This window comes from Pleurodeles waltl, chromosome 4_2 (genome assembly GCF_031143425.1).
Source record: "Pleurodeles waltl isolate 20211129_DDA chromosome 4_2, aPleWal1.hap1.20221129, whole genome shotgun sequence".
Taxonomy (NCBI): Eukaryota; Metazoa; Chordata; class Amphibia; order Caudata; family Salamandridae; genus Pleurodeles; species Pleurodeles waltl.
The window spans coordinates 481,855,386-481,927,474 of NC_090443.1; the positions used below are offsets into that span (position 1 = coordinate 481,855,386).

The 72,089-nt window shown below is 45.0% G+C and overlaps 1 protein-coding gene across 1 annotated transcript; it reads right to left on the minus strand.

Annotated features, from left to right (window-relative positions):
• Nucleotides 1-9,602: 9,602 nt before the first annotated feature.
• Nucleotides 9,603-56,925, minus strand: TRIR (telomerase RNA component interacting RNase). The gene is made up of 3 exons (XM_069231845.1): nucleotides 56,336-56,925; nucleotides 27,968-28,045; nucleotides 9,603-10,855 (listed from the first exon to the last, which is right to left on the minus strand). Exons 1-3 carry the CDS (start codon nucleotides 56,858-56,860, stop codon nucleotides 10,748-10,750), a joined length of 711 nt encoding a protein of 236 aa, XP_069087946.1. The 5' UTR covers nucleotides 56,861-56,925; the 3' UTR covers nucleotides 9,603-10,747.
• Between the last annotated feature and the right edge of the window lie 15,164 nt (nucleotides 56,926-72,089).

Genomic DNA, 72,089 nt, shown 5'->3' on the forward strand with positions numbered 1-72,089 from the left:
TCTAGAGCATGTCAACATTATCAAGTGGAATTTTCTGAAGTGTGTAAGACAGGGAGTTTCCCTTAACCCACATAAGCTTGTTAGGTTCTTTTATACCTGCAAAAACACAGTACAGATTTTCCAACAATCAATGGCTCGTGGTTCATTTTTTTGATAGCAGAAGATTTTGCAAGATTACCTGTTCTTGACACTGTATAAAACAGTAATGTTCACTGAATAATCTCACTGAACCTTACTTCTTCCTTAAATCTGAAAGACACCAAGTTATTTAATGCACATAATCAGAGTCTCTTGCAGTCATCCTGACATCTCAGAGAAACTAAAATGTTGCCTGTTAAATTTATCCCACAATACATCCTTCAAGTTATTTGTGCAGGCTTTCTTCAACGAGCACCAGTACCTGCTACCAAGGGGATATCCCTTCTAATACCCTCTTCCCCCCAAGGCACCAACTTCACAGCCATTTAGGTTTGGCTAGAGCACTCGGAAGTCCTCCATAGATAAGTCTCCAAGCTTACCGAGGGATTGAACACCCACACTATCAACACTCCCTCCCCAGCCCCCCATACAAGGATATCAGCTTACACCTGGGAGGGGCTTCTACAGACTGGGCAGCTAATGAGTATCCATCTGTACTACTACTCTTGTTTTGTACAACTGGGGACCCATCGTTTTTTGAATTATTTTGTAATGCTCTTGTATTACGTGTATGTAAAAAAAAAAAAAAAACGAATTTGTTTAGGTTACACTGAGGAAACTGCAAAATGAAAAAAAAAAAAAAAACACGTTAGCAATATCCTGAGAGTCTGAAGTTTGAAGGTTTTAACATTCTTGATACTGATTGCAGAGGTGAACTTACAAATTCACTTATGACTTTTGAATGCAATATTCCAACATTTCACAAAAGCCATTTTCCCTTGAGAAGACTCATTTTAAAGTAAAAAAAACGGAATGCCTGACAGCAGGCAAACATTTAAAAAAGTGCTTTCCCTAATTTGCACAGGTGTTTGAATTTGTGCAAATGAGGGAATCCTTTTGCTTGTGTGCATGCTTCACTATAGCCAAAGTGTAAAGAAATGGCTCCCTGTTGCAGTTACCCCCCACTTTTTGCCTGATACTGATGCTGACTTGACTGAGAAGTGTGCTGGGACCCTGCTAACCAGGCCCCAGCACCAGTGTTCTTTCACCTAAAATGTACCATTGTATCCACAATTGGCAGACCCTGGCATCCAGATAAGTCCCTTGTAACTGGTACTTCTAGTACCAAGGGCCCTGATGCCAAGGAAGGTCTCTAAGGGCTGCAGCATGTCTTATGCCACCCTGGAGACCTCTCACTCAGCACAGACACACTGCTTACCAGCTTGTGTGTGCTAGTGAGGACAAAACGAGTAAGTCGACATGGCACTCCCCTCAGGGTGCCATGCCAGCCTCTCACTGCCTATGCAGTATAGGTAAGACACCCCTCTAGCAGGCCTTACAGCCCTAAGGCAGGGTGCACTATACCATAGGTGAGGGTACCAGTGCATGAGCATGGTACCCCTACAGTGTCTAAACAAAACCTTAGACATTGTAAGTGCAGGGTAGCCATAAGAGTATATGGTCTGGGAGTCTGTCAAACACGAACTCCACAGCACCATAATGGCTACACTGAAAACTGGGAAGTTTGGTATCAAACTTCTCAGCACAATAAATGCACACTGATGCCAGTGTACATTTTATTGTAAAATACACCACAGAGGGCACCTTAGAGGTGCCCCCTGAAACTTAACCGACTATCTGTGTAGGCTGACTAGTTTTAGCAGCCTGCCACAAACCGAGACATGTTGCTGGCCCCATGGGGAGAGTGCCTTTGTCACTCTGAGGCCAGTAACAAAGCCTGCACTGGGTGGAGATGCTAACACCTCTCCCAGGCAGGAATTGTCACACCTGGCGGTGAGCCTCAAAGGCTCACCTCCTTTGTGCCAACCCAGCAGGACACTCCAGCTAGTGGAGTTGCCCGCCCCCTCCGGCCAGGCCCCACTTTTGGCGGCAAGGCCGGAGAAAATAATGAGAATAACAAGGAGGAGTCACTGGCCAGTCAGGACAGCCCCTAAGGTGTCCTGAGCTGAGGTGACTCTAACTTTTAGAAATCCTCCATCTTGCAGATGGAGGATTCCCCCAATAGGGTTAGGATTGTGACCCCCTCCCCTTGGGAGGAGGCACAAAGAGGGTGTACCCACCCTCAGGGCTAGTAGCCATTGGCTACTAACCCCCCAGACCTAAACACACCCTTAAATTTAGTATTTAAGGGCTACCCTGAACCCTAGAAAATTAGATTCCTGCAACAAGAAGAAGGACTGCCCAGCTGAAAACCCCTGCAGCGGAAGACCAGAAGACGACAACTGCCTTGGCTCCAGAAACTCACCGGCCTGTCTCCTGCCTTCCAAAGATCCTGCTCCAGCGACGCCTTCCGAAGGGACCAGCGACCTCGACATCCTCTGAGGACTGCCCCTGCTTCGAAAAGACAAGAAACTCCCGAGGACAGCGGACCTGCTCCAAGAAAAGCTGCAACTTTGTTTCCAGCAGCTTTAAAGAACCCTGCAAGCTCCCCGCAAGAAGCGTGAGACTTGCAACACTGCACCCGGCGACCCCGACTCGGCTGGTGGAGATCCGACACCTCAGGAGGGACCCCAGGACTACTCTGATACTGTGAGTACCAAAACCTGTCCCCCCTGAGCCCCCACAGCGCCGCCTGCAGAGGGAATCCCGAGGCTTCCCCTGACCGCGACTCTTTGAATCTAAAGTCCCGACGCCTGGGAGAGACCCTGCACCCGCAGCCCCCAGGACCTGAAGGACCGGACTTTCACTGGAGAAGCGACCCCCAGGAGTCCCTCTCCCTTGCCCAAGTGGAGGTTTCCCCGAGGAACCCCCCCCTTGCCTGCCTGCAGCGCTGAAGAGATCCCGAGATCTCTCATAGACTAACATTGCGAACCCGACGCTTGTTTCTACACTGCACCCGGCCGCCCCCGCGCCGCTGAGGGTGAAATTTCTGTGTGGACTTGTGTCCCCCCCGGTGCCCTACAAAACCCCCCTGGTCTGCCCTCCGAAGACGCGGGTACTTACCTGCAAGCAGACCGGAACCGGGGCACCCCCTTCTCTCCATTCTAGCCTATGTGTTTTGGGCACCACTTTGAACTCTGCACCTGACCGGCCCTGAGCTGCTGGTGTGGTGACTTTGGGGTTGCTCTGAACCCCCAACGGTGGGCTACCTTGGACCAAGAACTGAACCCTGTAAGTGTCTTACTTACCTGGTAAAACTAACAAATACTTACCTCCCCTAGGAACTGTGAAAATTGCACTAAGTGTCCACTTTTAAAACAGCTATTTGTGAATAACTTGAAAAGTATACATGCAATTTTGATGATTTGAAGTTCCTAAAGTACTTACCTGCAATACCTTTCGAATGAGCTATTACATGTAGAATTTGAACCTGTGGTTCTTAAAATAAACTAAGAAAAGATATTTTTCTATATAAAAACCTATTGGCTGGATTTGTCTCGGAGTGTGTGTACCTCATTTATTGTCTATGTGTATGTACAACAAATGCTTAACACTACTCCTTGGATAAGCCTACTGCTCGACCACACTACCACAAAATAGAGCATTAGTATTATCTCTTTTTACCACTATTTTACCTCTAAGGGGAACCCTTGGACTCTGTGCATGCTATTCCTTACTTTGAAATAGCACATACAGAGCCAACTTCCTACATTGGTGGATCAGCGGTGGGGTACAAGACTTTGCATTTGCTGGACTACTCAGCCAATACCTGATCACACGACAAATTCCAAAATTGTCATTAGAAATTGATTTTTGCAATTTGAAAAGTTTTCTAAATTCTTAAAAGACCTGCTAGGGCCTTGTGTTAGATCCTGTTTAGCATTTCTTTGAGAGTTTAAAAGTTTGTAAAAGTTTGAATTAGATTCTAGAACCAGTTGTAGATTCTTAAAAAGTATTCCAACTTTTAGAAGCAAAATGTCTAGCACAGATGTGACTATGGTGGAACTCGACACCACACCTTACCTCCATCTTAAGATGAGGGAGCTAAGGTCACTCTGTAAAATAAAGAAAATAACAATGGGCCCCAAACCTACCAAAATACAGCTCCAGGAGCTTTTGGCAGAGTTTGAAAAGGCCAACCCCTCTGAGGGTGGCAACTCAGAGGAAGAGGATAGTGACTTGGAGGACAATTCCCCCCTACCAGTCCTATCTAGGGAGAACAGGGTCCCTCAAACCCTAACTCCAAAAATAATAGTCAGAGATGCTGGTTCCCTCACAGGAGAGACCAACACCTCTGAAATCACTGAGGATAACTCCAGTGAAGATGACCCCCTGTTAGCCAGGATGGTCAGAAGATTGGCTTTGGAAAAGCAGCTCCTAGCCATAGAAAGGGAAAGAAAAGAGATGGGCCTAGGTCCCATCGATGGTGGCAGCAACTTAAATAGGGTCAGAGATTCTCCTGACATCCTAAAAATCCCCAAAGGGATTGTAACAAAATATGAAGATGGTGATGACATCACCAAATGGTTCACAGCTTTTGAGAGGGCTTGTGTAACCAGAAAAGTAAACAGATCTCACTGGGGTGCTCTCCTTTGGGAAATGTTCACTGGAAAGTGTAGGGATAGACTCCTCACACTCTCTGGAAAAGATGCAGAATCTTATGACCTCATGAAGGGTACCCTGATTGAGGGCTTTGGATTCTCCACTGAGGAGTATAGAATTAGATTCAGGGGGGCTCAAAAATCCTCGAGCCAGACCTGGGTTGACTTTGTAGACTACTCAGTAAAAACACTAGATGGTTGGTTAACTGGAAATGAAGTGTGTGACTATGTTGGGCTTTATAATTTGTTTATGAAAGAACACATTTTAAGTAACTGCTTCAATGAAAAGTTGCATCAGTATCTGGTAGACCTAGGTCCAATTTCTCCCCAAGAATTGGGAAAGAAGGCAGACCACTGGGTCAAGACTAGGGTAACCAAAACTTCCACTGGGGGTGACCAAAAGAAAGGGGTTACAAAAACTCCCCAGGAGAAAGTGGGTGACACTAGAAACAAAGAAAAAGAGTCCTCTGTAGGCCCCCAAAAACCAGAACAGGTGGGTGGGCCCCAAGACACAACCCAAAACAAAGGTGGGTACCAGGGTAAGAACTGGGATGCCACTAAGGCATGGTGCCACAACTGTAAACAGTCTGGGCACCACACCAAGGACACTTCTTGTCCCAAAAACAAACCCCAGAACAAGATTCCAGGGGTAACCAGTGTAGCCATGGGAGATGACTCCTCAGATGAGGAGGTCTTCATAGCCTTCCACTGGAAACAGGGCCCAACAGGTGAGTTGGAGATTCCAGAGGGAAGTAGACACTTCCACCACCTACTGGTGAATGGAATCCCAACCACTGCCCTGAGAGACACTTGTGCCAGTCACACTATTGTGCATGACAGGCTGGTGCTCTCAAACCAGTACATCCCAGGTGAGACTGCCAGGGTAAGAGTTAGCCTAGACAGGGTCACTAAGAGGCCTGTGGCTTTAGTACCCATAGAAGTGGGTGGCACTCTTAGCTGGAGAAGGGTAGTAGTCAGTACAGACCTCCCCCTTGATTGTCTCCTTGGAAATGACTACCCAGAGGTTAGTCAGAGCCCAAGAGAGGGACTGGTCCAGTGCCAGTCCTCTCCCAAGGATTCTGGAAGTCCTGCCTCTGCAGTAAATGCAAGTAGGCCCCAGAAGAAAAAGAAAAGGAAACAGAGTAGGAAAGGTGGACAACCTTTAGCCAAGGTTCCAGCAAGCCAAGGAGATTCTGCTCCAGTAGGGGAGAACTCCAAAAATGGCTCTGATAAAGTCCAACCTGACCCACAAGAAGTCCTGGCTAGTCAGGCAACTGTTAAGCCTGAGTGGGTGGCTCCTCAGCTAACAGAAGAAAGAGTGGAAGAAGGGTGTTTACTACAAGATGTGGTGACCCCCCACTCTAATACAGCAGACAGGCACCCTGAACCCAAAGAAGCCTGTAACTTAGCCCCTTCCCTTGTAGGTGAAGAGCTAAAGGTGTGGTTCTGGGCACTGACAGCTGTCAGTGGCCTCTGCTGGGTGTTAGCCTTTATGGCTGCACTATCCTTGGCCTGGTGGTCTGACCCCATGCCAAATAACAAGTTAGGCCCCCTGACCCTGTTGGTCATGGTGGGGTTACTCCAGCTCTGGGTAACCTCTTTGGGTAAGCTAGGGGTGACCCTGGCTAAAATAAGATTAGCAGAGGTGGATACCTCTGACCTCAAAATAGAGAGAATGGGTGAAGACATAAAAAGCACAGACAAGAGGCAGTTCAGACTAGGTCCTATCACTGTGGAAGTGGGTCAGTTCCCCAGAGGGAATGACCTGAACAGGAGGATGTAAGGCAGAGTAGGCCCTGCAACAAACCAGCCATTTCCTCTACTCTTCCTCGCCTGACAGACTAGGAAGACTCTTCCAGCGTTGGCTGAGTCTCCTGGCCTGTGGGCTGGGGGGGGCTTGTGTAAAGAAATGGCTCCCTGTTGCAGTTACCCCCCACTTTTTGCCTGATACTGATGCTGACTTGACTGAGAAGTGTGCTGGGACCCTGCTAACCAGGCCCCAGCACCAGTGTTCTTTCACCTAAAATGTACCATTGTATCCACAATTGGCAGACCCTGGCATCCAGATAAGTCCCTTGTAACTGGTACTTCTAGTACCAAGGGCCCTGATGCCAAGGAAGGTCTCTAAGGGCTGCAGCATGTCTTATGCCACCCTGGAGACCTCTCACTCAGCACAGACACACTGCTTACCAGCTTGTGTGTGCTAGTGAGGACAAAACGAGTAAGTCGACATGGCACTCCCCTCAGGGTGCCATGCCAGCCTCTCACTGCCTATGCAGTATAGGTAAGACACCCCTCTAGCAGGCCTTACAGCCCTAAGGCAGGGTGCACTATACCATAGGTGAGGGTACCAGTGCATGAGCATGGTACCCCTACAGTGTCTAAACAAAACCTTAGACATTGTAAGTGCAGGGTAGCCATAAGAGTATATGGTCTGGGAGTCTGTCAAACACGAACTCCACAGCACCATAATGGCTACACTGAAAACTGGGAAGTTTGGTATCAAACTTCTCAGCACAATAAATGCACACTGATGCCAGTGTACATTTTATTGTAAAATACACCACAGAGGGCACCTTAGAGGTGCCCCCTGAAACTTAACCGACTATCTGTGTAGGCTGACTAGTTTTAGCAGCCTGCCACAAACCGAGACATGTTGCTGGCCCCATGGGGAGAGTGCCTTTGTCACTCTGAGGCCAGTAACAAAGCCTGCACTGGGTGGAGATGCTAACACCTCTCCCAGGCAGGAATTGTCACACCTGGCGGTGAGCCTCAAAGGCTCACCTCCTTTGTGCCAACCCAGCAGGACACTCCAGCTAGTGGAGTTGCCCGCCCCCTCCGGCCAGGCCCCACTTTTGGCGGCAAGGCCGGAGAAAATAATGAGAATAACAAGGAGGAGTCACTGGCCAGTCAGGACAGCCCCTAAGGTGTCCTGAGCTGAGGTGACTCTAACTTTTAGAAATCCTCCATCTTGCAGATGGAGGATTCCCCCAATAGGGTTAGGATTGTGACCCCCTCCCCTTGGGAGGAGGCACAAAGAGGGTGTACCCACCCTCAGGGCTAGTAGCCATTGGCTACTAACCCCCCAGACCTAAACACGCCCTTAAATTTAGTATTTAAGGGCTACCCTGAACCCTAGAAAATTAGATTCCTGCAACAAGAAGAAGGACTGCCCAGCTGAAAACCCCTGCAGCGGAAGACCAGAAGACGACAACTGCCTTGGCTCCAGAAACTCACCGGCCTGTCTCCTGCCTTCCAAAGATCCTGCTCCAGCGACGCCTTCCGAAGGGACCAGCGACCTCGACATCCTCTGAGGACTGCCCCTGCTTCGAAAAGACAAGAAACTCCCGAGGACAGCGGACCTGCTCCAAGAAAAGCTGCAACTTTGTTTCCAGCAGCTTTAAAGAACCCTGCAAGCTCCCCGCAAGAAGCGTGAGACTTGCAACACTGCACCCGGCGACCCCGACTCGGCTGGTGGAGATCCGACACCTCAGGAGGGACCCCAGGACTACTCTGATACTGTGAGTACCAAAACCTGTCCCCCCTGAGCCCCCACAGCGCCGCCTGCAGAGGGAATCCCGAGGCTTCCCCTGACCGCGACTCTTTGAATCTAAAGTCCCGACGCCTGGGAGAGACCCTGCACCCGCAGCCCCCAGGACCTGAAGGACCGGACTTTCACTGGAGAAGCGACCCCCAGGAGTCCCTCTCCCTTGCCCAAGTGGAGGTTTCCCCGAGGAACCCCCCCCTTGCCTGCCTGCAGCGCTGAAGAGATCCCGAGATCTCTCATAGACTAACATTGCGAACCCGACGCTTGTTTCTACACTGCACCCGGCCGCCCCCGCGCCGCTGAGGGTGAAATTTCTGTGTGGACTTGTGTCCCCCCCGGTGCCCTACAAAACCCCCCTGGTCTGCCCTCCGAAGACGCGGGTACTTACCTGCAAGCAGACCGGAACCGGGGCACCCCCTTCTCTCCATTCTAGCCTATGTGTTTTGGGCACCACTTTGAACTCTGCACCTGACCGGCCCTGAGCTGCTGGTGTGGTGACTTTGGGGTTGCTCTGAACCCCCAACGGTGGGCTACCTTGGACCAAGAACTGAACCCTGTAAGTGTCTTACTTACCTGGTAAAACTAACAAATACTTACCTCCCCTAGGAACTGTGAAAATTGCACTAAGTGTCCACTTTTAAAACAGCTATTTGTGAATAACTTGAAGTATACATGCAATTTTGATGATTTGAAGTTCCTAAAGTACTTACCTGCAATACCTTTCGAATGAGCTATTACATGTAGAATTTGAACCTGTGGTTCTTAAAATAAACTAAGAAAAGATATTTTTCTATATAAAAACCTATTGGCTGGATTTGTCTCTGAGTGTGTGTACCTCATTTATTGTCTATGTGTATGTACAACAAATGCTTAACACTACTCCTTGGATAAGCCTACTGCTCGACCACACTACCACAAAATAGAGCATTAGTATTATCTCTTTTTACCACTATTTTACCTCTAAGGGGAACCCTTGGACTCTGTGCATGCTATTCCTTACTTTGAAATAGCACATACAGAGCCAACTTCCTACACAAAGCATGCAAAGGAGCTCCAATTTGCCCATGAGGTGCAGTCTACCAAGAAGCAGGTGTAGAGTGTCAACATGCAGATGCAGACAGCATGGCAGTGCTTTCAATATCTGCCCATGAGCTCCTTAAGGCGAGAAGGTCCACCACAAAGTCAGTGCCCACACTTTAGTGTAAGGACAAAGTCGTAGGTGAAATGCTGATTTGTCTCTTGGTTGAGCGTGCTTGGTGGAACTGCTCACATGTGCAAAACTGCACCACAACTTCTGGTCCACAGACCAATTCTGCGTCAACCAAACAAAGCACTAGAACCATAATTTCACTCATCAACAAAGCTTCTGTCAATTCTAGAGGTACATAAATAAAATACAATTAATTTGCCTCCCCTTTTGGTCAAAGTAACATTTTGTTTATTTGTAATCCCTCAACTGTCCCCATGCACCGGATTGGACAAAGCTCAGCAATTGTTTCCTTACATGTTTATAAACTGCCAGCAAAAGGATGAGGAATGGAAATCTGACAGCTGTGAAACGGACACTACCTTTCGAATACAGTAAAGAGCAGTTGTTCATATCAGAAAAGCAATAAAACATTTATTGTATGTGGGAAGCTGCAGAACGTTGATCCTAAAGTCTTCCTGTTTAACAATGCCTGAAATTGGCAAAAAGCCAAGTACCACACACAACTGGAGTTCATTTTAACTTCAATCTACTTTTCCTATTTAACCAAGGAAATATCTGCAGGATGCAGAAAAAGGCTTCAGAAATTATTTCACATTGAATCATTTCTTAAGAAAGCGTTATTAGTGGAGTCCTCGTCTCTGATTTTTCAGAGTAAGTAGACTCCCCAAAAGGCATGGCCTGCAGAGCTCCACTGCAGTCTGCTACCACAAAGGAGCACTCAAAACTAAATGTCATCAGTACACAAAACAGGAAATAAAAAACAAAGAACTATTGTTAGATATACTTGTTGGCAAGCAGAGGACCAACAGTTGTTTTCAGCTTGGACACTCGGTAAAGTGAAATACAAAGTACAGAACGTTTTTGAAGTCCAAAAAAAGACCATTATACAGAATTTACTAACAGTTGTGCCAGGCACCAGGACCATAAGCCTCCATGGAACAAAAGCACACTATGGCCATATGATGAATAGATTGCAGTGCTGGGAATGACCTACACATTTGGTTCCATAAAGATCCCTTAAAGGTATTGGCATTACTTTTGAAGAATGTTTTGACAATTCTCTATTTTCGGACAGGAAAATGAACAGCAGACTAAGCAACCCTTCTCAAAATGTGAACAGCACCAACTTCTCAGTCCAGTCTTTTACAACTAAAGCTCCAAAGTAGACCGGTAGGTTTTTGACGTATTGATCAGTGCAGAAGAGTTGAAGAATAAAGATATGAAGTCTGTTGCCCCCAGCAGCTGGAGTCAGAACATATGGTCCTGCTGGCTCCATCCGCTGTGACTTCCTGGTGCCTAGCAGTGTGTTTTAAATAAGTATGTACAATGTCCAGCCATTCCAGGGGAAAGTTATTTGACAAGAGGTCTGGTTTTGTCGTCATCGCTACACTGGTGAGCTTTGTACTTTTTTACTTCAGCCATATACTGTGCCCATGCACCACCTTTACTCGAGGAAATCTGGAGGGGAGAAAAACAACATCACATCAGTGTACAAACAAGACAAAGGATTGTTTCACAAGCAAACAAGCAGGCAGTTGCAACAATAGGTCATTCAAATACACATACCAAAAGAATGAAGCCTCCGAATAGAGGTGCACTGGACAGTGAACTACTTTAGATCACACTGTCATTCACATCAGAAGGACACCGTAACAGCAGAACCTGAAACCCAAATCCGTTATCTGTCTATAACCTTTACACAAGATTTATGCACCTTCTTCTAAAGGAGCCTCACACCCTTTGAATGCAGGTTTTAAACTCCTTAAATTTGGTAGACTGACCTTTGAAAAATATATGTCCTCAAACTGTGGTCCGGATAATACTGCTTTACCCTCTTATAATCCTGGGCAGATGACTGTCACAACCACAAGGGGTGGAAATCACCATACCTAGAAACACTGGGACATTTCTGTGCAATCGCACAGGTTGAACTCTCCCCAAGTAAACGTACGGTTCAGTCCTTGAAAGAAGGAGTTAGACATAAAAGAACTCCAGACAACATATTTCAATTTGTTTTCAAGCGGTTAGCAAAATCCCTCTAAAAAATGTAACTTATTCCTAAACTTGCTGTTCTGGATGTTGCCATTTGTGCACAATGTTTGCAACACCTTTTATTTCAGCCACTGTGATGTCTTCAGGTATTCACCAGGTTTTCATGTGTAAAATATTCTGAATTCTGGGACGCAATTACCCCCTTCCAAGGAGGACTTACTTTGGGGGTTGGGAGGGCAGGTGGGGAGGGGAGGCAGTTTGCCCTACACCATTATGGCTATGCTATTAAGAGCTCAGGCTCAACCCTGCCTTTGGCCATTCTTGGACATCAAATCAGCAGACCGAGGTCCACCAAAACAGCACCACTCTCCAGGAAGGACAAGGTAGCCACACCGGTTATGTCCTGGCTAGAGTCAGGACTAGCCTGACAAGTAAACAGTGCAGAGTGGAAGGATGCGAGGCTACGTTCTTAACAGGAGATTAGTGGCAGATTACTCACCTTTTGAATATTCCCCAGGCGTCAGACTGGATCCGGAAACTTTTCTGCAGTACTCGCTGGTAGGTGGTGCCATGCAGCTCCACGCTGATGCTGTTCTGCTGCAGAAATTACGTGCAGAGACTATATGGGTACAACTCTGCTTCAGCTGCTTTCTAGATTGTTTGCAACCCCAGACACAGAGCAGAACAAGCATATTAGTCTGACCATTGTGTAGATTCCTAGACTAGGGATCTCATCAATGGCTAGAGTCCAATAACAGAATGGGCAGGTTGGGTGGGCTGGTGAAAAATCTGCGGCTAAGTCACAACCAGAAAGCTTTACAGAAATAACTTGTGCTTCTGATAGACAGCTAGCTGCAGATTACCGACCTTTGGAATACATACCAAAGCAATACCCATTTAGTAGTGGGTCTCTGAACGGACTCAAACCAGAAAAGTCATGCAGGACAGAGCAGGCAAAATGCCCATCTCGGCAACCCTGACTGTCCAGGCAGTAGGGCTTCCTGAATGTGTGGAGGGATGCTCTCACAGCTGCCAGGCAATTGTCTAAGACAGGGACTCAACATGCTAACGCAGGAGTAGTGTCTCTACCCCTTGTACTATGAGTATGCACAACTTCTGGAGGCTGATTTTTGGTCAATGCGTAGCAGATCTTAATCCAGACCATGATCTACTGGGAGATGGTGCTCTTCTGCACCACCTTGTCTTTCGTCACAATGTCAGAATATTTATCATTTGCATATCACCAAAATAAGTGTTGTGATACTATTAAAATCTTTGTTTCCATTTAAAGAATTACAAAAATATGCTGCTCATTATTGAAATACATTTTGAAATATGTGCACTTTAATGTTTTGTGGCCTACAGTCTTTCATTTAACACAATGTACAGCACGACCGTCTGACAATTCACTTTACAAAATCCTCTAACTGCAGTCAGAGAAAGAAAAGTTAAGACCAACGTTCAGGATAAACCAATCAGCAAATTGTAAGAAATCATAATCTGATATTTGACCTCTGACCTCAAACAGACCAAATGTGACAAGATCAAACAAGATTTAAAGGCATCTTTATTGCTCATTCTCACAGTGAACAGAACACCTGTTTGTCAGCTCACCAGAATGGGCAAAGAGGCCGTAAAAATCGTTCCCCTCAATAAAATCGGACTCACTACAGTGAATGGGTGAATGGAGTTCCCAATGCCTGTTCAGCCCTCACTGTTAAACCTGCATATGCCACCTAGCGCATTCGGCCAGCAGGATGACAGAGTCCCTATCTCAGTCTTGACCTCGCTGAAATCCAGGACTGAGATGGGAGTATTGGGATTATAACCTCAAGGTCCTGGACTCTTTCCTAGTGGACAGGCACAAAACTGAACCGTGTCCAGAATGCCTCCATTGAGGTGGAGTGAGGAGTCAGGTGTGATTCTGGCATGTTGAATACAAAATCTAAACATGGGAGGAGGTTCACTGTAGTCTGACGACTGGTTGATGACTACCTGAGGCGAGCCCGCCTTCACCAGTCAGTCGACGAAAGTATGCTGCCAACACTGCAGTCACTTTTGTGAACACCCAAGGAGCAATGATGTGACTAAAAGGGAGGACAGTCAAGTGAAAATGCTTCTATCCCACCACAAACTGCAGGTAGCATTGATGGGCCGTCAGGACTGGTAGTTAGAAATAGGTGTCCTGCAAGTCCTTTGCCATCATCCAGTCTCAAGAGCAGACAAGTCCTGGGCCAGGATGAGCATTTTGAATTTCTCCTTCCAGAGGAAGGCACTGAAAGTGCCTAAGCAACGAACAGGCTGAAGACCTCTGTCCGGACCTTTGTCATTCTTGGGCACCAGAAAGTAGCGGGATTAACCAGCATGTCCTACTTCTGGTGCTGGCTCACTTTTCATCAACCCCTTTCAGCCACAAAACTGAGGGGTAGTCCTCAATCAGTCACAGAAGGGATGGCTGAAGATGTGGTGGCGAAGAAAAAAAGGGCAAGACATATCCCCTGCTAAAGTGTAGGATCCACTTGTCCAACATGATTGCCTGGTAATTAGGCAAGAATTCTGATCCATTCGGCTGGCTGTTTCTGTAAGGGGATTCAAAAGATGTTAAGCAGGTGTGGGAGTGTTGGGAGAGTTAGGGGAGGGATGGGGGTGGTAGACTGAGCAGCACTTTGAATTTGATCAGAATGGGACAAAATGATGGATTGGGCAGTTGCGTTGGCAAAATGGTGCAGAATGTCTTGAAAGTGAGCGGTAGCCTCTCTTTCCTTTAAGTGCTTGAGAACGGAATCAGCTGTGTCTCCAAAAAGCTGGTGCTGACAGAGTGGCGGGCCAGGATGGTGCAAAAAAATACATTTGCCATATATGGCCACTCCCTTATATTTCCTATTAGGGGTAATGGCAGGAAAAGCTTGCACCACTAGACTTTCTGGTGAGGGATGCTGCAAAAGAAAATCTGGGCCATCTTGAGTAGGGTGATGGCAGCTAGGAATTTGTCGATTCAACGCTGGGCCGGAGCACAGCTTGGCCCAAACCCCCAACAGGGTGTGTCCTTGAAAGGAAGAAGGAGCTCTCAAACATCTGTCCCAGATGAAGGACCTCAGTCCAGACATATGACATACTGGTAGGGCTGAGCAAAATAGTCACCTGGGTTAAAGTTATAAGTCAGATCTGTCCCAAAAAGGGAGTGCAGAGTGTTGCCTCCCCAGTAGCAAATCAAGTTTTTTTTTTTGGGGGGGGGGGACGGGGGTCGAAACAGGAGCTGGAGGCAATTAAAGGCTCAGAGGGTCCAACTGGCACCAAGGGTGAACCCTCAGGTGGTATTCTGGATGGAAAGCCTTTCCACTTCTTGGGGGCCCTTAGGTGCCCCAGAGGGAGTCAGCAAGAATCCATAGAACTCGAGCATGGATGCACAGCTCTCACTGATCCAATGCGACATAACTGAAGGCCCTGGAAACTCTGGTTGTGCCAGAACCAGCTACGGGATCAGCTCCAAAGTAGGCAGACTTCAGGAGCGACAAGGGCAGTTCCACCCCTGCATCTGTTCTGGCAAATGAGTGGCATTAGGGGGCAGAATCCCAGTTTGATTTCTTTGGATTCTCCTGCTTACCAGACAACTGAGAACACAAAGACCGTCCCCTGGAGTGGCTCCATCTAACCCAGGAACAGATTAGAGACTGAACCTTGGATGCAGTGTGACTTGAATCCACCCCAGCAAGAAGTCTTCTAATGCTTCGAAGCACATTTATACCTCACATTCACTAATGGCCTTCGGGTTCATCAACGCGCAGTCGCAGCCCAACCCCAAATACCACTAGCACACCTGATGTAGACCCGGCACAGACATTTGTTTTCGATAGTCTGTTTTTGAGTGGTGGCATCCGTTGCACAGTAAAGACATTTTTGAGGTAATTTCCGAGACAGAGCTCGAGCGCATAACAGTGAGTGCGGAGCCAGATGGCGCCAGCTACCAGTGTTATGAAGTACTGATAAAATGTTTCTGGATCCAGTCTGATGTATGGGGAATGTACAAGTAGAACTCGGAACTCAAAATGTCTGAATTACACACCTTTAGTCAAGGGGGGTTGGGGGCATATAGAAAACGAGGCCCGATCAAAGATTATTTTGTGGTTATCAGGGCTAACAGACGGACAACTTCAAAACGGAAGTACAGTTCTTTCTGTGACAGCCAGTTTTGGATTGCCCACAAAGTGTCATGCAGGTTAGGGGAGTTTGGGCACTGTGGAATTCCATGTGGCCGACTCAGGTCAAGGTGAACTTGTGATCAAAGTCAGTAGCCTAAAAATCCAACATGATAGTGAAAGGCACACCTTTAAGACTTTAGAGTCATGTGACTGAAGCAAAGAGAGATGCAAGTTGTGAAGAAGTATGTTGAGTGAAGGGTGAGAAGTAAAAGGGGGTGGTCCTTACTTATAATTACCAGCAAGAGTTCATAATGTAAAAAAATACCAAGGTTTACAGATTTCCCCGCTGCCAGGGAATATTCCTCTGTGAAGAGAGTACTCAGCAATCCAAGTAAGGAGAGAGATTACCCATGAAGAAGGAACAGAACGTGATGTTTAATTATCTAGTTTCAGATTTGAAATTTCTCCTCATGGCAAGTGGAGGAGAAAAGACATGCATGCTATTATTCTGAACTTACTAGCAGAGTCTACACTGTTATATTGTGTGTGGTTAACTGCCGTCCTCTTGTTCTCCCCTTCCCTATGTAGTGACCTTGGCAGAAATCCTTGGTTAACAGTAATAGGCTAAACAGTTTTGTTCGCTTGCTGAGTTTGACCAAAGTCTATTTTGTGCTCCCTTGAGTAACCAACTTTAAAATGGCTAGCCTAACGCATTTGTCTCCAATAAAAATGTATTTAAAAAAAATGACCAACTGTCTTCTGATGAATGTGTAATCTTTGAAGCAATTAGCATTTGAATTAACTCTTGCGTAAAGTTCACAATTCCGGACCAAAAAAGAAAATATGAAAGCAGTAACTAGTCCACAAACAAATGTATGTCCCATACCCAACATTGGAACAGGTCAGCCCAGTGAGGAAGGTATACCAAAAAATGTATCAAATGTATGTAATAGGAATCTAAAACCAGGCATCCTCTTGCACCAGATGTTCATTGCTGCACCACTTAGAACTTAATTAACACCTGGAAAATCTTAGCCTCCAGGCACACCAAGCTAATCGTAGCTTACTAGTGAAGTTCATACTAAACCCCTTGAGATCTTGCTTATCCCTTAAAGAGCCTACATCCTGTACTGTGGTCAAGTCCAGTCATCCTACATTTTATGTTAAGGCCATTGCACTACAGAAGAGAATGGAAAGCAGACCTCCTCAGACAAATTCTGCACTGCTCAGAGACTACTACAAACCCTAGAGAGAGGCCTTCCAGCATTTCTCTCCAGCTGTCACTAGAAGTCGAGAGAAGCAGTATTAGAACCTAAGCCAGCTCAGGAGACTTCTGACAACAGTTTGAGAGGTTTGAACTATCAAGTAACAATGGAGCCATAGCTTCATGGTCTTGTAGTTAAGAATCCCACTGAGCACGAAGAGGACAGAACAAAATATCCAAAAGGAGCCGAGCACACACAGACATAACATCTATTTTGGCAGCTGTGTGACACCCTGTACCAAGACTATTTTAGTACCACACAGTGCATGTGGCCGTGCATACTTCCTTTTAGATTTAGGACGTTTTTCGCATGCACATGGAATACAGTCAAGATAAGTCCAGACTAATGCATAGAGGCCTCTGCACTTGGGATAAGGAACCTCAGGGCTTTAGGCAAATGCAGAAAGCCATCTTAATGTGCTACTTTCACAAAGACGAAAGTAGATTAAGTCACCCTCCTACATATGTTGGAAAACCTATATCCCCCTTTCATTAAAGACAGTCAGCACAAACTACCTTGGTAAAACACTTGTTGAGGTTTCATACCCTCCTTTCATCTTAGGGCTATGGAATAAGGATTCCAGCAAGTTGTGTAAAGGGAGAGAAAACTGTCAGAATAGAAGGAACAGTATTTTAAACCCGATTTACTCTTGGTCTCCCTCCTCCACAACATTCAACCCAGTTCTCTGCTGGTTTCACCTGATACCACAGCAATTGGCGATTGTCGATCATGCCTGAATCAGCCATGTCTGTGCCGGCTCCCAAGAGGGGCTCCAAGAAACCACTGTCAGAGCCGCCCAAGAAGGATGGGAAAAAGGTCAAGAGGAGCAGGAAGGCGAGCTTTGCCATCTGATTCAGTACATGCCGTGCTCCAACTATACACAGAATACAATTTCTGAGAACTATGCTGGGACACTGGGTGATGAGCTGGTAGGGCCTATGCGAAGGAAGGTGACCTTTAGTCAAGTGGTGCTTCAAACAAATTGTCCAATTGCCAGCATTTTGACGAGCAATTTTCCTGTCCCGCCTATGGAGCCAGCAGTTTTCAATCAGCTGTGAAAGCGAGAGACACAAGAATGACAAAGTAACCAGGCTGATAAATGGCACAGAACATATCCACCTTGAGTCACAGGTAAAGAGCATATTTGTTCACCTCCATTATGTCACATTCAGCTGTAAGTCACTGAACAGGCTCTCTAGTATGAGTACTGAGTTGGGCACATATCTGCATTGCTCTTGTAAGACCGGGATGACTGTACATTTCTCCAGCAATGACTAATTCTATCCCAGAGAACATTTTTTTTTTTTTTAAAGGATAGAACACCCAGGAAACAAACGGCATTTGAGCAAATTAAGGATCACAAGCCTGGTATAACCGTGGCTGGTCCTCTAAAGAACCTACCGTTCCTCTATAAATTTGTGGGTACAGAACCAAAAAAGAAAAATCCCACCCCTACCCACAACCACCCCGGACAAAAAGCGTAGTGTGGGGAATAGGAGGTAGAGAGATAGACCTGCCATAGAAACCCTTGTCAACCATGAGGGAAACGTTATGGCATTCGTGCAACACACCTGCATGATCGAAACAATGAACATGATGTGTCCATTATGTACAGCATGTAGGTGCAATTCCTCCTCAACTTATTTTTTTATGTACAACCAGAAGGCTTAAGGTTACAGAGAACAGTTACAGGTTGCAGCTAGAACAAGTTACTGTACCACTGTGCTGCTGCGGGGTGACTATTTTAATCCTGATTTTGAAATCTTATTAGAAATTATTTTTTCTGAACTGGACCTAAATTGTGTTTGCACTTGAGAATGCTTTTCAAAAGGAAGCAGCACTAGAAATGTGACTAAGCTGGGTGGGTAGGAACTGAAGAATTGTTGCACTGAGCATGCGCACTTTAGTGCTTAGGCCTGCCTATTTTACACACTATGAGCCACCATTTTTGGTTAGGTCACATTGTAGTAATTCTTTCTGATTCTAGCTGGTACTGCTGGCACTCCAAAGGGAAGCCCGTCTGCACCATTACAGGCCCAGGGGCTAGGCACTCTGCTCATTTCATGACAGTCACGTCTGACCAAGACAAACACATCTTGGCATCAGCTCTTGGTCAACTGTCGCTCCTTAGCCCCACATAAATTGGACTTTTATGCTCTTTTAATGGATCAGGAACCTTGTGTGCTTTTTCTAACAAACATGGCTGCAGAGTGGTTCAAGCCCCGACCTGGTCAAAGCTGTCCCACCTCGGTTTTGTATTTTTAAGACTAGACTGCGTGGAGAAAACAGATGGAGGGATAGTCATTGTCTATAAAGAAACTTTGAAGGGTATATTGTTTGTTCGCCTCCAGATCCCGAACTGTCTGAGCCTTCTGTTTGCACTTCCTTTTAGTCCTACTTTTACTCTCTCCGTAATTCTGGTGCATAGACCTCTGGGTTCGCCCACTCAGTTTCTACAGGCTCTCCCTGATTTGGTTGCAAACCTAGCTGTGAAAAGGCCGAACTTTACCCTGCTTGGGGATTTTAACATTCATTACGAAGACACAACCGATAGTGCCTGGAAGAGCCTCTCATGTGATCTGGCATTGCTTCAACTATCCAAACATGTGAAGGGCCCCACCCATGGCAAAGGTCATACCACTGACTTGATTTTTAGCAAGCTAACTCGTATTGAGGTACATAGCCCCTCACCTCTAACATGCACTGATCATTATCCGCTTCCTTTCATTGTGTCCGATGCCGCCTCCTTGCCACGTCACTTACCCTATCGGCTGGAGGAACCGATGTTGGTCCAAATTAATTATGGAGGACTGGTCAAGGGTTTTGGATGCTACAAGGCCTAATCCGTGTAACCAAGGTGCTTCTATTTTTAGAAGCTCTGGCTACTGGATCACTAACCCACTGGAAAGGGTCCTTCCAGAAAAGCAGTTCAAGAATACTCATGTTAAACACTTTTTTTTTTTAAATCCCCCTGGTTTAATTCCCACTTACTCAATTTAAAAAAGGACTAAGTGTTTACAGAGAAATTGGAGGAACACCTATAATAAAGCCAGTGAGCCCAAGTATAGGAGTGTTGTCTGGCATTACCACACAGAAATTGGAGCTTCTCAATTGGCTTATTTTTCTACTAAAATAGAGCAGTCCGCAAACTCTAAGGTGATTTTTCAGATCTTTACAGAGCCTAAACCCTCCAATGGAGCTCAGGAAGCCTCCAATGAGCACAAGCAACAATCTGGCCCACTTCTTTCAAAAGATACTAGATTACTATTCTTCATTCCCAGACAATGCACTTTTGGAGTATCGCCCTGGTATTCTCTTGGCTCAGATTCTCACAGCTTTTCTGGACCTCACAGTGAATCCCCCTTGACTCCTTCCCTCCCCATCTTAAAACTAGGGTCGGACAGTATAGCCCCAGTATTGGCAGACCTACTCAACCCTTCTCTTGTCAGTGGGCAGGTTCCTTTACACTGGAAGCATGTGGTGGTTAAGCCACTCAAATAAATCTGGCCTTGACTCCCTATGTCTGTGCAACTATAGGCCTATCTTCTTGCTGCCAGGTGTTTTAGAGCGCATAAAAAAGTATGTCAATAAGCATCTTTCAGCCTTCCTGGAATCCAACCAGATTCTCCACCCACTCAAATGGGGTTTCGACCAACAGCAAAGTACGGCAACGGCCCTGCTGATCGCAACAGAGGAAGCTAGACGGCTGTTGGACGAAGGAGGTTCAGCAGCAATCATTCTTTCAGATAGAGTAGAATTTGACACGGTGGATCATGCCACCCTCCTTTGCGGCATAGTGGAAGCTGGCATTGGAGCCAGTCTTTCAAAATGGCTCACCTCCTTTCTGGAAAACCAAACCTTTCAGGTCCTTGATCACACTGTCTACTTTAACACGCTACCTGCGAGTTGTGGGCTGCCTCAGGGATCCTCCATGAGCCCCACTCTTATATTTACAAGCACACATTAGCAGAGATTGCTCGCTATTATGGGCTTTCAGTAGTCTCATATGCGGATACTTAGCTGGTGATTTAAATTTCCAGCCTTTCTCCCTGTTTTCAGGAAGAAGTCAGCTGGGTGGCCAATTGGAAGCTCAAACTGAACGAAGACAAAACTGAAGTGATTATACTTGGTAAAAATCTCAGTAGGTGGTCTCTCTCCTCTGGTCCTGCCCAGCTGGAGAACTTACCCAGTTCCAAGCCTGTGATAAAGAGCCTTAGCATGTGGCTTGACACTAGGCTTACTATGGAACACCAGGCAAAACATCTTGACACTGTTTTGGGAATCTGAGGCTACCAAGAAAGGTGTTACATCATCTTCCTTTTTCAGTAAAAATACTTATCATTCAGGCCCTCATTAACTTCCGGATAAATTACAAAAGTGCCCTGTGTCTTGGTTCCCCATAGCATGCCATTAAGATTACAAGTCACTCAAAATGCCGCGGCTCACCTCTTCATGAACCTCCCTAGGCAATCTTCAGTAAATATTGCCTTGAAAGAGCATTATTGGCTTCCTGTGAAGCAACGGGAGCACTTCAAAGCATTGTGTATCTCACACAGAGACCGCTATAAGAGAGGACCCTCACTATTAGGTCTTTTAGCCATCTCATACATGCCTGGGAGGTCACTAACATCTTCCACAGCTATCCTACTTCAGGTCCCCAAGTTTAAGAGGTCCTCCTGGGGCAGCCACTCCTGTCACCTGGCTCCGAAACTAGGAACACACATCCATTGGAGCTGCGGCACAAGACCAACTAATGTTTCTTTCATAAAGCAGTGAAAACCGGACCTTTTACCAAGTCACTGCCATGCGCACATTCCTCGCTGCACTGGTCTGCACTGGGAGACCTCCAGGTAGCCATGCGCTGTAAGTCACATAGAATAGAAGACAAATTGTTGCTGAACGGGAACTCAGTAAAACCAACCCAATGCCATTTACTCTCAGCTATGAGATCTCATGTATTGACAATGCTTTGAGGCTGACTACACATTAAGTACAGCAATTCTTATTTCAGAGCTACTGTATTGGGGGGAAAGGGTGTAGAGCAAGGGACTGGCTGTACTGGATGTATATGTTCGGCTGAGGGTATGTCCCAGGCAACTTGTGAAACATCCTTACTGATTGAGTTGAAAGGGGATGAACGTGGAAGCATATTCTTGGATGACTAATGGCATGACGTTTTTCTTTTGAGACTGAGAGGATGACTTTGCCTTGGGATGGAGTTGCTGTAGTGGGTTAGAGGTTTGATGAAATTGCATGGCTGCTGTGGGTGACCAGACTGAAGAGGCTGTATAGTCTTGAGATGTTAATTCAGTTGCACTAATTCTCTGTGAGATGTTGGTTCCTGCAATATTGTAAGCTGTTTTTTTTTATATGAAAGAGGACGAGAGAAATTTCTTCAGGGTGTCAAGTTCTCTCTTGTTGGACTCTATTATTACTGGACTAACGGTATTAATGTGAATTTTAAGTTTATGTGCTACAGTAGCCAGCTGCATCAACTTGTAGTCAAATTTCAGTAACTTTGCTGTAACTGTTGCACAATTTCATGGACGTTTCTTGCCATTTCTTTGAATGTCTTAAAAAGAACATGGTGAGTTTTAGACATTTTCATGTTTGCATAAATATCAGAAATGAGGAACACTGTTTTTTTCGTGGAGATCATTTTAAAACTAAGAATTTTTAGAGGGAACTAAACTGGGGAAGGTAATAAAGCTTAAAGGACCAGAATTACAGACTGTTCCAGGCAAAACATGCAAGACAATAGTGAAACATCTACGGTGATCAAAGAGGTTAGTGAATCCTTTTGTTTCCATCTTAGATGGTCTTGTCCTAGACAAACCTAATGGGGATGCACCTGGAGGCCTTTCTGAGAAAAACATTGATCAATAAGAAAGTAGAAACTGAATGGATGACTGCTTCTTGAACACAAAAGGGGTAATGAAAATGGAGTGATCTCTGATAGTAGGCTACTGTGCCCCGGGAAAGCGCTCAGCATTATGTAATAGGCCTCGCAAATAGATACAGAGGTCCACAGTTAATAGGTGTGCAAACCAGCATGCATGGGTAAGGCATGATAAACAACAAGATGCGGTCTGCCAGAGATTTTTTTGCAGGTGGGAGTATTGCTCACGTTAAGATTTGTGTTGAGGACTGCACATAAAAAAGCTGGTAATACCACTGGGCTTTGTTTGTGCGTCAGTGGGCATGGATTTTTAAGCAGAGTAATAACCTGCACCAAGTGACATTTCCTTCAAAGGGGTGGTCAAAATATATTTTTCAAACGAACTCAAAGTGCACGTTTTTATTCTGAGCAGTATAGACTGTGTAAGAAATATTTTTATATTCCATAATAGCTATGAAAGTGATAGGCTCCTCATGGGCTAAAGAATGATTTTGTTTTACTAACCCTGATGGACTATAGTCTTAAATTGCCATATTTGGCACCAAACCTGGCCCAAATATAATGCATGTGGTAGCGTCAAGGATAGATTGTTAAAACTCAGTTTCAAGTATAGCTGTGTTAAGTTCTATTATCAACCTACCAGCAAGATGACCAATTGTGTGGCCTTGTGACATCTGCCATACTCTCAGGAGCTGTGATGAGATTACTAGCATACAGGAAGGCAGAACCCTACAAAGATCATAGCCTCCACTAGCACCAGTCAGCAGATCTGGTCCTCGTACAGCTAACAGCAAGTGATCAGCACCATCGAAACGAGCGAATGTGACACCAGAGAAACTGTCACACAAGCCCTGTGAATTTAGACCACCTCACAGCACCGTGTTGGCTTCCTTGAAATGAAAGCGTAAAAGCCTCACAGGAATGATCATAAGTACACCACCAGGTTATTCGCAGAGTGACGGTCTGCAGATCTGGCAGTGCGGGTCATGCTAGTCACAAGGTTATACTTGGCACCTGCCTAAGCGCTCTTTCACACTGAAACTCATGATTAGAGAGTCCCGCCCACTAAGCTGCCCATGCGGTGGTGCACTCAGCCACAGGAAAGTCCTGACTCGTGGGAGATGCCCCACTCCTGGTATCCGCAATGGAGCCTTTTAAGCAGGCACCTATTTTTTGGCAATTAGTCGGTGCTCAAGTTCTGTAACAGATGAGTCACTGTGGTGTGCCTCACATCTTCAATATCTGCTGGGCAATGCGAAAATTGTCATTATATACCCCGCTATTTTACCTCCAGTTACTTCCAGGTGAAAATTCCAGTGCATGCTGACAACATTTGTAGAATATCACTGACAAGTTCTGATCGCAAAGATCATTATTTCAGGTTTCTGCAACGCCGGTGTATTCAATCTAACTGACTTTTAGAGAACAATTAATAAACATAAAAAAGGACACTAGAGGGGCCAGTGTTTTTGTGTTGAGGAGCTATTTTCAAAGATTTCTACTTAGAAAGTTATGTCACGGCTCTTGATTCACGGTGGGTAAATCAACGTAGATGTGGCTGTACGTTCCATTCACAAAGGACTAGAACAGAAAAGCCTACGCCAAAACTAAAGTTGACCTAAAACGCAGAACAGATGAGCGCCTAAGCAAGGGATGGGGGACATAAGGAAATAGAATCATGCTTCCTAAATACACTTAAGCTTGTTGCGACACCTGCATCACTCAAAATTCTATTCAAGCTGGATGCCTAATCCCCAAATAGTCCCATAATTTTTCGACATCAGAGACATAATGAAGGTATACAGTCAGCTATTAAATCAAAAACCAGACCTATGCCGCCGCTAATGGGGAGCATAAGGTAGAAAGGTCGAAATATATGCTGGCCATAAAAGGCAAAATATCTTCACAAAACTCAACCCATTGCAATTCGGACACACCATACTGACAGCAACTGAAACATGGGTATTTGTGAGTTCAATTAACATCTCGAACCATCTTTAAATCTTCCTTGTGCAGCAAGCTAGATAAATGTATTTTAAACTTGTACTTCCATCAGCAATACCACTGTACCACAAAGGCACAACGGATATTGAAAAAAGAAGGCCAAAATACTAAAGTGTTCAATTTTATTTTTATTTTTTTTCTAATGAAGCATTAGTGGGCCCGCAAAATGCCGGTCGAATAAGTATTACAGTTACAGTCAGCAAGGCTGGCAGAAGCTACACAGCCCAACCTTTTCAATAGAGGTAGCAGGGGACTTCCCACACACCCGAAATTTCGAGGAATAATGTGATTAAACAAAGTATTTTACAGTACATTTCAAAGAAATAGCTATAAAATGATTTTACAGGAAGTTCCTCCGAACTTATACATTTCAGGGCTGTATTTGTAAAGCCTCATAGTCAACCCAGCAGTGCCTTGGATAACATGGCTCCACACTCAGTTAGTAGGAAGCACTAATAAGTAAAGGACTACCCCAGCATGATTAAACACCCCTTCTGTAGGACTACATTACCCTCAAAGCCCCAGTATGTAAAGCACCATCCCTAGGCCAGTATGCAAATTGTCTCTATGTATATTACGATGCTCGAGCCGGTGACATAATGCACCATCAGGTAAAGTAACTGAGCAGGAGCAGCATCTGCAATCCCCCATGTCCTAAAGCCAGTATCTACAATGCTATCTACTGACATTCCTGCTCGTTTTCAATGGACACCACTTTTGAAATAGTGTTAATTCTGGTTATGCTAACCAGAGTCTCTCAAGTGATGTTGGTATCTAGACCCTCTGATCGGAGGGACCACTTCAACTACTTGACGCTCTGCTGGAATACCATCATGCAATTCGGATGCATATTTTCATTTCATTCTAAACTGGTTAAAAAAAAAAAAAAAAACGCACTAGTTAAAAAAGGCATTGGTTGAGTTCTACTGGAAACGTTTTACACTTCTGCAGTTTACTAAATAGTCATCGCTTTTTTCACAAATTTAACATGTCCCCTTTCCCTTTTTACATTTGTGTTGTTCTCAGTAGATTTCAAACTGAGTAGGTTCTTCCTTGGAACCTACAAGCCAATCATCAAATGTACAGTTGACTGGCAAATTCAACAGCATCACAAGCAACAACGAAAATGGTTAAGATTTGGCAAAGGTATGGGGTAGGAGCAGGGATTAGGATGGCCAGAAGCTAAGGTAACTCTTTGGTGCAGCACTGATGAAATTTTCACCAAGACAACATTTTAATTTCTTAGCGATTTAGGTTTCTTCTTTTTAATGATGGGCCTCTTCTGACGTTGAACTCGCACTGACATTGCAGCACTGGGAGGGGCTCCCAGGCTAGGATATGAACCTGTGACATCAAAGCCACACATACGCAATCCTTCATTAGATGCACCTACTCACTTATGACGCACTATGATTGTAACCTGCGAGCTATAGGTTAACTGACAATCTGAGAAAAGGTTTATTAACTGTACTTTCTTTCTGGAATTAGTGTCTTTGCCCTGCAGCACAAACCTTTGCAATAGAGGAATGTATGTGCAGTTGTCAGACAAGGACGAAAAGATCGTCCCTGTGGTCAGATAACTGACTGTACAACTTCAAAAGGACGAAAACCAGTAATCAACTAAGGGCACACAGGTCTCTGCAATATGTACATATTCTTAAGCGGCATCTCATATTTTTAGCCTGCAAATTAGAGCCAGACTGTACCTTTGACAGCTTCATTTATAATGACATTTTTTCCTCTTATTTATCCTCTGTCCCTCTTGTTTCCTTTTCTCTGCATTTAGCCCCAACTTGGATCTTACCTTTTCATCTATTTCAACTCCACTTGTCGAATTGTTGTCTGCATTGTATTTCACCTTTCATCTCTCAACCATGTATTGTCGGCAGTTTTATCAGTTACCTCTTTGCTTACAGTTTCCTAGTTTCATTTTTTTCTTACCGACTATTTTACTGTTGCTGCTTGCTCTTCAATTCTGTACTTTGTCACTTTATTATGTTTACTCCTTTCAGAATCAGTTCTCCTCTCCCCATTCATATCGGTCATTGTAGTCCTCCTTGCCTGCATCGGTACATGTCAGTGCTTCCTAAAGTTTTTAGAACCATGACTCAATTTGTACAATGGCAAACTTTCCTGACTCACCTAGCTTTAATGGATATGAGGCAGGCGATTTTTTATTGTAAATAAAGCACTGTCTGGTAGTGCGTTGTCATTTACAGACCTCACATTTTCTATTGAAGTGACCACTACATTTGCACAGACATACAGTTTTACTGATAAATCTATAATTCACACAAATGATAGTGTGGAAACGGGTTTCAGAGAACATATACCATTTTTCAATGACCAGTGAAGCGTCTTGATTTGTTTTGATCATATTAAAATCTTTGCTGCCACCATACTTCAGAATTCCAAGAAACGTACTTATCTATTGCTTTCTTAATGTGTACAGTTCATTTACAGGTATTATGTTTTACAGTGTTACAAAAAAGGAGATCTTACAGCCTTTTTCACAAGACCTGTAACTTAACAAAATGGTCACATAATTCACTTTACTTTTCATACTCTAATTTTAAGGTGAGAGGAGTTTGTGAAAACCAATCTAAAAAAAAAAAAAGCAACAATAAGAAGACAGACTTACGTTTGACGTCTATCTGAAGTGCAGCAAATGTGACAAGAGAACTACAGAATTTAGAGGCATCTTTATTTTATGCTTTGGACTTTCGTCACCCATGAAAATTCAGCTTTTGTCCCACCAGCGAGTTGTTATCCACAGTTTAGTAAACACTGGTATAGGTGCAGCAGACAGCTTCTGCCTTTCAGCCCATAACATGTATCTGTACAAAGCGCTTTGGTCAAGCAGTTCTAGAGAGGCCAAGGAGGAAAGACGGAGCCAGCGGTGTACACGTCTATGCTTTTATCCATCTTAACTGCTCAGTGCTGAAATGCAGGAGCACAAGGGTGGGTTTGGTGACCTGCAGGAGGCAGAGCCCAGGCAAAAGAACACAGGCTCTTGCAAGACTGCTTTCAAACTAGGACAGGCAGCCCTAGTATTACAGGATGCTTCCCTGTATCCCCAAGGCCCAGTCCATGGTTGTCAGTGGGCCAATTCCACAATCAAGAAAATACGCATTCCTACAACTGAAAATAGCAACATGCATTCAGTAAACTCTCATCAACACCTTCAGCGAAGTATCTTTAATGTAAATTTCATTCTAGTCTGTGCGACTGAAGAACTGTTATTGAAGAAAGGGAACAAAAGGCTGCTTACCTCATCCTCGGTCTTTTGCTTCTTCGCAACTATTCCCGTCTTGAGGGCTAGCTTGGTGCCACCTCTCCGTTTGCCCACCTGGGTTAGGGGAATAGAAGACTGCAACCGTTATACGAGCCCTGGCAGCTGCAATGGCACTGTTGCCCACTATATAATGGAACAGGGATTACTTGCGTTAGAGTATACCGCACGTCGTTAGGCATTTGCTGTCACATTCACGGATATAATGCAATACTAAGCATCAACTCTGTAGCCAATACATTCCCTGAATCAAGGTGTGCAGACAATAGCAACAATTGAACCACAATTTAGCACGGCCAAACATAGTACTTAGAAGGGTTTGAGAGAATGGATTTAGGGGACCCAACCCTCCCCAAACTGGTCGATTGTCTCCCCCCCCCCCCCCCCCCGTAGAAGACTTTTGTGACTTTATATTTTTATACATAATTAACACATAGAATTTTTCACTCTATTCTACATGTATACATTTAATATGAAACAATTACTTTTGAAACAAATTTTCTATGAGGTGTAGATATGTGTTCTTCCTACTATGTGTTAACTAGCTCACAAATTCGGTACGTGTCATCTTTTCTAAAATGGTTGTCACCCGTTACTGATGTTCTTTCTACCCCCACCCACTTCTCTACGCACATTTTGCAGCATGCAATTAAACTGAGATGAACAGATTTATTTTCCCTGTCATTGTTATTCTGCTCTCTGAACTTTTCCCGGCTGAGACACAATCTGCAAGAATCCCATAGTCCTTCCACTGGCTACTGTGGCTATTCATTCATATAACACGCTAGTTAGTTGTTCTAGCATGTCCAGACGTTAGCACAGAAGGTGCTGAATAATTACTAATTTATACAGTTGGATAGTGCTTAGGTAAGAAGGTAATATGATGCTTATTTTTCACATGCTCTGATTTGCTTATGAAATTATGCATTTGCTCGCACTACAGTGAGTGTGAAGATTTTGTGACCCAGAAGGCTTTCCTTTACTACTAGGAATGTTGTCCATTATTTGGGTTTGCTGCTCATTTGGGGCTTAACAGAATATCTGAACTTACATTTCTCTGAATAAGTTTCACACTGAGATCCTTCATGGCGTTAACGGTCTAGTCAATTTTGAATTTGTAATAACTTTATTTTGATTTAGAACTCGGTTATTTACTTAATAAATTACATGTCTGATGTTGATTGGACGGTGCCTTAACGCAGTGTTACATCACAATTGAGGTTTAGCCCCATCTCTGATCCAGTGTAATGTGCTCATTATAACTGAGGTGACCTTTTGCGTCTCTAAATTGGGGTATCCCTCGTCTAATTTTGGTAGCAAAGGATTGCGACACTTTAAAGAGCATCTCCTTTCTGCTTTTAAAATACTCTTTCTGCCCGGTCCTTAGTGATAGTGGATTTTCCAGTGTGGAATATCCTGGTGAATTTTGCCAAGAAACTGACTTGTGGTGCTGTTCCTGAACGATCTGGATTGCAAGAATGAATAGGGTAGAATGATACTGATGACTAAGTGTTTCTGGGAGTGCTCTTAAGGTGATGAGTCTTGTGCAGAGTGAAGAATTGTTATGCTGTGAATTGTGCTTAAACCTGAACTGCTCTTGCTTTATTGCTTGTAAAATGTGTCTTACCCTAAATTGTTCAATTTTCTCCTACTTCAGTTGACAGGCAAATTTTATTTTGGTTTAGCGAAGTTATTTGAGAAAGCTCTGTATTTGTTTGCCTCTTAACAGAGAAATTGAGCTATGATTGGTTAGTCAGCTAAGGAACCATGCTGTGATTTGTTGACCTTTGGCAGAGCCACAATGTGATTTGATGTTGTTCAGTAGCTTTTACCATATGATTTCTGAATGGAGTAGAAGTAATAGGTGTTGTGTTGAAAAAGCCTAGCGCTTCTAGCATACCTTCCACAGATGTTCACAGATTACCTGCAAAGTTAATGACTGCAGATGACATAATGAACAATGTGTTCTATACACGTACCTGGACTTATGAATGGCATAAAAATCTCTTCTGACAGACTTGCAGCTTCCTGTATAGGGTACCTTTGACACTGAAAAGATGTTTCCTGAGAAACTATAAATAATAAAAAGCAGTTACGTAGACCTAGGTTTGAGGTATTGGAAAAAATGGGACTGGGTGGCTAGAAAAGGAAAGAATGAAAATGATCAAACAGGTGAAGGGTTCATTTAGACAATGGCTTGAAAGCAAGTGGGATTGACAGGAGAGGGGCTGGAGGGAACATAGGATGGAGGAAGGGAGTCTTCTTTCCAATAGTCGGAAAAAGAACTGATGAGGGAGATCTACGGAAATAAAATTTAGACTCCGATGAGGAGTTTAATCTTTTAGATTACCTACTGAATTCTAGACCTCGATATATTGTTGGGGTACAGACACAAGGACCGAGTCCTGCTGTATTACCAGGTAAAGGTACATTTGGAGGTAGCATGAGTGCGGTATACAAGCACAGAGATTAACCACTCCTGCTGTTTTGAGTGCAATAGCTAGTGACCCATATCAGACTGCAATGACAGCACTGCAGAGTACAAGTGGTGATACTCAACCTGTTTCTCTAGCACCAACTAACCTGCCACTGCTAAAGAAAAGTTATTCATTAAAGATTGAATGCAGGAAAATTACACAAAGAACAGCCGACTTGAACAGATTGACATACAATATTGATCAAATGAGGTATCTGATGAAAGAAGCAGCGAGACTTGCTAAGAAAACATGCCAAACATGAATAATTGGCCGATTACTGAAGTAGCAGGGGTATGGAATTCCTACAGCCCGACACCCAGGTCATATTGTTTGGGGTCAAGTAAACATGGTTTCAATGTTTATTTTGTCTTTAAGACAAGTAGGCCCACCTCCTGCAGCACACTTTGGCTGCCAGTTTACAGGGAAGGGAACTGTCTCCAGTAGAGGTAATATTTGTGTCCATATATTAATGATGTTCGAATTTGTATTAATGCAACGCCTTAATTATTAGGGTGATTAATCTAAAACGTCGTATGGTAGCACTACTGACAATGGTTCCAGTAAAAACAAACACTTGCAATGCAATGGGTCTCGTGTTCACTCGAGTTAGAGCTATAGCATTGTAAATTCCTAACTGAACTTTTCTGATCACAAATTGAAAATAAAAAGTAAAACAGTTGACATAGGCAAGTCCATTCAAAGCGCTACAGCTACCATGAGCATAAAGGAGAGCGACAAAAGGAAAAAGAAGTTCACTCGCAGCCATATGTATCGCCAAACATGCAATTATCCATGTAACAGGGTCGATGGCCAAGGCAGTAACAAAGTAGCCCCAAGGAGGGTCAAACATAAGGCATTTACCAATGATAAAGGATTTTTGAAAGGCAAGCCCATGAATAAGTGATAGTGATGGGCATGCGGTGGGTGTGGTTAAAAGCCCACAGATGGATTACAACATCAGATTGCTTGCACGCTTGACCAAACGACAATTTGCAATGCAATAGGTCTTGCATTTACTCGAGTTTGAGCTCTTGGCGTCTTGAAAGTATAACTGGACGTTGTCACCGCATAAATTGGTCAACCCTGCACATATTGTGGCCCTTTCTGCCACATAATTCCAGTGGCCCAGCATATAACTAAAGGGCTAGTAGGTCTACTGGGAATATTTTTTCCAAACAAGGCTCCTAAAACAAACTACTCCCAGGTGCAAGACAAAAGTTCCAGCCATAAGAGAGCTTACAAATACACTGAATGGTAGAATGGGTTATTATTTTGGGGTCCCCCACTAACCTAGTGTTGGGACCCACAGATCTATGCTGAAAGAGCACGTTTTGGTTAACATTTTGAAGGTGGTCCCATTGCCCTAGCACCACCACAGGCTCAGTTATGAGCAAAAATGTTTTGCAAAAGGAATGACCTGCAAAGCCTTTTAGGTGAACATTTTGAGTGCTGTGAATATTGTAGTATGTCCACTGTATTGCTCAGAACAGCACCTAGAGGACACCACAGTAAAAATAGCATTTTCAAGAAACATGGTCATGTAACCATATAGTTAACCCCTAGAGGGCATAACCACATGAAAAGAAAATACTAAAAAGTAACGCAGGGCAACAATATATTTAGCCCCTAGAGGGTGTAGTGCATCACACATTTTCAGAGCTAGCAGGCCTACTACAATTATCTTACAAACACCACCCATAGAACACAAACTATTCTTAGCTGTAAAACAAAAGATCCAAACATGTGAGGTTAAAAAGACACAATGATGGAAGGGGTTATTATTTGGGGTCCCCACTAACCTAGTGCGAGGACAGAGATGACCTAGACAGAAAGAGTGTGTGCTGAACTTTTTGGTCGTGTTCCCATTGTCCTAGGACCACCGCAGGCTGAGTTATGGGCAAAAATATTTTGCAAAAGAATGCTTGCGAAGCGTTTTGGGAGGAGTTTCCCTGAGTGTAATGAATATTCTAGTATCTGCTCTCCCGGGAGAGTTCAGCTTTGATTATTTTTGCGTTTCTATTTAGGTAAAGCATTTACCAATTACAAGTTTTTTTTTTTTTTTTTTAAAGCCATGAAGCACGAATGGGAGACACAAAAGCAAAACTGAAATGACTGATTAGGTAATAGTGCAAACAATGTGACGAACACTCCAATATCGCAGATCGAGTTTGCACGGCTCACGATTAAAGCTCCATGGCTGCCATTGAGCACAAAGGGGGAGAGACAAAGGGAAAAAAAGTTATTCGCCCTGCCGAAAATATACCGGCAATCCTGCAATCATCCATGTAATATCGTCAGTCTGCAAGGCGTAACAAAAGAGCCTCAAGGCGGGACAAATGTAAAGAATTTACCAATGGCATCAAGGGATTGTTGAAAGGCAAGCCCAGGAATGAACGTAAGTGATGGGCGTGTTTTAAAGCCCACAGAACAGATTTCAACAGGTCTAAAAAGCAGCACTTGCGTGATATGCTGCACCTAAAAATGCGGTCATGCACGTTTAAAAAGTTTAACAACATGAAGCTACATATAATGCTCTAAGTATGCTCTGATTGGATGCAGATGTTTGCATACGTTTGTAAACAAGATTGATGAGTCTTTGCTTTCAAAATAAAATGTTAAAAAAGTGCAAGTAGAAAAAAATGTTTTCCTAAATTACTGTAAACTTTTTCTTTTAGGTACTATTTCTTTGACATATTTAGTAAACTGAACTGATGCAGGCTAGTATTTCGAAAGAATATTCATAATAGAAAATCAGTGTACCCATTTTCATCAAGATAACGGGAAACATGAAAATAAACAAGTACTTCCAAAGTCAACATATCTGGCGTTGGTGACCAGTGTTTTGGTTTTGTTGATGCGTGTTGTTTTGGCATGCCTTTTGTAACTATTTTTGTGGGAGCTGCCAGGCCCTCACCATTGTAACAGACTTCGGCAAAATACAAAACAAAAAATACACACACAAAAAAAAAAAAAACATTCTCTCAAAAAGCAGACATTGCCACAGTAGTTCCTGGCACTGAACAAAGCTACTTTGCATGCCAACATGCTCCTTGTGGAGGAGCAGAATGCCGTCGTTCACAGTAAAGCCAGCGAACAGATTGAGAGAAAGCTAAATCAAATAATTTTAATAAAAACAGTGTCTAAGTTAACGTCAAACCTATTTTTTTTTTTTGGGGGGGTAGGGGGGCAATTATTAAAGTCACAAAAGTGCACCCATGTTAAATGTCTTTGCATTAGTGGCTTTCATGAATTCACAATAATGTAGGTTAAGGAGACTAGGAAATCATACTCTTGGAACATATTTGTATACTGTATTTTAGCACTAGCAAATATGCATGTGTAGATTTGCTCATGCGAAAATCTGTTGAGCATTTACAAATTCACTTTTCCTCAAACCTCTTTTTTCCCCCAACCCTGGAAGAACTTTTACTTCTGCCCTTGTCGGCCTCTCTCAGTATGGGAAAAGATTAGAGAAGAGCTGGTGAAAATCCTCGAAACATGCATTTTTGTAGGTTTGCATATATTCCAACTCTGTAAATTTTGCTTACTGCTTCCTCCAGCCCCAGTATGTAGATCTGCTAAAAGGTAGGCAAAATAAGGAAATTGCTATAGTAGGGTTTGAAATTGCTAGTATTCAAGCCCTACTATAGTACTGGCCCTGGCATAAACAGGATATTATCAGAAATCTTACATAATGAGACTGCTGCCATAATTTGTTGCTGCACTACATGGCACCAAAGGGACAAGTAGATTAACAAAGCAACCTGTCCCATGAACAAGTAGATAGTTTATTAAATTCCACACCCCTGAGTAGCTATCAGTAAAATGAAAAATGTGTGAAATTATAGAATGATTTGACAGATGATAAAATGGAGGAATTAGATTTAATAACCTCACATTAATGATTTAATTAAAGATGAAATAATGGAGTGACCGAACAAAACAGATAAAAAGTAGAAGAAATTAGCTAATAAAACAAAAAGATTCAGAGTTAGGGAAGAAAGTGAAAAGGACAACTAATGATTCAGATATAGTAAGAAGTACATGGAGGAAATTAAGTGTGTGGGCCTTCATAGAGAGGTAATCTTTATGCTTTTAGAACAATTTTTCCAAAATTGCAATAGACACCTGAAAAGTGGTACAAGGAAGTTCAAAGATCAACTATTCGAAAATGCTCTTTGTATGGATTTGAATTGATTTTTTTAAGACTGTAGTTTCTATGATTTATGACCTTGGGTCAGATTGCTGTTGGCTGGTCGACTGAAGAACCATCTAGAGTTGTGCCTAATAACGGACCTGCTGGAGTGATTGCAGACAAATATGAGGAAGTCACAGTTAATTTGAAAAAGAAGGTGCCAAAGAGATTTATTGGGCAAAGGTTTAAATTTTCACAAGGACCGAAAGTCAGTGCATGCTTATTACAAGACTCATTTACTATTATAAGAACAGTGGAGTTGAGAACCCCTTCGAAAGATAGTGCTACTAGTTTCATTTGTGATTTTGTTATGGGTTTGCAACCTGAACTAAGGTCCCATATACAGCAAAGTGTGACGTGCTGGCAGACAGAGGATAGATTAAACCTTAAAAGTTACATTACAGTATTGACTAGAAGAAAGGATCAATCATAACCTGATGGTTGCGCAGACAAAGCAATTTAAGAATAAAAGTAGTACTCAGGTGATGGACACTGATTTGGCTCATTTGACAAGGCTGGAATGAACTTGCTGTCCTCAATGCAAGGCACAAAAAATAGGTAATGTAATGATGCAGATACACGCAATAGAAGAGGAGTTGTGAACAATTCTGGAACTCGTGCAATATTGACATATTGAATGGCACTGCATGTCATTTCTGTGTTAGAATTGGGCACTGGCAGGGGTAATGTCAACAAAATCCAGTTCAAATTCAGAATGTTTTTTTCCTTAGATGCAGAGAAATGTGAATCAGACAGATACAATCACTGGTGCCAGCCCAACCAGCTCCTGAGCAGAACATGCATGGCCAGAGAAAGATTAGCATGAATATGCCCAAAAACCCAGTGCTGCAGCAAAATATAAAAGACAAAATGCCATACAATCCAGGGTACCAACAGAATACATTGATTCTGAATAATTATTTTCCTCAGTTTTACTTAGAAAAAGATATCCAATGCTTGTGCCTGTGAGGGAAGGACAACTGTTTACTTGAACAGTCCTAGAGGTAGGCCAGAGTGGACCACATATTGACAAAGTCAGTTGGCAGTTTATTTTATAGAGATGGGTGCTACCCTTTCTATAGTTTGTTCTGTGGAGGTTCCAAACTTACCCTTTCGGGAAAAACGGTCCAATTGGAGGCATCATTAATAAACATATGCTTAATCAGGTCACAACAGATGTCCCTGTTGAAAACAGGCTCAATGGATAATAGTCACCAATTCATTTTGTGTGATTCAAGTCCTTAACCTTGTTAGGCAGAGACTTGCTGTGTAAGTGGGTGATATACTGTATACCAGGAAGTGCTGCAACTGAAACCCAAGATGAAGATTCAGTGTTTAAAATTAAATCACAAGATGCAAGAGTCCAGTTGTTCTCTGTGCTGAACAAGGATAATTTAACTCTGGATCTAAGATATGCTATCAAAGAAGTTTGGGATTTTCCTTATAAACAAATGGGATTGATAAATGAGCATTTACAATGTAATGGGTCTCACGTTTGCTCGAGTTAGAGCTATTAGCGTTGTAAATTCCTAACTGGATTTTTGTCACGCAAACAAAAAGTAAAATAGTTGACATAAGCTTGCAGATTCTAATCTCCACAGTGATTGCAAAGGAGAGTCACAAAAAGAAAAAAAAGTTCACTCGCTGTCAATCTTATCGGCAAAAGTGCAATTATCAATGTAACAGGGTCGATGGCCAAGGCGGTAACAAAACTGCCTTAAGCTGGGACAAACGTAAAGCAGTTACCAACGAAAACAAAGGATTTTTGAAAGGCAAGCCTATGAACAAGTGAGTGATGGGTGTGAGGTGGGCGTGGTTAAAAGCCCAGATACATACCAACACGTCGGAAAAGCAGTGCTTGCACACTGCTATGCTCGCCCTAAAAAGTGCAAAGCCTATTAGGATCAACAACAAATCTTATACTGTTTCCCCCAGAACTAAACAATGCAAACTTTCAAAACGAAGCAGAAGGAGAAATGAAGCCTGTTGTCGAAAATAAGACTGAACAGTTAAGTCTTCAGAAAGTGCCTGGTAGTCCCTGCAACTCTCCAGTGATGGGAATAAAGAAACAGAGTGGTAAATGAAGAATAGCGTAGGGTTTGAGAAAAATAATTAATAGTGATCCCTTGATGTCCAGTAGTAATTCTATTCCAGATTCCCTCAGATGCAGAATGGCATAAAATCACTTACTTATGCAGAATGGCATACAATCACTGACTTACTCCAAGCATTCTTCTCCATTTCACCTCTATGAAGACATCCACTACCTGCTCGCATTTCTCATTTGGTGTTGAAACCCACAGCGGCATACCTAAAGTCCAATTTTTAGCCAAATCCTAAAGAAAGACCTTCAAAATGTATGTCTGCCCTGTAACTTGGTGCAATATATAGATGATTTACTAGTTGCATCTAAAATGAAAGAAGATTATAAACTTAACTGAATCTACAGATTGTGATTTCACATGCAAAGATAATGCATAAAAACTGGATATTGGGGGGGTTGAGACTGAAGACTGCTGTTTTACTAGAGGTGCTCTCTATCATTCTCACGATTTTAATGCTCACTAGGGACTCAGAATAATTTAACTTACATTTCTCTGGATACGTTTTACACCTAGAGCCTTCATGCCATTGAGTGTACATCGCCTATTTTTAATTTGCAATAAAACCCTTTAACTTTAATTCAAATTTAACACTCATTTATTGAGCGGGCCCATTTACTCAAATTATAGTTCTGATTTTGATGCTTTGGGAGGTGCCAATGTGGGGACACTACCTCGTGAAATTGAGGCTTAATGGCCACCAATCCTGTGTAATGTGAGCATTCTGACCGAGGTACATTTTAAGGTGTTTAAATTTTTTAGGTACTCGGCGCCCGCGTAACCCCCATCAAACCAGCTGACCACCACCACATTTCTTAAATCACAGGGATAAAACAGATATATTTGAAGGTGACAGCTATAAATAAATCTAAAATAAAAAAAGGCAGCACGTCAGTCTGAATGACCAGCAGCATAAAAGGTTGCACAGCAGTCCTACTGTCCACACACTTTTAAACGACAAGGGAAAATTAGGTGCGTCCTTTGAACGCCGCATGTCAATGGTTACCAACACGCGATCAAGAGACCGGCGGGGGTCCGCTCATCCCCCTCAGGGGATCTGCAACTGCTTAGAAAATTAAATACTAAAAGATTAATAAAGTGTATATCAATAGAATGGCAAAATGTGCAATTGACATTTTTTAAACTTACTGTAAATGTCAAGAAATTTGAAATTGAAGGTTATAAATTAAATTTGCATCCTCAGATTGATTTGTGGTAGGAGTGCAGGTGCATGAAACAGAATATAGTATGGATGATGTGTGGCTTCAACTGATTTTAGTAAACTGCAACCGTACTATTTTAAAAATATTTTTTTGTATTTATATTTGTTTGCAAATTAAATAAAAATGTGTTATAATTTGGGTATTGTTTGTACTTAAAATCATTGATAATGTTTAGGCCGTGGTCCCCACTTTCCAATAATAATTCAGAGTACCCTGTGGCAAAATGTTAAAGGCATGACAACTCTGAAGTGCTTGTTAGGGAACTTATGTATGCCACACAAGAACCACCATAATTGCCAACGAGAACCAGAGTAAATGTAATAAGTCAAACAAATGTCGTGTCAGACATTCACCAACATTTCAACTTGCTTGAAAGTATGCAAACTCAATTTGTAGCTTCACTTACAAAGCAAAATCAGAAGTGTTGGTGAATGAGTCCCACAGGATATCTGTTATGACTTTTTACTTTAGAAACCTTAGGATTTCTTCACCAGCATTGCCTGCCTTAGTTTCAACGGTAGATATGCTTGCTCAGTTTGAGGAATAGGCCTCCCAAGTCATACTCCGACACCCCCAACTTGCATCCATTAACTATTATAGGTTCACTTGGCAATTATACAGGATTAGTCAGGACTCTGATGAGGACACAGACATGAATGGGTAAGGAAAGCTTATGGTAGGTGTGCCTTCACAGGGATATTGCACAGGTAGAAGTCAGATAGTAAAGGTAGTACAGATGTACATTATCTCCACCTATGGATCCAAACCCATTGGGGCCATCCCAGCACTGAAGGACAATGACACGTATAGTTCAGTGTTTGACCTACTTTTCTTGTTCATCTCTATCAGAACTTAGTAGATGTTCAATTTGCTGTATGATAAGTGCATTTACAGTCACAGCACTGCACATAATGTTGGTTGGGACATATAGTACGTTCTCACAGACTACCCTGTGTGCCAAACACTACCCTTTTTCATACCCTACGACCTTCTCTTTAGGGAACATCGCAAGAATTCCCCAGCATGTCTGCCTTAGTTTCAAAGGTAGATATACTGCTCAGTTTGAGGAATCGCTTTCCACTGCATACTCGACACCCCAAACTTGCACCTACAAACTGGGAGGAGTTGGATTTAGTACAGCGAGTGCGCTGAAGGCGCATGAAAAACATGTATTCCTGAGCCTCAGGTGGCTGTCATGTAAGTCATTAGTAAAGGTTTGTTACGCATGCCTTTGGTAATGTTCAGGAAGAAGGAATCGGTCACATATTCCGTCATGTGGCATATGAATGTGATAGGCCCTTGTCTGGCAGCAGTAAGTTAAAGTGAGTGCAGTGATTAGTTGGATTGGGCCTGTGGCATGAAAGGGTTGTTTCTTGTGCCTGAATGGACCATAAAGAGGTTGGTGCCTGGACAAGGCTTTATGGCCCACCTTCAGAAGGCTTGGTTTCAATATTCATATTCAGATACTTTGATAAGTATTCATGCTTTGAAACAATTTCTGGAAGTGCTAAAACCAACCAGTGTGAGTGGTGGATTAACTAACATACTAGTACCAGAAGAGTCCAAGGGTGCAACACTTGCGTGGCTCTCACCAGTTTTCCTTTGCCTAGAATCCCCTTGAAATCATAAACTTTGCTTAAAAAACACTTTTGCCTTGCATTTCAGTGAGGGGAAGTCCAGGAATCTGAGGGCAGCAACACATTTTCTACCACCCAGTGTTCCACTAAGCCTCCAGAGAAAAACATTGCCTCACTTTTGTGGGTGAGCAAGTGACCGCAACAGGGAAATATCCAAAACGGATTGTGGAGACATCAAAATTACCTACTACAAAACAGCCTGGTTTTGTACAACAATCACCTGATTAGTTGGTCCTGGGCTCAGCGGACATGTAGGGAAACCTACCAAACCCAGACATTTCTGAAAACTAGACACCCGGGTCAGTCCACAGAAGTGCTTGCTTTTTCATCACAGAAACTACAGAAGTGTGCAGGGATCCACAACATTCCTACCACCCAGTGTTTCCCACCTTGTCCTGATAAAAACACAACCTCACTTGTGTGCCTGTGCCCAGTGCCCGCATCAGGAATGGATCACTCCAGGGTTAACAGTAGCCCTCACGCACGGACTACCACTGTGCCATCCATTCCTGTCGCGAGCACTAGCCTACCCACACAAGAAAGGTACAATTTTTATCGGGAGACTTGGGGGAATGCTGGGTGGAAGGAAGTTTGTGGCTCTCCTCAGATTCCACAATTTACCATCACCGAAATGTGAGGGAAAACTGTTTTTTTGGCCACATTTTGAGGTTTGCAAAGGATTCTGGGTAACGGAACCTGGTGAGAGCCCCACAAGTCACCCTATCCTGGATTCCCCTAGGTGTCTAGTTTTAAAAAATGCACAGGTTTGGTAGGTTTCCCTAGGTGCCGGCTGAGCTGGAGGCCAAAATCCACAGCTAGGCACTTTCCAATAAACACATCAGATTTCAATGTAAAAAATGTGATGTGTCCATGTTGCGTTTCTTGTCGTGGGCACTAGGCCTACCCACACAAGTTAGGTACCATTTTTAATCGGGAGACTTGGGGGAACACAGAATAGAAGAACAAGTGTTATTGCCCCTCGTCTTTCTCTACATTTTTTCCTTCCAAATGTAAGATTGTGTAAAGGGAGACATCGATTTGAAAAATGCCCTTTAATTCACATGCTAGTATGGGGACCCCAGAATTCAGAGATGTGCAAAAAAAAAAAAAAAAAACACACTGCTTCTCGGCACCTGATCTTGTGCCCATTTTGGAAATACAACGGTTTCCTTGATACCTATGTTTCACTCTTTATATTTCACCAAATTAATTGCTGTATACCCGGTATACAATGAAATTCCATTGCAAGGTGCAGCTCCTTTATTGACCCTGGGTACCTAGAGTGCTTGATGAACCTACAAGCCTTATAAATTCCCGCAACCAGAAGAGTCCAGCAGACGTGACAGCATATTGCGTTCCAAGATCTGTCATAGCTGGAAAAAGTTAAGGAAGAAAACGTGGACAGAAACGGCTCTTTTAACCTCAATATAAAATAAATAATTTTTTTTTATTCAGCTGTTACTTTCTGTATTAAAACATTGAAGGATCTACACAAATGACCGATTGCTGAATTCAGAATTTTGTCTACGTTTCAGAAATGTTCAGCTGTCTGGGATCCAGCATGGGTTTCACACCCATTCCTGGCACTAACTGAAAGGAGGCTGAATGCACAAACAAATAGTAATAAAAATAGGTTATGTCCCAGTAAAATGCCAAAATTGTGGTTTTCTGATTCAAGTCTGCCTGCTCCTGAAAGCTGTGAAGATGGTGATATTAGCACCACAAACATTTGTTGATGCCATTTTCAGAGGGAAAAAAAACATGCTTTCTTCAGCAGCCCATTTTCCCCCCATTTTTCTGGAAAAACGAAATTTTAGCTCTATTTTGGCTTTTTTCTTGGTCTCCTTCAGGTGAACCCACAAACTCTGGGTACCTTTAGAACCCCTAGGATGTTGGAAAAAAGAACCGCTAATCTTGCGTGGACAAAAGGCTACGAAGGCCTAAGTGTGAACTAACCCAAATAGCCGCCCCCCCCACCCCCCCAAAAAAAGGTCTCAGTACAGGGGGAGAGGGAGAAAGAGGTCTGTCGGCAGATGGCCCACCAGCTAAGGGGTTAAAGACCCACTGGTACTTATTTTTGGAGACTGGAACTTACTTTTCTTCACACACTGACTGAGGGCAAGGGGAAAGGGGGAAGGAGGGGGAAGAGACGCAGAAAACCCATCTCAAAGGGAGAAAGCAGAAACCTGCAACAGTAAGATAAAGGGAAAAGTGTGTTTAATGGGCTGGATTGAGATTACGGATTTGGTGCACCCGTATTTAATAGCACCAGCTGCAGGCTTATGAGCAGAACTTTGGGCGCCAGAGGTGAGGACAGCACTGGAATAAAGCCAAAACGTCGGTGACATGGGAGGAGGTAGACGGAATGCTGCAATAAAACGCAGGCAGCTACCAGCCTAAACAATCCCCAGTGAAAAGGAAGAACCAGAGAAATGCCAAAGTAGTCCGTCACTGTAACAGATAAAGAAACCAAAGTGGAATAATAGCGTAGTTGGTCACTGCTCTGAAACAGAAAAAGGAGGGAGAAAAGGGCAGAAATGACCACTAGTGAGCAATAATATTTAAAGGACACTGCAACCAACAAATGAAATCGCTTTAATCCATAAAAGTATACACAAGGTCAAATGCTTATGCTCGACCTAAAAAACAGAAGCTATGCGACTGGATTTGGAAGCTCAAAGACAGAACACTAAGAAAGTTGGTGAGTGACGACAAGGATTCCTGGGGGTTCAATATCCATCATAGAAGAATGTGGATAGAATGAAGTGTGATGCGATTAACACAGTAAAATTGCCCTCAGGAAGTTAACAAATAGTCCAGCCTTGGCTACATTTGCAAACTCAGTTTTTAGGTCTCAATTGACAGCACAATTGTCAAAAATACAGTTTTCTAAAATGTGTATAAATGGCATTGCATCCTCTCACCCTCTTCTACAGTTGCCTTTTTGCCCAACCTTTTTAGGCTTTTGGCATGAGATTGTCAATTGCATTCCGACTCAAGCCAATGGAATATTTTCCACCTTTGATGCTACTGGAAGGTACTGCTCCATGTCCCAATTAATGTGTGCTTTGAACTGCATGAGGGACTATTTCACAACTCGGTGCAGTATGCTGCTTCTTGCTCTTTCTAGTGCAGTCATGTCAATCACCCCCCTCCCCTGATTTAACAGCTTAAGCAGTGGTAACCTCTCAAAGTTGATTAGGTTTACATTGGTGTTTGTGGCTGCATACAATAGCTCATAAGACGCTCTAAGAACAAGGCAAAGAGGTGGCGTTAAGTACAACTATGTGAACCAAGTTCAGTAAAGGAGAGACAAATAAATGATTCAAACAAGAAAAAAGTACAGAAAAAACAGCAAATAGCGGGCATCGGAGAAAGATGAATTAGAAAACAATCATGTGATATACGAAGCAAATGTAGTACTTAAAAAACTGGATAGGAAGGAGGAGAGAAATAAATAGTGAAAGGAAGAAAAGATAACCGGGAAGAAAAAAAAAAAAGATGAAAGGGAAAGAGTACGGAAGAGTTTGAAAAGAAACAAATGTTTAGTGGTTGAAAAGCTGAATGGATGAGTCAAATCAGTTGGTAAAAGGAAGAGAAAATGATTGGAGGGAGAGCCCAGGAGAAGGATCAATAGAGGAGAGAAATGATGAATATCAGGAAGAAAGAAAGGATGGACAGATCTGTGTGTGAAGGGAATAGGTATTGAATGGATGGATAAAGCAATGCAATTGGTCTCGAATTTGTGAAAGTTAGAGGTCTTGGCGTTGAAAATGGCAATTTGTTTTTCCTTTTGTCTTTTTTGTATGCAGTTGAGTGCTAGATTTGCACAGCGCTATTGCCATTCATATCATCTTGCAGAGCTGGAGAACAAGAAAATGGGAAATAAGCCATGAGGGCGGGGTGACAAGAGTAATATGGTGGCTGGAGAAAAAAAAAAAAGTGGCATCCTGGAAAAAGCAAGCATTCATAGAGAATGCAATATTAAGTAAAGCATGTAAAATATAAGCAGGAACAACATGGTTATGTTAATGCTTTTTATCCAGAAATCAAATGAGTGTCTTTGCCTTAAAAGTTAAAGGACATGACTACAGGGCCCGTAAGGAACCTGGGGCCAGATGTAGCAAAGGTTTTTACCCATTCTGTGTCTATGGGAAAAAGTGTTCGTACATATGGCCATGGAACCTATTTCAATGTCCATTGCTTATACCCTTACAAAACATAAGCAGTGTGGTTTAAGAAGACTAAATCCCTAAACACAGAGCCGCGGTACACATTTTATTAACTCAAATAAGGAAAACAGCTGATAAGGGTCGCATTAAACGGTTTCCAATGTATGCAGTAACCAGGCATTGCAGTATTTCCAGGAATGGTGCCTTGGAAAACAATGTTAAAAAAAAAGACAAGAAAACAAAAGTAGCACTTCACTGGCAAACTCTTAACAGGTGCTAATGTTTGTGGTTGTGAATACAAACAATCTTGCCACTTTGCGACCACGGTCTTGCTTAATTTAGAGGGTTTTTGGTATTTTGAACCTTTTTTCTTCTCTCCGTTCTGAGGCTGCACTTTGGAATAGAAAAATGTCTGAAAGAGACAAAAATTGCAGCCAAAGTGTTTCTTTTTTGGATCCATTTCACCGGGGAACAAATAAAGGAGAGGAAAGAAAGGGTAAGAGCCATTTGTTGAAGTCATGGTATTCAGCGAAATCTAATGCTGTCAGCTAAGCACAGAATCGCGTTACCACACAAAACATGCAGGTTGTCTTGGGAATGTAAGGAATTTGCTATATATACAAATGAGTGTGTATAATATATATATAAAAACAATCACTCAATTTGCACTTTAGGTAAAAGGTTTAACAAACTAAAACCTCTCTTCAGCTACATCATGCCAGAAAGAAAGGTTTTATTTGTAAACAACTGCAGTGGTGGCATAAAATATTCTGCCTGAACGCGTGTTTAAGTAAACATGACCTTATCACCTCGGTGGCCGACGAATGAGGAGGACCAGAAGGGGCAAAGAAAAAGAAAAAACTTGGGACAATCTAGTTTTAAAATGCATGCCATTTTTAGGGTCAGGGCTGACAGCTGAGCAGAGGCCATGTTCAAAGACTGGCAAGCAGGTTTCAGGTTATCAGTTCAGAAGGCATCTGGCCTTCACCACAAAAACAGTGAAACCTTTCACCTACTCCTCCCCCAGTGAAGCCCCTGTCAGGGTTTGCGCATTACAACGCTCATAGTGGAGTAGCATTCTTCACATGCATGCATATTTTTTTAAAGACGAGATCATCATCAAGCAGCCTTCATCTTGCACACAGACAGCTGACACCTAGCTGTTTGAAAACACAGGCTCAGCGTGGAACACGGGGGAGGGGATTTTGCGGACTGCGAGCAGGATCTAAATGAAAGTGCACTGGTTGCAGGCTAACTTAAAGCATGTGTGCTGCGACAGAAAGTCAATTTAGGTACTTTATATTTAAGATTCTCTCAACATTTATTCTGATATTGCGCTATTAAAACAAACATACCATGACATGACACCCTAAAAAAGTGACATTGTGCCATGCCCTTCAATCAAAAACGGGGCAATGCGCTGCATGCCGAGGCAACTCCCTCTGGCAGCTCCCTGTTACTGCATTGCTTTAGACCAGCCATGCTTCTTTCACATTAGCTGACCTCTTTACCCACCAAAACCTCTTCCCATTTACTGCTGCTGGTAAGAGAAGAGATACAGATGTGTCACCTCAGAACTACGCTAGCACCTGGCTGTCCAGCAAACTATTAGCAACCAGGGCTAGACTGCCACACACATCAAAGAACAAACAAATAGCAGCAGTCAAAGAGAATTCCAGAGACTGCTTTCAATATTCAACAAGGTTTTAGCAAGATTGTGCCCGTCGGGAGACAGAAGGAATGGCCGGTGGCTACTTTGTGTTAACAGAGCAATGCCGAGGTCCTTACTCGTGATTACCTTCTCAAATAAGTCTTAATACCACACGCTGGTCGGTCTCTGACAAATGTTAGGAGGAAAGAACAATCTTTACATGCCTGTTAATGGCAGAAAGCCTGGAGCAGTGATCCGTGGGCTGCATTATTTAGTCTGTAGACAGCACTGTCAGTTTAAGTGAACCCACCGCACACAGTAGCACCAGCAGGAATCAAAGAAAGTAGACCCACAAAACACCAGGTGAACAGGCAAAGCGCAAGGATATAGTAGTCCGCTGGTGCTCCATGGGAGGGACAAAGTGGAAGCATTGACTACTAGCAAGGAAGGGCTTTTAAAGGACACATACTAAAAAATGAAATGGCCTTAAGCCCAGAGAAGTATACAAGAGGCTGTATGCTTATGCTCGACCTAAAAATGTAAAGATACATTGATGGCTGTAAGGGTGAAAGAAGTGATGAATATGTGAAAGTATTGAATGTGTGAACAGATGGATATCATTTCAATGAATTGCTAGAGTGACAGGATGGATGGAAATGTGAAAGGATGATAACTGGGTGGTAAGATGGCACCATGTTTGAATGGATGAGTGGATGTAAGGTGAAGGGAAATATTCAAGGAACAGTTGGGCTTGACCGCTTTGTACACTCAGTGTCATTAGAGTTTTGGGTAAAAGTGGGGGATACGTTTTAATTTTCTGGCTACTACCTTGTAGTAGTGTCTCCTTTTTCTCCCATCTGGCCACCCCGCCCCTAAAACTAATCTCTATTAGGATTTTTTCATCCACCGCCAGTGGAGAGTTTACAATCAACTGCATGAAGGATTCTTTCACATATTTAGGTACGTCCATCCACTCCTACAGGCTTCCCCCCTTCTCAACCTCCCTCTTCCTGTGTTGTCATATTTCCCCACATGCCACCCCCTCATTCCTCCCTCCTACCCGTTCATCTTCCCTGCGTGCGCCTAAATTTTGCCCACTCGCCATGCCCTTTCACTCCTCCCTTCTCACCCTTTTCCTAGTGTGCTCAGTGTTTACCCCGTCCTTTCCTTCCGGTAGCTTTTTAGTGCCACCAGGACGGTTTCTTTCTTTTGCCGTTTCCTAAAAACTAAAGAAAGCATTGAAGACCCCCCCGCCTTCCATATATTCATATTTTTTCCTGGGTCAAATAAAGTTTGGTGGCAAGGGAGCCATCATTACAGTCTTACTTTCTTTCTATTCCATAGAAAGAAAAGATTATAATGAAAGTTGTTTTCCCCGTTTCCTGTTTCGTCCGCCCGCTTTGAGTGGCATGCGCCACAGCTGCTGCTGCTGTTGGGCTCCGCGGAGCTTCTCCTGCTGCCGGGTGGCTGATGGACCTTGGGCCTGAGCGCGGAGCCCTGAGCCCCTGAGTACTGAGAGGCGCGGCGGGCTTTAAAGTTGGTGTGCTTTGTGTGTCGAGCTCGGAGCCGAGCATGCAGAGTTGGGAGCGGAGAAAACCGCGCACATTGGAAAAGCGAGGAGAGCAGTCCTGCAGTGCTGGAGAGCAGAGGGCTGAAGGAGGAGACCACTGGGCTTGAAAGAACGAGCGAGGGTGCGTGGAAGTTGGCCTGACCATTGCGACTGCGGTAAAAGGGGAAAAGGGAGAAGGGGAGAGAGGGGGGAAGTCTCTCTCCTGCCCCCCTCAGTCACCTGCTTGCCTGTCTAACCGCCTCATAGTGCTCTAACTACAGAGCACTTCTTTTGACCCCTATTGACCCCCATTGACTCAAAGGAGTCCTAAAAGGTGCTTTTCCCCTTCACCAGCCTCCAGTGTTTCTCACGGACTTCATCGACTTCGGTCGTCTCCTATTCACAAAGGCACCATAGTTAATTTGACTATTGACTATTGTCGGGCTGGAATTGGCTTGGTAGCGAAAGCTGGTGTCATACTGAAATCCCCGAACTGAAGCTCGCAGCAGGGGAGAGGATTAGGAGTGTGGAGTGCTAGGAGAGCGCTAGAAGGGATGGGAGTCTGGTTGGCCTTCCCGCTCCTGCCCACCTGGTGCCGGTCTCCCCATTTCATCTCATTTCATTTCATTCCTGCTGCAACTGCAACTGGGATTGGGTGGTATCTTGGTGGTACTCCTTTTCTAAACTGCACATCGCCTATATTTTGAGAGAGCGGTGTATCAGAGACATTTCGTAGCAAGAGGGTGATTAAGAACAGCACCAACAGAATAACGTCTAAACGCACAAGAAGGAGTAGGTCATTCCTTAATCGGGCATGTCAAAAAACTAAATCAAACCCCCTGAGAAATAAAGGGGCGCAACAAGTAAATATAAAATTTTTGAATTCTATCCTACCATTCCTGTCGAAGGAGCCTTGTGAAAAAAATAGTGGTTAGGGCAGAAAACACACCTGGCGTCACTAATCTATCTCTTTTAAACCCTACTCAGAACAATGATCTGAATGTTTCGGTAGGTGAGGGCACTACTGTTAAGGAGGGGTCCGCGGGGGCTATTGTGGGGGGGCTAAGTCATGTCAAAGCCACAGATTTTACCCTCCCTGATATAGATCTGGATGAGGCGCTTAGCTGTAGATTAGCAACCTCAACTATACCAATGACACCCACAGAAGCACACTCTAATATCGTCTCACCCTTGTTAAAACTATTCAGTAGTACCCCCTCGGATCATTTTCTTTCTGATTTAACTCCATCTGCTACCACAGATCTAGGGTGTCCACCTTCACAACACGTAGTTTTCTCTGATTCTCTCAAGTGCCTTGAAAGAATTTTATCATCCAAAAAATTCAGACCATACTCAAGATATCCTGGTTTCTATTTTAAAAGTTTTACTAGTAAATCAAAATATGAGCCATATACTGAGGACCTGAAGACTGAAGGTGAGAAACCCGCTCTCCTCCATAGAGGAACTCAAACTGGGAACCACAGGTGGTCAAAGGAGACATTAAGATAGTAATTCATGCCTCGGAAGAGAACAAGATATATTCTTTGGACAACTTGTTTACTAATTCTCTCTCAATTCATAATACTACTCCACTGGACCATATCGCCCAGTCCAAGGAAACGGCCTCTACCCCCAGTACAGTACCAGCTCCAATCTTTCTTCCCAAAGATCACCTACTTATAAAGCAGGTGGAGCGAGTAGAGCAAAGTGAACAAATAGAAATCGACGTAGGGCAGGCCAGTAGAATATCCAAAATAAGAGGGAAAGAGTCAGGAAAGAAAATTTGGAGAATTATTTAAAAAAAAGAAAAGAACGGAAGGTTAAGTTCGAAGAGAGACAACAGGTGGAATATACGGACACTGAAACTGGGAGCCCCTTTGAAGAATTCTCAGAACAAGACAGAGTGCGTTTGTAGTTGGACAAGCACAAGTTCAGGCTCAGACGGATGACCCAGTGACTCCAGTGATCCCACATATAAGGTCCGACTCTTCCATCATATTCCCGACTGAATTGGCCCATAACGTGGATAAGGGGGCTCATCCGGGAGCCAGTTTTCAGAGTATGGGAGGAAAACTCAGAGGGGTTATAGCCCCTGATGGGCTGACTGACTTACCTGACTATTTGGAATTCTTGGCTATATTGGACTCAAATGTATGCATAAATCGATCATTCATATTATCATGTTTCTTGGAAATAGATGAGCTCAATTTAATTGAAAGTTCTGATATTGTGAGGGTCATTCCTGGACACAGTAAAGGTAGGAGCCAGGCAAAGGTTGGTTCTTTTCCATAATTACTGTGAAATTAATATATGCGAATAGTGCCCAGTTATAACGCAGAGGAATAGATGTGATCCCAGTCAGAGAGAAGTCATTGTTTTTGGGTGGGCTGTCTAAGACTCAAGGATCAGATCCTATCGAATCAGCCATGAATTTTTTTTTTGGGGGGGCAGCTTCTTTTTCCACCTTAGGTATAAGGGTAGTCAATGTGGTGGAAGGGCCCAAATCGCAGGGCTTTGGTGCCATTCAGGAAAATTGGAATTGGCTAGCGGGGTATTGAACAGACCTAAGCAGATGGAGGAGTTAAATCAGCCCTGTTTTTAGCTCTGGCCCTACCCTGGCTTCCTGGAATATTGCAGGTCTAGGGAAGGATCAACGTAAAGTACAAGTTTTGTGTTCCATGAGGTTTGATTTGATTTGTATTAAAAAAACGTGGTGTCTAAACAATTTTATCTGTCCGGGTTACACGGTCTTAAGCAAAAAAGCACTCCCTTCAAAAAAAGGGCATGCTAAAGGGGGGAATAGCCGTGCTTTTAAGTAACAGATATAACTGGGAACATGTTAGTCTTCCCGATTCTACAAATTTTTGCCAAATAGTACAAGTACAACTTAGAGGGGAGAAGAGTGAGAAAATACCCGTAACTATTATAAATATGTATATCCCTCCTGAAAAAGGAGACGTTTTACTTCAACAACTCTTTGTACAAATTTGCGCTATAAGAAACCCCGTCAATTTAATTGTGATGGGGGACTTAAATTGCAAAGTTTCTAACACTAAGCTTTACGCCTTTAGTAACCTAGACAGAGAAAAATCGCTTAATATCCCAGCAATCGAGTTCCCTCCTAGAATTAGGACAGATAAAAGAGGCATATCCTCGTTGAAAGGCCTAAGGGCTTGCGGCTGTATCATTCTTAATGGGCACTACAGTATGGATTCTCCCGCCGCTCCCACCCATAAGTCATTTAAGAATAACTCCATAATAGATTACATCTGTGCTTCATATAACCTGGCTCAAAAAAAGTTGGGGACATGGAGGTATTTGACACTCCATACAGTGACCATAAAATCTTAAGGCTTTCCTTATGCCTGAAGTTAGGGGCAACAGATTTGTGGTCTTTAAAAGGTGTAAACATACGTGGTATGGGAAAAAATAGGAGAATGTCTTGGTCGACAGTAAAGATGCTATCGATTAAGCCATTGCTGGAGAGTATCACAGGAAATCTGGAGGTGTGGGGGAAAGATGCATTAATACAATTTCTTAATTTAATAAGGAATATTACTGCGCATAGGAAGCGTGAGCGTAATTTGACAAGAGTGGATAACGACCAGCTCCCTATTCTGAACTTGAATAGAGAAATAAGTTTATACGTCAACATCTGGAGTACAAGTCTAAGGAGATGAGTAGGGAAATAACAAAATTAAAGAAGATGATCGAGGCTGAAACTGACAATTAGAGAAAAAGAAAATAAAGAAAAAATAATAAGAGGACCAGAATTGGGTGGCACGGAGGGAAGCAGCCGTAAAGAGAAACACCCGATTATTCTGGACTATTATAACGGAGGGGTACGGAAAACGTAAATACTTAGCGACCTCCCAGATAGCAGAGGAAGTTTGGAAATTGTATACTCAAGAACTGTACACTGAAAATCAGGGTGCTGATCTGGGGAGAAAGGGAAATAGTATTAAAGAGAGGTGGAGAAAGGGGTTATATAGGGGCACCAACAGTGATAGAACTAGAAGGGATCATAACATCAATGCGTTCTTCAGGCGCCATGGGCCCCGATGAGATCCTAATGACCCTAATTAAAAGGGAGCCTTTGCTCTGGGCAAAATTACTTCAACCAGTTTTTGGCCTATGTTATGCCTATGGTACCATCCCAGAATCATGGACGGGTAGTATAATAATCCCTTTACATAAAAAGGGAGATCGATCAATCCCGTCAAATTATAGACAAATTGCCCTATTAGACGCTACAGGAAAGATTTTTGCGAAAAGTATCCTCATACAATTGACAGGTTGGGTGGAGAAAAAGGGTATTTTACCAGTGGAACAGGCAGGCTTCAGAAAAGTCCATAATATCCTAGACAATATCTTGATTATGCAAACCATAATTGTTAAGTATGTCCAGACGAGGGGAGGTATATTGTATGCAGCATTTATCGATTACTCCACAGCATTTGACAGAGTGGATAGGGGAATACTGTGAAAAAAACTCCAAGATCTAGGAGTTCCATCTGGCCTCCTGCAATTGGTGATTGCCCTATACTCATCAACCTGGTGTAAAATCTTAATGGGCGAAGAACAGGGACTATCTTTAAAGGTATTAACAAAAAATGGCTTAAAACAAGGTTGCATACTGGCCACATTTCTTTTCTCCCTTTATATCCATAACCTACCTTTAAGTCTCAGGAACTCCTCCGGCGATGCCCCTGTGGTGGGGGGCCAGCCAACAGTGTGCCTGATGTATGCGGATGATATAGTAGTGTATGACCTTACCTCAAAAGGCCTAAACCATTGTTTTGCCACTTTAAAAGGTTATTCAGAGATGCACTACCTGAAAATTAATACAGCTAAGTCACAGGTGGTCTGCTTCTCCGGGAAGATCCGTAGAAGAAAAGTCTTGTTTCCCTGGGTAATAGGTCAACCTAAACAGCATATCAGTTTTTAGGCAAGATCTTTTTGGCTTCAATAATAGATTCTGATCACATACGTCACAATACCAACAAGGCCCTGTCATTAGCCCAAGGCCTTTCGGCCTTTTATAAGGCAAATGGTAAAGCGCCATTTTGCCCACTTACTATCAGCCTACCAGGTTAAGTTCCCAGCGACTATTATATGCGATAGAGTGTACTGATACAAATAAATGGGATTTTTTGGACACGATGAAAGGCCGCAATCTGAGATGCATGGTCTCTTGTAATCATGCTGTCTCAGGGGCTGCATTATGCCTTGAATTTGGCATTAGGAACATCTTTGTGCAAGGCCTTTTGGCAGTAATAAGAAGGGTGCACAACCTCATGCACAGTGAAGATTGTACATTGAGAAACTTGGCATATAGCGAGATCTTTAGCAGTCTGAGGGGAAAATCTTTTTTTTTTTTTTAAAGAAATTACATCAAAGCTACTCAACTCCTAGAGCTAGACTTGGAGCTCTGTTCTTCAATTCCCCATGAATCATTAAAAAAAAAAATCTGAAGGAAGCATCATGGTCCAAAGGTTTTTTGATGGACATGGAGATGTGTCGCAAAAGAAGAGGTTTAGAGAAGTTAACTGCCTCGGTAACTATAAAAAATAGTGCAACCCTACTTGACCTGGAACTTAAACCATGGGGTGAGGCGACTGTGTATGTTTCTAAGACTAAATAGATTGCCAATGAAAGATCTCACCTCACGGTGGGATGGCTCTACTAGTGTTTGTGATCTATGTCAAGGAGGGGTACAGTCTCTTATACATGTCTTATTTGTTTGCCCGGCTCTCGACATTCCAAGGAAATTTTGGTTGGAACCCCTTTTTTTGCAGCAAATATTAGATCTCCTAGAGAGGCATTGGATTTATGTTACTACCTCCCACAATGAAAGATTGTGTTACAAGATTTTTAAATTCTTTCAATCATTCTTGCAGATATTCTGAATATGGTGTTTTAATTAATGAACTATTGTATTATGTATTTATATATTTTTTATTGCTCCTTTATGAAATATGTATCTTATGGGGAATTTTTAGGGTTTTGTATTTGTATTCATGTGGCTCTCTTAGGAGTTCCATAACGTGATAATAAAAATGTGGAATTTGTTTTCCCTGTCTGACAAAAAAGTAACCTACAATGAAACAATGAAAGTGATATTTTGGTTACTCCAATTATTTTACTTGCCCATCCACCGGACATACAATTTGTGAAAAATCCTTTTATCTTTATGCTTCTTTAAGCCTTCTTTTAATACAAATTGCTAAAATATTCCTCAGAGGGATGCACCTCGCTTTTACAAAGCATTACTACAAATGAAATAGTCACAAATGGAAAACCCAGCAACCAACTGAATCAGTGAAAAAGCTCAGAGATATCGAGATTGGAAATAAAGGGATTTATCTGAAAGTAATTTAACAATGCACGATTTAGTCTAAACTCATACTTAAAAGGCAGAAAATCTGAACATAAAGCACGGTTTAGCAATGTTTCAGTTACTTTCGTTGTTTGAAGAGGAAACGTTTTGTGTAAGCACAGTGATGGACCAGATGAATGTCAGTGTAAGTTTGTGGTACATATGGGTCGTAGAATGTAGCTGATTCAAAATACAGAAGTATGCATTTTGGTTGTTGGAGATGTCCCCTGAGGGCTCTGTTTTACCACTACCAATTAAGTTGATAAAAATAAAAAGGTGTTGCCTAGAAACGTAAGCTAATTGTCGGAAGGAGAAATGTCTGATCAGCAAACTGTCAGGAGGCAAAATGGGAATCATTTTGAGATAAAGGCATGGATGATGGGTAGCCAGACTACAGCGTAGAGTTTCACACATTTACGTACTCTCCTCTAACAAATCACCTCCGCAGTACACAATTCTCCCATCAACTATTAACCACTCTGTCACCTTTTCGACAAACTGCAGGCTGTCTCCTTTCCTCAAACCATCTTCAGCTTTACCAAATCCATTCGGTCTGCTACATCCACAAATATGGGGACTTGAGCAAATCGCTAAGCGAAGTGCATGGTAAGTAAATGTTCTTGGGACCGTTTTAGCAACCCTCTGCCACCAATTGTCTTAAGGGGCAATTATGAATATGCCATTTAAACACCAATACCGACCTATATTAGCTAGGGTTTCCCAAAAAACGGTGGCAGTAGATGACTCAAAGAAGGCAAGATGACTGCACTTTATCAAACCTACGTGCTTTAAAACAAAAATAGTGCTGTAGTATTGTCTGTGATACCAGTAGACTTAGACAGAATTTAAATTACATCAGCGTATTTCACATGATTTACGGCCATTGTCATGATTATGGACATTGTGTTATGCGCTGATCCTAAAATTATGCCACTTGTGTAATTATGCATCACTTGAAATAAAATTGTACCACAAATGTACAGAACAGCATAACGCAAGCAGCTGGTCGCGGTCCTATTTTTCGTACTATGTATTTTTTAGATTGAAATGTGTCCTTAAAAAGATTAATGTAATCGATGTTCCCACTGAAATATTGCCCAAAAGGAGGACATGCATTTTGTGCAATTACTCAGATTTGCTGAAATTTGCATAGTTACGAGAAAGCTAGTTATGCAAATTTTGCCACCGCTAGATACCAGTCGCCCAGCCCCAGCTTAGTGAGAACCGCCATATCAATTGTTGGAGTTGCCATCAATTGATTCTTCTGACTTAGAAACTCCATATAAACACCTTTTTTTTTTTTTTTTTTTTAAAGGGTCAGGTGGTAGATGTCTGTACAAGGCAGGCGAGTTTCTGCAACGTAGTTCTTTACCTTGAAGCGGCCGTGACAAGAAATTAAACAATGCAGAACCACCACCATTTTCATCAACGTAGTTACCTCCTTCACGAGTAAACAGACGAGGTCTATCACGTGCCGTTCGTGTTCTTCCAGAGTGTTCCCTATCTCAAATCAATGGAATGGAAATTAACTTGAAGTCTTAAGGTGAGCAACTCGCAACTCCGTGTGTAAATTACAAAGCCCTTGCCAGTCGCCTTTGCCTAGTATGATATATAGCTTCAAAGCCATGCCGAAGCGACACTGTGGCTGCTCCCTCCACAAGCTTATCTTCTAGAGTGGCCTTGTCATGTTTTTGGCTACTACGTCATGAACTAAGAGCTCCAACGCCACCATATGTCGTCCTGGAACACCCCCCTTACTCCTAAAATGGTACTAGTCATTTTCTTTTTAGCGCCTTTCAAGCAATGGAAATTAATGCTAATCCTTCAAATTGTTAGACTCATTGGGCTTACACCAGGAATGCATCTGTGCCGTTAAAAGTCAGCCTTTGCTGTGCATCGGTTCTTTAGCTCGGCAAACTTTAGCTTAATAGTTCATTGTCCGACGTCCTTTGCAGGTGTATCCTATCCCGAGATCAGATTAATTCGAAGTTGAGACCACCACCCAGTGGGCACCCCATCCTTAATTTCAGCATAGGCAAAACTGCATAAATGTGAGCTACCCAGGAATGTTGAACCTCAAGTGACACCCTCCCCCCTGCTTCAACCCGTAAATAGACCTTTACAGCGTGACATTAGTTGGGTAGCAACAGAGTGCAATACGAACTAGGATGAGGAACGATCCAAGATTAGGAAGGGTATTCTTGTGGAATGCAAGTCAAACACTACATTTCTGTTCTTGTGCGGTCTGAGGATAATGACCTGGGCTAATTCTGGAGGAGATGGCAGCAGATGTATTTTTTTTTTTTTTAGCCTTGCATTATTTTATAAATAAAAGGAAATACACCATGAGTAACTTGCGATAGCATGGTGGTCCAGATACTGGTACAGAACTTGACAATTCGTGATTCTAACAGGTAGTCTTCTTTTTACAGGGGCTATAAAATGCGTAGCATTCGAAGGGTGTATATTTTGAACAACTGAGTTCCCTCGATTATATCGGCCATCAACATATTCAGAGCAGTCAGCAAAATATTCACTGTAATGCAAATGCGCCAATATTCGCACTTTTCTTATACACGAGATAGCAGGTGACCATTGCTGTGGGCATTATCAGCACCAGCGTTTGGCTGTAACGCCACACACGAAAGCAGGATATAAGGTAATTGACACTAGAGATACGAGGAGCATTGTCCTCAAGTTCTCCAAGCACATGAATACTTGTCCAGAGTTTAAACATAACTCCTCCGTGTCATACGCTAGTCTCCGCTCAACTAATTATCTTCATCCCGTCCACTGGTCAGTCGTGTCTACAGCAGCCCATAATACATAATTTCCAAATAGTCGCTTATCAGGCGCCCTTCACTCGCTCTCACGCACCTTCCTAACTGCACCAGGTACCCCCATTCGCCCCCTCTATCCCTCAGTACCCCTTTCAATTCGCCCTAGCTCATGAATTCCTTACAAAGCTGAAAGCGCTGGGCCTCTTCTTCTCCTCCTGCTCCTCGGTGGGAGCCGCGGCTGCAGCCGGGGTCTGGGGGTTCTGCGCCGCCTCCATCTTTCTCTTGAAGAGCTCCAGGAAGCTTCCATCATTGGCAAAGATGTTCACCCCGGGCCCACCGGCGGGCCCCTCCTCTGAGGACTTGAGGACCCTGGGGCCCGCATTGGCGGCTTTGGAGACGTCGCGTCCCTTCTTGTCCGGGTGGACACCTTCGTCAGGGCTCTCGGCATCGTCGGAACTCTGCTCTCCGCCATCACTATGCTCGCTGCTTCTGCCCGACTCGGGGCTGCTATCCCTCTCGGGGCTGCTATCCCTCTCGGGGCTGCTCTCTCCACCGGAGCTGCTGCGGTCTCCAGGGCTAGCCTCCCTACCGGAGTTAATTTCTCCCTTCGAGGTGTGGCGAGATTCAGCGTCCTCGAGTGAGCGCTGGCCTTCCTCCGAACCACAGAATTTTCTGGAATCTTCCCACCGACTCCGCTTTGCCGCCATCTTGGCACCGGACTCGCAGATAGGCCTAGTAGGGAGGGGCGGGAAGAGACGGGCGTGAGGTCTGCCGGGAGTTGTGGGAGCTCTGTTGCTGCCATCTTGAAACTGGCAGTCACGTAAAAGATTCTATATAGGTGGTAATCAGGTTCGGCCATCTTTAAATGGGGTCACATTCCTTAGACGTTATATGGAACATTGAGCTGGTTTACCCCTCGGCACAGGCGGTCCCGCTGCCTAAAGCTCGGTTGGATACATGATTGGACAAAAAAGATGATTAGTGGAGGTACACTCCAAGGATTTAATGTCAGACAAATTGGTAACAATACCTATTCTGCTTCAATCATGGGCATTTTGATATGTTTCAAATCAAATCAAATCATTAACATTTATAAAGCGCGCTACTCACCCGTGCGGGTCTCAAGGCGCTAGGGGGAAGGGGGTTACTGCTGCTCGAAGAGCCAGGTCTTGAGGAGTCTCCGGAATGCGGAGTGGTCCTGGGTGGTCCTGAGGCTGGTGGGGAAGGTGTTCCAGGTCTTGGCTGCCAGGTAGGAGAAAGACCTCCCACCCGCCGTGGAGCGGCGGATGCGAGGGACGGCAGCGAGTGCGAGCGCGAGGCCGGTGGAACGGAGGAGACGGGTGGGGGCGTAGAAGCTGAGGCGTCGGTTGAGGTATTCAGGTCCCTTGTCGTGGAGGGCTTTGTGTGCGTGGGTGAGAAGTCGGAAGGTGATCCTTTTGCTGACTGGGAGCCAATGCAGGTGTCTCAGGTGTGCGGAGATGTGGCTGTTGCGGGGTACGTCAAGGATGAGGCGGGCGGAGGCGTTTTGAATACGTTGCAGACGTTTTTGGAGTTTTGCGGTGGTCCCAGCATAAAGGGTGTTGCCGTAGTCCAGGCGGCTAGTGACTAGGGCGTGGGTCACGGTTTTTCTGGTGTCTGTGGGGATCCAGCGGAAGATCTTGCGGAGCATGCAGAGGGTGAGGAAGCAGGAGGAGGACACAGCGTTGACTTGTTTGGTCATGGTGAGAAGAGGGTCCAAGATGAAGCCGAGGTTGCAGGCGTGGTCTGAGGGGGTCGGTGCGGTGCCAAGGGCCGTGGGCCACCAGGAGTCGTCCCATGCGGCCGGGGTGTTGCCGAGGATGAGGACTTCCGTTTTGTCTGAGTTCAGTTTTAGACGGCTGAGCCTCATCCAATCTGCAACGTCCTTCATGCCATCTTGTAGGTTGGTCTTAGCGCTGGCGGGGTCCTTGGTGAGGGAAAGTATAAGTTGAGTGTCGTCGGTGTAGGAGGTGATGATGATGTGCTTGCGTACGATGTTGGCGAGGGGGCTCATGTAGACATTGAAGAGTGTCGGGCTGAGCGAGGAGCCTTGAGGGACGCCGCAGATGATCTCGGTGGGGTCTAAGCGAAAAGGTGGGAGGTAGACTCTTTAAGAGCGGTTGGAGAGGAAGGAGGCGATCCAGTCCAGGGCCTGGCCTTGGATCCCGGTGGAGCGGAGGCGGGTTATTAGGGTGCGGTGACAGACGGTGTCGAAGGCAGCCGAGAGGTCGAGGAGGATGAGGACGACTGTTTCACCGTTGTCCATCAGGGTTCTGATGTCGTCTGTGACTGAGATGAGGGCGGTTTCAGTGCTGTGGTTGGTTCGGAATCCGGATTGTGAAGGGTCGAGAAGGTTGTTGTCTTCCAGGAAGTTGGTAAGCTGTTTGTTGACGGTCTTCTCTATTACCTTGGCAGGGAAGGGGAGGAGCGAGATGGGGCGGAAGTTTTTCAGGTCGCTTGGGTCAGGCGTAGGTTTCTTTAGTAGGGCGTTGACTTCGGCGTGTTTCCAGCTTTCGGGGAATCTAGCAGATGAAAAAGAGGAGTTGATGATGGTCTGGAGGTGCGGGGCGATGATGTCGTCGGCTTTATTGAAGATGAAGTGAGGGCAGGGGTCAGATGGGGCGCCGGAGTGGATAGAGTTCATGGTGGTTTTGGTCTCTTCAGTGTTGATGTGGGTCCAGGCGTTGAGGGTGATGGCAGGGGGTGTGGGTTCGGTGTTGCTTGGCTGGGTCTGGTGTCCGAAGCTGTCGTGGAGGTCTGTGATTTTGCGATGGAAGAAGGTGGCGAGGGAGTTGCACAGGTCTTGTGAGGGCGTGATGGCGTTGGCGTTGGAGAACTCTTTAACGATGCTGAAGAGTTCTCTGCTGTTGTGGCTGTTTTTGTCTAGCCTGTCGGTGAAGAAATTCCTTTTGGCTGCGCGGATCAGGTGGTGGTGTTCGCGGGTCGCGTTCTTGAGGGCGGTCATGTTGTCAGCGGTGTGGTCCTTGCGCCAGGCTTTCTCGAGGGCGCGACAGGTTTTCTTCGATTCCTTAAGGGTGTCAGAGAACCAGAGAGGTTTTTTGGTGTTGGCCTGTCGATGCGTGCGTCTGAGGGGAGCAAGGTTGTCTGCGCAGTTGGTGATCCAGTTCGTGAGGCTGAGGGCTGCGTCGTTGGGGTCGTCGGTGGTGAGGGTAGGTTGGTTGACGGTGAGCGCGGAGAAGAGCTGTTCATCGGGGATTTTGTTCCACTGTCGACGAGGGATGGGTTGAGTGCGGAGGTGGCGGGTCTCGCGTCGGAATGTGAAGTGGACACAGCTGTGGTCGGTCCAGTGTAGAGCGGAGGCGTGGCTGAAGGAGACGTGTTTGCTGGCGGAGAAGATGGGGTCAAGCGTGTGTCCGGCGATGTGGGTGGGGGTGTTCACCAGTTGCTTGAGGCCGAGGTTGGCGAGGTTGTCGAGCAGGGCGGTGGTGTTGGGGTCGTTGTTGTGTTCCAGATGGAAGTTGAGGTCGCCTAGGAGGATGTAGTCCGGCGAGGCGAGGGCGTGCAGGGAGACGAAGTCGGTGATGGAGTCGCTGAAAGGGGCGCGCGGTCCGGGGGGGCGGTAGATGAGGGATCCTCTGAGGGTGGTCCTGGGGTCGGTGCGAATCTGGAAATGCAGGTGTTCTGCGGCGAGGGGGGTGTCTTCGGTGGAGGTGGTGACGCTGATGGAGTCTTTGAAGACGATGGCGATTCCTCCTCCTACTTGGTTGGTGCGGTCTTTCCTGGAAATATTGTAGCCTTCGGGGATGGCTATGGCGATGTCTGGGGCCGAAGAGGCGTTCATCCAGGTCTCCGTGATGAATGCGATGTCCGGTGCTGTGGAGTCCAGGAGGTCCCAGAGTTCAACGGCGTGCTTGTGGACGGATCGAGCATTGACCAGGATGCATTTGAGGTGGTTGATGGCGCGTGGGCTGGTGGTCATGGTAGTTGCGTGGTGGAAGATACGTTTGCAGGAGTGGCAGGCGAAAGGTCCATGGGTACATTTTGGGTTAGCTTGGAAGCAGGTGTTGGAGCGTCCTGGGTTGAGGGCGTGGAGGGTGGTGGGGTCGTAGCGGAGCAGAGGGGTTTGGGAGTGCTGAGGACCAGGGGTCGTGGCGCTGGGCGCGGATGGGCGCAGACATGCTTGCCTCCGGCGCGCCAGCGGCGCGGTCGCGCAGCGGCTGCCATAAGAGGGAGCGGGGGGAGGGGTCAGCTGGGGCCGAATGGGAGCTGGGGCGCAGGGGCGTGCAGGAGGTGGCGGCGGGAAAGCGGAGGGAGGGGGGGACAGGTAGAGGGGAGAAGAGCTGGGGGAGGGGGGGTTAGGGTGGTGGGGGGTGAGTTTTAGGAAGTTTAGGAGTTTAGGGAGAGAGATAGGAGTAAGGTTAGGAAGATAGGGGAGGGGGGGTTGTAGAGGTAGGTGAGGGTGAGAGGTAGAGTGAAAGGATAGGAAGATAGGGGTGGTAACAGAGGGGGTGGCGAGTGGGGGGGAAAGATAGAGAGATAGGTAGATAGGAGGAGGTGGTGAGTGAGGGAGACAGAGAGAGATAGAGAGATAGGTAGATAGAGATGGGGGTAGATAGGGGTGATAGAGAGGGGGAGAGACGAGTCAGGAGCGGGAAGAACCAGGGAGTAGGTAGCAGTTAGCTCTGTTGAGAAACAGAGCTAACAGAGGAAGAGGAGCGGGGAGCAGGAGGGAAAGAAGAGAACAGGAGGAACAGAAGACAGAAGAACAGAAGACAGAAGACCACAGAAGAAGAACAGAAGTCAGAAGAGCCGAAGAACAGAAGACAGAAGACCACAGAAGAAGAGGAGCCGAAGAACAGATGACAGAAGACCACAGAAGAAGAGGAGCCGAATACACAGAGGACAGAAGGCCACAGAAGAAGCTACAGAAGAAGAGGAGCGCCGAGGACAGAAAAGTACAGATGAAGGTGAAGAAGAAGAGCGCAGAAGACAGAAGAATACAGATGAAGGTGAAGAAGAGGAGCGCAGAAGACAGAAGAATACAGATGAAGGTGAAGAAGAAGAGGGGTGGCGAGCAGCAGAGGAAGGAGCCAAGAAGAGGGACAGAGAAGAGGAGGCACACGCGGTTCGCGGTGCAGAGGAGAGGGAGAGAAGCACACAGATGAAGAGAGAAGACTGGGAGCAGGAGGGAAAGAAGAGTACAGAAGAAGACTACAGAAGGAGAGCGCAGAGGAAGAACAGAGAAGAAGAAAAGAAGCAGGAGAGAGGGTGAGTAGCACGGGGCAGGGCGAGGGGCTGGGAGGTGGGGGGGTACTTACTGCGAGGTAGCTGGGCGGTCTCAGGAACCTGGGCTGGAGGAGCTGGAGGAGCTGCAGCGGCAGGGGGAGCGACCTACCCTTGGGTCAAGGGTCACTACCACTGTCGCGCAGCGGCCGCCATAAGAGGGAGGAGGGGGGGGGAGGGGTCAGCTGGGGGCGAATGGGAGCTGGGGGGCGGGGGCGTGCAGGAGGTGGCGGCGGGAAAGCGGAGGGAGGGGGGGACAGGTAGAGGGGAGAAGAGCTGGGGGAGGGAGGGTTAAGGGTGATGGGGGGTGAGTTTTAGGAAGTTTAGGAGTTTATGGAGAGAGATCAATCAATCAATCAATCAAGAGATTTGTAAAGCGCGCTACCCACCCGGAGGGTCTCAAGGCGCTGGGGGAGGGGGAACCGCTACTGCTCGAACAGCCAGGTCTTGAGTTGCTTCCTGAAGGAGGGGTGGTCTTGGGTCAGACGGAGGTGGATGGGGAGGGAGTTCCAAGTCTTGGCTGCCAGGTAGGAGAAGGATCTTCCTCCCATGGTGGCTTTTCTAATGCGTGGCACGGCGGCGAGGGCGTGGCTGGTCGATCGTAGCTGGCGGGTGGGAGTGTAGAAGGTCAGGCGGTTGTTGAGGTACCTGGGGCCTAGGTCGTGGAGGGCCTTGTGTGCGTGGGTGAGGAGACGGAACGTGATTCTCTTGCTGACGGGGAGCCAGTGCAGGTCTCTCAGGTGTCCGGAGATGTGGCTGTGTCTTGGGATGTCAAGGATGAGGCGTGCGGAGGCGTTCTGGATGCGTTGGAGTCTTGTCTGTAGTTTGGCCGTGGTTCCGGTGTAGAGGGTGTTACCGTAGTCCAGTCGGCTGGTGATGAGTGCCTGGGTGACCGTCTTCCTGGTTTCGGTGGGGATCCATCGGAAGATCTTTCGTAGCATGCGTAGGATGTTGAAGCATGATGATGAGACGGCGTTGACTTGTCTGGTCATCGAAAGGGAGGAGTCCAGGATGAAGCCCAGGTTGCGTGCGTGGTCTGTTGGTTTGGGTGCGCTGCCCAGGGCAGGAGGCCACCAGGAGTCGTCCCAGGCAGAGGTTGATGATCCAAGGATGAGGACTTCCGTCTCGTCTGAGTTCAGTTTTAGGCGGCTGTTCATCATCCACTCGGCTACGTCTTTCATCCCTTCGTGCAGGTTGGTTCTGGCGGTGGCTGGGTCGTTGGTGAGGGAGAGGATCAGCTGGGTGTCGTCGGTGTAGGAGATGATGTTGAGGTTGTGTTGCCGTGCGATGGCTGCGAGGGGGCTCATGTAGACATTGAAGAGGGTGGGGCTGAGTGATGATCCTTGTGGTACGCCGCAGATGACTTCGGTGGCCTCGGATCTGAACGGGGGGAGGCGGACTCTCTGGGTTCTTCCGGCGAGGAACGAGATGATCCACTCTAGTGCCTTCTCTTGGATTCCGATGTTGCTGAGGCGCTGCACTAGGGTGCGGTGGCAGACAGTGTCGAATGCTGCGGAGAGGTCCAGGAGGATGAGGGCCTCTGTTTCCCCGTTGTCGAGCAGGGCTTGGATGTCGTCAGTGGCTGCGATGAGGGCGGTCTCAGTGCTGTGGTTGGCTCGGAAGCCAGACTGCGAGTGGTCGAGGGATCCATTAGTCTCGAGGAAGGCGGCTAGCTGTCTGTTGACGGTCTTCTCGATGACTTTGGCCGGAAACGGGAGGAGCGAGATGGGGCGGTAGTTCTTGAGGTCGGTGGGGTCTGCTGATGGTTTCTTCAGGAGGGCGCTGAGTTCGGCATGCTTCCAGCTCTCCGGGAAGGTGGCGGTGTTGAAGGAGCAGTTGATGATGTCCCGGAGATGGGGTGCGATGACGGAGTCGGCCTTGTTGAAGACGTGGTGGGGGCATGGGTCGGTTGGTGATCCGGAATGGATGGTGTTCATCGTATGGATGGTGTCTTCGGTGCTGACCGGGGTAAAGGCGCGGAGGGTGGTGCTGGGGGGCGTCGGTTTGGTGGTTGGGTGCGTGGTCTGTGCGCCGAAGCTGTTATGTATGTCGGCGATCTTGCGGTGAAAGAACGAGGCGAGTGAGTCGCAGAGGTCTTGAGAGGGAGTGATGTCGTTGTTTCCGGCGCTGGGGTTGGAGAGCTCTTTGACGATGCTGAAGAATTCCTTGCTGTTGTGTGCGTTGTTGTCTAGTCGTTCTTTGAATGCTGTCTTCTTGGTGGTGTGGATCAGCTGGTGGTGTTTGCGGGAAGCGTGCTTGAGGGCGGTCATGTTGTCTGTAGTCGGGTTTTTTCGCCAGGCTTTCTCGAGGGTGCGGCAGTTCTTCTTGGAGTTCTTGAGGTCGTTTTTGAACCAGGAGGCTTTCTTGCTGTTGGGCCTGATGGGATGGGTTTTCAGAGGTGCGAGGTTGTCAGCGCAGTTGGTGATCCACTGTGTGAGGTTGTTGGCTGCTTGGTTGGGGTCCGCTGAGCTGGCGGGAGGGTTCTGGCTCAGTGATGTGGAGAGCTGGTCGGTGGTGATTTTGTTCCAGCTCCTGCGGGGAGCCTGTTGTGGGTGGTGGTGAGTCGTAGTTTTTCTGAAGCTGAAGTGGACGCAGCTGTGGTCTGTCCAGTGGAGTCCGGGGGATGCTGAAGAAGATGTACTTGCTGGAGGAGAAGACTTGGTCAAGCGTGTGTCCGGCGTAGTGGGTGGGGGTGTTCACCAGTTGCTTGAGTCTGAGGTTGGCGAGGTTGTCCAGCAGGGTGGTGGTGTTGTTGTCGTTGTTGTTCTCCAGGTGGAAGTTGAGGTCCCCTAGGAGGATGTAGTCAGCGGAGTGGAGGGCGTGTGGGCTGATGAAGTCTGCGATGTCTTCGCTGAATTGTGTGCGGGGTCCTAGGGGTCTGTAGATGAGGGTGCCTCTGAGTGTGGTCTTGGGGTCGGTGTGTATCTGGAAGTGAAGATGTTCGGCGGCTGTGAGGGTGTCGTCGGAGTTGGTCGTGATGCGGATGGTGTTCTTGTGGACGATGGCGATGCCTCCTCCTGACTGGTTGACGCGGTCCCTCCGGGTGATCTTGTATCCGTCCGGGATGGCGATGGCGAGATAGGAGTAAGGTTGGGAAGATAGGGGAGGGGGGTTGTAGAGGTGGGTGAGGGTGAGAGGTAGAGTGAAAGGATAGGAAGATAGGGGTGGTAACAGAGGGGGTGGCGAGTGGGGGGGAAAGATAGAGAGATAGGTAGATAGGAGGAGGTGGTGAGTGAGTGAGGGAGACAGAGAGAGAGATAGAGAGATAGGTAGATAGAGATGGGGGTAGATAGGGGTGATAGAGAGGGGGAGAGACGAGTCAGGAGCGGGAAGAACCAGGGAGTAGGTAGCAGTTAGATCTGTTGAGAATCAGAGCTAACAGAGGAAGAGGAGCGGGGAGCAGGAGGGAAAGAAGAGAACAGGAGGAACAGAAGACAGAAGAACAGAAGACAGAAGACCACAGAAGAAGAACAGAAGTCAGAAGAGCCGAAGAACAGAAGACAGAAGACCACAGAAGAAGAGGAGCCAAAGAACAGAAGACAGAAGACCACAGAAGAAGAGGAGCCGAATACACAGAGGACAGAAGGCCACAGAAGAAGCTACAGAAGAAGAGGAGCGCTGAGGACAGAAAAGTACAGATGAAGGTTAAGAAGAGGAGCGCAGAAGACAGAAGACTACAGATGAAGGTGAAGAAGAGGAGCGCAGAAGACAGAAGAATACAGATGAAGGTGAAGAAGAGGAGCGCAGAAGACAGAAGAATACAGATGAAGGTGAAGAAGAAGAGGGGCGGCGAGCAGCAGAGGAAGGAGCCAAGAAGAGGGACAGAGAAGAGGAGGCACACGCGGGTCGCGGTGCAGAGGAGAGGGAGAGAAGCACACAGATGAAGAGAGAAGACGGAGAGCAGGAGGGAAAGAAGAGTACAGAAGAAGACTACAGAAGGAGAGCGCAGAGGAAGAACAGAGAAGAAGAAAAGAAGCAGGCGAGAGGGTGAGTAGCGCGGGGCAGGGCGAGGGGCTGGGAGGTGGGGGGGTACTTACTGCGAGGTAGCTGGGCGGTGTCAGGAACCTGGGCTGGAGGAGCTGGAGGAGCTGCAGCGGCAGGGGGAGCGACTTACCCTTGGGTTTCAAGTAAGGAGCACTATACTCTGATATTTGACCAGGCAAACGTGTTTAAACGAGGGTGATTTTGTTGTGTTCAGAAGTTGCCACACATTGGCTTTCTAACCCATCTGTTCACTTGCTTATTCATAGGAGCCCAGTTTTCAGATTGCTGATATGCAACATTTCTATAGATTCAATGTGGATAGGAGAGACGTTCTCTTGTCAAATGCGTGACACTTCAAGTGTACTGCATCCATTTTAGGACTTCTCACTCCTCATCCCTACTTCTCATCCCTGCTTCTCATCCATCACCCCTACTTCTTATCCATCATTCCTGCTTCTCAACCATCATACATCATCCCTACTTCTCATCTATCAGCCCTACTTCTCATTCATCATGCATCATCTCAGCTTCTCTTCCATCATCCCTACTTCTCATCATATTACTGTGAGCACGAGCGGGTTATGGGAGCGCGAGTGTTTAGTCAGATCCCGAACGCGCTGGTGCGAGTTAAAACAAATGTAATGTTTTGAAGAAGGAGGAGCGATTAATGAGGGAGACAGCACCACTTGAGTGGGTCGATTAAACACCGTGTTAAACAAACAAACTAGGTGTTATTGTGGTTTTTACCACATTATTTTGGCGACAAAGGAAAACTCGACTCATCGACCTACCGAGCGGCGCTCATTTCAGCAGGCAGATGTCAGTCAAGACACAGTGACGTGACGGAGGAAGCTGCCTTCCCTTCATGGAACAACGCCTCCTTTCAGGAGATAGAGGCGTGGTGTGTCACCTATCCAGAAGCTGCTGTGTATCTTAAAGGGGAGTGCTTTTAAAGGGGAAGTCACTCCTGAAGCTGCCAGTTCCCTAGGACTTAAAGGAGAAGCTCCTGTGCTTTTACAATTAAAGGGGAGTACCGCTAAAGGAAAAGTCATGGTTGAAGCTGTCATTTGCCAAGGATTTAAAGGAGAAGTCACCTCTGAATCTGCTAATTTGTGACTGTGAGTGTTTATGTATACTTTTATTGCGACTTAAACTGACAACGGGGCGCAGTGATAAAATACACAGCGACACAATTCGTCTTGTGTTGGAGTCATCAACCGTGGATAATTGTGGAATCCTTCACAGCACTGCGAATATCTTAGTTGCTTGGGATTTGCATGCTGCTCCTGAACCTTTGTTTTTGAAGTGTGTGCTCACCATCTTTATGAGCAATGGAGCACGTTTCAATTACTGCACCACCTTGTTTTCTTATACATCCAGGTACGCCAACGATCCAGTGGGAAGACTGGATAGACACGTTTGACAATTATTTGTTGGCATTGGACAGCGAAGAGTTTACTGCTGCACGTAAAAAAGCTATTTTATTGAACTGTCTAGGTTCAGAAGCACAGAGATTGTTCGAGTCTATGCCAGTGGCTACAGACAATGGGGCATGCATTTCAGATGAGTATAGGGAAGCTAGATTAAGATTGAGCAATAGGTTTGCTAAATAAACTAATGTAGTCTTAGCTAGGTACAAGTTCTATACCCAACCGCAGAGGGTGGGGGAGTCTATTGAAGAGTTTGTATCCAGATTGAAGGAGTTGTCAGTTAAATGTCATTTTGGGGAGATGTGTGACGAGATGATTAGGGATCAATTAATGGTTCAGTGTAAGAGCAGAAAGATTCAGGAAAGGCTGTGGGCTGCAAAGAATCCCATTCTGAGAGATGCTGTTGACATGACGAAAGTTGTAGAAGAGTCGGAATTGTGCATGAAAGAAATGGGAAGGTATGGCAATGGGAGTAGGGAGCAACAAGTCCTGCAGGAAGTTGTGGGAGATGTGGAAACCAAAAGCAACAGTGTGGCTGTGGTAGAGAAGAAAACACTAGATATTATGAAAACCCAGAAAATGAATGTGAACAGGAAGAAGTGTAACAGATGTGGTAGCAGTTTTCACAATAGTGATTTTAAGCGGTGTTTTGCGGTAGGCAAGGAATGTAGAAAGTGTGGGCGCAAAGGCCATTATGCGCGTATGTGTGTCGAGTGGTCAAAGTCAACAGGGGTGGCGGTGTGTGAAGAGGTGGTGGACCGCATACTTAGCCTAGGTGAGGATGATAAAGTCTACCTCGGTAAGAGGGAAAGTAGGCCCAAAGCATGGTTCAGTTTTGAAAAAGTGAGTGTTGAGTTGATGGTGGATACCGGATCTAAGTACACAATAATTCCCAAAGATATCTTTAAGAAAAATTGGCCTCAGCTTGAGTTGAAGTCTAAAGACATCTGTCCTGGGGGCTATCAAGGGGAGGAGATTGAGATCCTGGGTTTCTTTTCAACGGTCATAGGCTTCAAATCGAGAGAAACCTTTGGCAAAGTGTATGTGGCTGAGTCCGGGCCACCAATTTTGGGTTGGATACACTAGTACGACTTGAATATAATTGTGAATCCCAGAGGCAAAGAACAAATTTTGGTAGTGGATGACGGAGATGGCAATGTGATCTTGGAGGAAGTGGGAGAGGTGTTTCGAGAGGAGTTGGGAGAGCTAAAGGGTTTTGTCCATAAGATTCGTATGAAGGAAGGAACCGTTGCAGTGAAACACAAAGTGAGGAAAGTACCTATTATTGTTAGAGAAGAGGTGAGCAAAATGTTGAAGGATATGTTGAAAGAGGGGGTGATTGAACCGGTTGAAGCTCCGGAATGGATTTCGCCAGTGGTCATCACGAGGAAATCAAATGGCCAATTGAGATTTTGTGTGGATCTCCGCAGCGTCAATCAGAACATTGTGACACACAACTTCCCTCTACCAAACATCAATGAACTTATTATGTTACTTAATGGAGGAAAATATTTTTCCAAATTAGATCTCAAAAGCGCCTATCATCAGATACGATTACATCACAGTTCGCGCGATGTTACAGCATTTATCACCATGGATGGTACTTTCCGTTTCGTAAGAATGCCCTTTGGGTTATCCTCGGCGGCAAGTGTTTTTCAGCATATAATGACACATGTTTTTGAGGGTTTATTCTTTCAGCATGATATTTAAATTTTTGCGTCAAATATTGAGGAACATAATCAAATTTTGAGGAAAGTTTTAAAGAAACTTTTGGAGGTGGGACTAACACTAAGAAAAGAGAAGTGCATTTTCTTGACTAAAGAGATTGAACACACCATTTCGGGCGAAGGAGTTAAACCGAAAAAAGATTTGTTGGAGGCCATCAAACTTGCTCCATCACCAAAGAACAAAGATGAGTTGAGGTCCTTTATGGGTCTCGTTGAATACTACTCTAAATTTGTTCAGAATTTCGCTGATAACACAGAGGGGTTGAGAATATTGTTGCACAAAGGTTGCAATTTTGTGTGGTCAGAAGTGCAGCAAGAGTGTTTTGATAATATAAAGCAAGAGGTGTGTGCTGCAAAGATTTTAGTACCCTTTGAAACTTCTTCTCCCACTATACTGACAGTGGATGCTAGTGTGTCTGGCGTAGGTGCTGTCCTGTCTCTAGTTCACCACGGTGCAGAGAGGACGGTAGCTTTTGCTTCACGCTCTCTCACTGAGAGTGAGAGGAATTACTCGGTGATTGAGCGGGAGGCTTTAGCAGCTGCATGGGCTGTAGAGTATTTTAGAACATTTTTGTTGGGCATTTCTTTCAAGTTTAGAACTGACCACGAACCTTTAGTCAAGGTGTTAGCAGGTGTTGCCGGTAAGGGTTCTGCGAGGTTAGCCAGGTTGGCAGCTCGCTTGCAGGAGTATGTATACAATGTGGAATACATACAGGGATGGAAGAACATACAGGCTGATGCTCTCTCACGGATGGCTTTGGATTGGAAGTTGGTTGACAGGGAGGCACAACTATTGATGGGAGAAGAAGGAGCGGTGGCTTTGGTGGAAGACGTGGTGCAACATGGAGTGGCGGCTTTCTCTAAAGAAGAGTGGTTGCAAGGTTTGAGGGATGACTCGGTACTACAGTACGTGAGTAAAATGATTGTTGAGGGAGGAAGGAGAGAGAGTGCTGTGGCAGTGTCGGTAAGGCCCTACATCAAGGTTTTGGATGAGTTGTCGTTGGGGGATGGAGGTGTAATAATGAGGGGTCACAGATTTGTACCTCTGGAAAAGTTGTGAAGAAAAATCATACATTTGGCACATGAAGGGCATTTGGAACAAACATTGACTCAGAGAAGAGTTAAGGAAAACTTTTGGTGGCCGGGGGTCGATTTGCAAACTGCTCAATGGGTGGAAGAGTGTGTTCAGTGTAAGGAGAGTGAAAAAAGGCTGAAGCTGGGAAAAAAATCTTGGATGGGGCATATTGAAGGTCCAGGTGAAGCTTGGCACACTGTTTGTATGGACTTTATTGGACCACTGCCTAGAGTGGGTCACGATAAAAAATTTGCTTTAGTCCTGGTGGACGTGTCTTCTAAGTGGATGGAGGTTGAATTTATGAGGGAGGTGTCGACAAAAAGTACTATTTCTGTATTAAAGGTCCTGTTTAGAAGGGAAGGTTGTCCCCATACACTCATTACCGACAATGGTACACAGTTGACCTGCCTGGAGATGAAGGCGTTTCTGTTAACCCATGGTATCACTCATAGTCGTACTGCACTTTACAATCCTCAAGCCAATGGTATTGTGGAGCGTATGAATCGTATGGTCAAGGGTACAATTCAGTTGGCTCTGCAGGGGAACCAAAATGTTGGTTCTATTGTGCAGGAGGCGATCTGTGCTCATCGTACCATGCCGATGAGAGATAAGGGAAAAACGCCATTTGAGTTCATGAGAGGGCGTAAGGCCAGATCGGAGTTAGTGCCTGGTTTGTTGGAGGGTGATCGGATCAAACTAAGGAATCAAGTGGAGATGCCACGGATAGGCGGTTATTCCGATATACAAGTTGGCGATTGGGTGAAAGTCTAGGATGGACGTGTGGGGACAGGTTGGACAAAGTTTTGCGGCCCTTTTGAGGTTAAACATGAAGGGAATTTTTATGTGGTTTTGGCCAATGAACTAAATGGAACAAAAGGAGGGTGGCCTTGTATGAGAAAGGCGGTGGAAGTGCAGGAAACCTAAAAGTTACTGATGGAGATGAAGAATGCAGTGGGTTTATGCTATCTGAGGGAGGTTTGGAGAGACCGGGTGCTGACACTTTGCATGAGAATGAGAATGGGGTAGAGGTTTTGGAGGGACAAACGGGTGTGGAGAAAGAAGGAGATAAGATAGAATTCAGGAGTGGTAGTAGAGTGAGGAAACCACCTGCTTATCTGAATGACTATGTGAGAGATGATGTAAAAAAATAAAATGAAATCTAATTACCTTAAAAAAAAAAAATGAATGAGGAAATGGTAATGGAAATTTTCCTGGAAATGTATTTCTCTTAGATTATGTCGAGGTATCGATTAATTTTTATGCTTTTCGTTTAAATTGAACGGTTTATCATTCTTTTATAATATATGGTTATTATTGTCGTATCCTTGTTAAAGGGAAAAAAAAATGTGTGATGACGGGGGGGATGTGTTATATTACTGTGAGCACGAGCGGGTTATGGGAGCGCGAGCGTTTAGTCAGATCCCAAACGCGTTTGTGCGAGTTAAAACGAATGTAATGTTTTGAAGAAGGAGGAGCAGTTAATGAGGGAGACGGCACCGCTCGAGTGGGTCGATTAAACTGCGTGTTAAACAAACAAACTAGGTGTTATTGTGGTTTTTACCACACCCTACTTCTCATCCATCATCCCTTCTTCTCTTCCATCATTCCTACTTCTCATCCCTCATCCCTGCTTCTCATCCCTACTTCTCTTCCATCATCCCAACTTCTCTTCCATCATTCCTACTTCTCATCCCTCATCCCTGCTTCTCATCCATACTTCTCATCCATCTTCCATCATTCCTACTTGTCATACTTCATCCATCATCCCTACTACTCATCAATCATCCCTACTCCTCATTCCTCACTCATACCAACACATTTTCAGTTTTCACCTTCACACTGATTGGTTGGTGTAGGAAGCTGGCCTGGTGTGTCGTGGGTTCCTATGTACTTGCACCTTATACCAGGTATCCCCTCTCAGTGAAGTTATGGTAGTGTCTAGAAGCTAGGCTCTCTCTCATTCTTCATTTTTGATAACCAGATTTATAGACAGACCCAAGGGACAGCAATGGGAACCTGTTCAAGGGACAGCAATGGGAACCTGTTTCGCTCCCAGTTATGCAGGTTTGTACCTGGGCTGGAGGGAGGAACAGGTGGTGTACAATATCCGTCAATTTGACAAACATGTGGTCCTTTGGGTACGTTTTATTGATGATATATTCTGCATCTGAAATGGAAGTGAAGTGCAAGCCAAGGCATTTATGAAAGATTTGAATCAAAATCAGCAGAATCTACGATTTACAGCCCATATTCATGCCACCCAGATAGAATTTTTAGATTTTAAATTAGAAGTGCGGGGTTCAAAATTGGTGAGTGTTTTGTTTCGTAAGAAAACAGCAGGCAACAGCTTACTACTTGCTAGAAGTTTTCATCCTAGAAAGCTTATAGAGATCATACCATATGGTGAGCTACTAAGAGCGAGAAGAAATTGTAGTAAAGAGGTGGATTTCCTGGGGGA

What these genes read in the sequence shown, in the direction of transcription:
- TRIR (XM_069231845.1), bottom strand. Translation starts at nt 56,860, where the DNA reads ATGGCGGCAAAGCGGAGTCGGTGGGAAGATTCCAGAAAATTCTGTGGT. An exon ending in GGCCCAGCGCTTTCAGCTTT is followed by an intron (nt 28,046 to 56,335) that starts GTAAGGAATTCA and finishes CCCCTAACCCAG; the next exon opens with GTGGGCAAACGGAGAGGTGG. An exon ending in AGCAAAAGACCGAGGATGAG is followed by an intron (nt 10,856 to 27,967) that starts GTAAGCAGCCTT and finishes TCTCCCCTCCAG; the next exon opens with ATTTCCTCGAGTAAAGGTGG.